General features: G+C 39.9%; 6 protein-coding genes across 10 annotated transcripts; 5 read left to right on the forward strand and 1 right to left on the reverse strand.

The window, feature by feature from the left end:
* Positions 1-4,766: 4,766 nt before the first annotated feature.
* Positions 4,767-13,709, forward strand: pecam1a (platelet and endothelial cell adhesion molecule 1a). Of its 3 annotated transcripts, none has more exons than XM_015056059.1 (15): positions 4,767-5,084; positions 5,194-5,226; positions 6,451-6,744; positions 7,369-7,665; positions 7,756-8,016; positions 8,129-8,410; positions 9,569-9,868; positions 9,945-10,220; positions 10,309-10,441; positions 10,922-10,986; positions 11,094-11,156; positions 11,241-11,333; positions 11,419-11,475; positions 12,042-12,064; positions 13,362-13,709. In XM_015056059.1, the coding sequence occupies exons 1-15, from the start codon at positions 5,024-5,026 to the stop codon at positions 13,530-13,532; spliced, it is 2,409 nt and encodes an 802-aa protein (XP_014911545.1). In that variant the 5' UTR covers positions 4,767-5,023; the 3' UTR covers positions 13,533-13,709. The 3 variants fall into 3 exon arrangements, with proteins under 3 accessions (XP_014911545.1, XP_014911548.1, XP_014911546.1); XM_015056062.1 differs by having other exon boundaries at positions 4,768-5,084; positions 5,203-5,226; XM_015056060.1 differs by having other exon boundaries at positions 4,769-5,084; positions 11,094-11,147.
* An 11,390-nt stretch (positions 13,710-25,099) lies between these two features.
* ppp1r27a (protein phosphatase 1, regulatory subunit 27a) lies at positions 25,100-26,502 on the forward strand. Its single transcript, XM_015056050.1, has 3 exons — positions 25,100-25,812; positions 25,942-26,092; positions 26,318-26,502. The coding sequence occupies exons 1-3, from the start codon at positions 25,383-25,385 to the stop codon at positions 26,436-26,438; spliced, it is 702 nt and encodes a 233-aa protein (XP_014911536.1). The 5' UTR covers positions 25,100-25,382; the 3' UTR covers positions 26,439-26,502.
* A 1,211-nt stretch (positions 26,503-27,713) lies between these two features.
* mcrip1 (MAPK regulated corepressor interacting protein 1) lies at positions 27,714-30,731 on the forward strand. 2 transcript variants are annotated; one of them, XM_015056056.1, is made up of 5 exons: positions 27,714-27,818; positions 28,445-28,531; positions 28,636-28,754; positions 29,802-29,906; positions 30,013-30,731. In XM_015056056.1, exons 2-5 carry the CDS (start codon positions 28,524-28,526, stop codon positions 30,075-30,077), a joined length of 297 nt encoding a protein of 98 aa, XP_014911542.1. In that variant the 5' UTR covers positions 27,714-27,818; positions 28,445-28,523; the 3' UTR covers positions 30,078-30,731. The 2 variants fall into 2 exon arrangements, with proteins under 2 accessions (XP_014911542.1, XP_014911543.1); XM_015056057.1 differs by having other exon boundaries at positions 27,718-27,818; positions 28,450-28,531.
* A 743-nt stretch (positions 30,732-31,474) lies between these two features.
* alyref (Aly/REF export factor) lies at positions 31,475-35,687 on the forward strand. 2 transcript variants are annotated; one of them, XM_015056053.1, is made up of 6 exons: positions 31,475-31,863; positions 33,228-33,386; positions 33,485-33,632; positions 33,926-33,989; positions 34,745-34,919; positions 35,007-35,687. In XM_015056053.1, the coding sequence occupies exons 1-6, from the start codon at positions 31,612-31,614 to the stop codon at positions 35,019-35,021; spliced, it is 813 nt and encodes a 270-aa protein (XP_014911539.1). In that variant the 5' UTR covers positions 31,475-31,611; the 3' UTR covers positions 35,022-35,687. The 2 variants fall into 2 exon arrangements, with proteins under 2 accessions (XP_014911539.1, XP_014911540.1); XM_015056054.1 differs by lacking the exon at positions 31,475-31,863 and adding an exon at positions 31,870-32,775.
* Positions 35,688-36,799: 1,112 nt separating this feature from the next.
* On the forward strand, positions 36,800-47,000 carry arhgdia (Rho GDP dissociation inhibitor (GDI) alpha). The gene is made up of 6 exons (XM_015056055.1): positions 36,800-36,906; positions 44,128-44,328; positions 45,386-45,469; positions 45,876-45,952; positions 46,076-46,139; positions 46,780-47,000. The coding sequence occupies exons 2-6, from the start codon at positions 44,139-44,141 to the stop codon at positions 46,980-46,982; spliced, it is 618 nt and encodes a 205-aa protein (XP_014911541.1). The 5' UTR covers positions 36,800-36,906; positions 44,128-44,138; the 3' UTR covers positions 46,983-47,000.
* A 1,944-nt stretch (positions 47,001-48,944) lies between these two features.
* Positions 48,945-51,803, reverse strand: cdr2l (cerebellar degeneration-related protein 2-like). The gene is made up of 3 exons (XM_015056051.1): positions 51,454-51,803; positions 50,890-51,054; positions 48,945-50,238 (listed from the first exon to the last, which is right to left on the reverse strand). The coding sequence occupies exons 1-3, from the start codon at positions 51,687-51,689 to the stop codon at positions 49,314-49,316; spliced, it is 1,326 nt and encodes a 441-aa protein (XP_014911537.1). The 5' UTR covers positions 51,690-51,803; the 3' UTR covers positions 48,945-49,313.
* Between the last annotated feature and the right edge of the window lie 10 nt (positions 51,804-51,813).

Below are 51,813 nucleotides of genomic sequence, written 5' to 3' on the forward strand. Positions count from 1 at the left end.
GAGAGAGAGAGAGAGAGAGAGAGAGAGAGAGAGAGAGAGAGAGAGCTTAAGACCCAATAAAAGACCCAATATTTTTAACTAGAGTTGTGAACCACAGTGACAATGACAGATGATGGGAGTTTGTATGGGATGCTGCGTAGAGCAGGTGGCCTCAAAGTGTTGCCTTGTAACAACAAGCTCCCTGCTTCCTGCAGGCTGTTGTGCCACAGGCAGAAACATCTCCATGTCACAGCACATCATCCAGGACCTTTCACTCATTCTGAGAGTCACAGAGGAGGGAGGTTTCCTTAAGGCCAAAATGTGGAGAAGTTGGTAGAAAAACATTCTGGTCGCTTTCACTCTTTCTTAATTAATTAAATGAATTTAAGTGATTAACCCGCAAATCATCTTTTTTTTTTGTTTATTAGTTTTTTGCAGTTAAACTGTCTAAATTGCTATCTTCATGTAAATGTGTTCAATTCTGCAATATATATATATATATATATATATATATATATATATATATATATATATTACCAAAAAACAGAACTTAGTGCTGCCCTCTTTAGGTCGAATGGTGGCTACTGCAGCTGAATTTTCCTGTTGGTTACAACAGCACGGTTGATGTTCGCGTCTAAAACCGTCTCATTCAGACTCACCAGGACTTTGAATAGCAAGCATTTGCGAGCATTTGATCGACAGCATTTCTTGGTTTCGCCCGTGTGATTCGTGGTGTGACGTGGACGCAGAGTGGAGTGGGTCTCCTCTGCTCTAGCTGCAGCCAGTTTGCTGCAGGGTGACTGGAAATATGTCAGGGATTAATATATTAATGCTTAGGAAGAGAGCGTGGCCGATGGTAGCGGTTGCTTCTCACTCTGAGGACAGTTATTGCAGAGCAATGGGTGCTTTCACTCGTTTTCGCCATAGACGTCTCCAATAAAACTTACGATTTGCATTTTTGGAAAAAAAAAAAAAAAAAGTCATAACATGGGTCTGAGAAGTCTCTAAATATTGTGACGAAGTGACATGTTGGTCTTTCCCTCATCCTGACTCCCTCCGCTCATCGTTGTCTCTTGGCCCCGCCCATTTTGGTGGAGTTTTTCAAAATTTTACTGAAGTTGGGTGACTTACGCTTTCACAGGGGTTTCGCTACATTTTATTCCCAGCCTCTTTTTTTTTTTTTCGATTTTTTTTTTTTACCAAGCATATCCTAAAAGCTAATTTTCTGCGTGGGTTTTTACTCAGTGTTGTCATTCTTTCTACACTCTCAAAGCTCTAAATAACTGAAAATATGGTAATTATGCAGTGCAGTACAATGTAATACATTCATTTTGACAGAGTATTCATCTGCTTCCTGGCTAAAGCAATGTATAACCCTACTGCTATCATTAGCATTTTTCATGGAAGGTACCAATGGCTTCATGCTTCTGTGTTTAACTGTCTCATTTCTGGATGAAGCAATAACTGTATGCACCATTTGTTTTTCCTTTTCTATATAAAGTACTCCCAAGTCCTATAATTACTAAGCTAAATACATCAAAACCTGTCTGTATGTTGTTTTTTTAAACGATGTAATTTCTAAAGGTATGTGGATATCAAGGCTTACATGTTGACATATTTTTGAATGTGAGGCAGTGTTTGTTTGTGTCATTTTAATTGGAGTCAGGTTTGAATACCTGCCTTACTTCATTAAATCCAGACCTTCACAACATATCGGAGTTGAAATGTTTTGCGACACAAGCCTATCAAATTAGATTTCTTAAAGAAAAAGTTGATGTTCATCAGGGTGAAGAATCTACAAAACTACCTTTGAGTAATCTGAACTGCAGCAGTTCAAGGAAACGCAAACAAGCAGAAGACATTTAAAATCCTTGTTATCATGCTGGTGGGTGACAACCACACCTCTGTCTCCAGAAGCTATTCTTTTTTTCAAAATAAAAAAAACAAAAAAATAACAAGGTAGGAAACTTATGAGTCACATTACTCACAGTGGCTTAGCTAAGGCTTGTAGCTCCATATTAGAAAAAGATGAAACATCAATAACAATGTACTGATTTACAAAATGGTCAGTGCTGTTTATATAATTAGCCTGCAAAGTATTATTGTGACGAGTCAAAATGATGTGAAAAAGAGTAATCCCCAGCAAGTGAGTCATCCATTAAAGCAGCAGCTTTAACCACACATGTTCTTTCATCAAACACTGGATGCAGAAATAAATACTTAAACTTGTTTACCGAGTCAAATACCTGATCTCATCCCAGTGAAGCATTTCTTACCGATATTTTAATTGACTGAAATTATTTGGAAAACAGAGAAAATGACTGAGAAGTACGATGGAGACGTTTGGGAGAGAGCAAGCAGTTTGCCATCACATTTCATCTGCCAGTCTTCAGCGCCTCCTAGTGGTCACAGTGAGGGATTGCATGCTGCTGCACAGCACTGCATTAAGAAACCAGGCCTTCAAAAACTAAAGACACCGTCCTCTCTCTCTGTGTTAGCTTATTAGTAGGGGAAGGTTTTGCTAATTTCACTTTTTACTCTCAGATGAGGTGTTGTACTGCAGGAGGGACTGATGCATTTAAACAAAAATAAATAAATGACATCGTGTGGAAACAAATGCCAACAAAAAGTCCCACAACATCAGGTGTTGCAGATGAACAATGACAAAAGCTTAGTCTGATTTAATGTCCAGCAGTGGCTTTATGTGCAAGTATCCGGCTTCAGCAACATGTGAGGAATGGTAGAAAACAAAAGATGTAACTGGTCTCTGTTTTTTCCTGCAAAATGTATTAATAGCTGGGTTTACTGTTTTCAGATCTTGCTGGGTCAGAGCAGGGTTCGACCCTTTGAGATGACTGATTTGTTTTGCGGCACCAGCCTGCAGCAGCTTCCAGGGAAAGACGCGACTACCAAATGATGCATTGATTCAAGAGGTGTTTAATAAAATATGTTGCTCTTTTACAGGACATGCAGTTGGTTCAAGCAATTGCAGATTCCTCGTCTAGGATGGGCCACCCCCCCCCTTTTGACTTCAGGAAGCCGCCGTGGGATCAAACAGAAAACAGGAATGTAGCTGAAACACTCCGTGTGTGTGTGTGTGTGCGGTCGGAGTTACCATGCAAGCTAACAATGTTTGACAACAACAGAGGAGGAAATCTAAACGTGTGAACTCCACGAATATTGGTGCATGTGACAAAATGTATAAAAGATAATGTGTAGAAATGCTAGCTGTAACATAGCAATCTTAGGATGAGGCGCTCTTTATGAAAGTGTTACAGCAAGTGTCAAGAAGTAAAATTTTAAAAAATGCTCCCAATTGCTTTGCGCCCTTTAAAAATGTTCGTTATCTTATGTTTGCATTTTTTGCTAAGCAGTCGCTGTAGATCAGTTTTGTTGTGCAATGGGGGGGGGAAACAACATAAGCTGTAAGTTTTTCTTGTTAAAATCTTATAGTCATCCTAATTAGAGTCAGTAATGGGAAAACAAAACCCTGTCTCTGATTCTACGTTTCCACCAGGCATTTTTTTATTTATGTATTTATTTTTTATGCACAGAAACACATAGGCATACTGTAAATATTAGTAAACTTGATTTCTGAACAGATTTTCAATAAATCCTTTGGCATTCACAGGAACAGTTTTTTTTATTTTATTTAACAGGGTTAATTTACTCTCCAGAGCATTGATATCGGAAGTCATGTTGTACATATTTCCTCTTGAAAATGTCTCAAATAGTCTCAATTTCATAATTTATTTTATTTAGTTTAGACTTCATTCACCTAATTTTGTTTGCCTGGGACTGATTGATTGTTATTGATTAAACATTTTCTCCATCCGTCCTTCTATTGTCTTGTGCTTGACTGATGTCGGGTCGCTGGGGGCGACAGGTCATGGAGGGAAACCGAGACATCCTTTTGTTTGGCTTTTCTCTCCAGCTCATTCCTTCAGGCCAGAAAGGATATGTAGTCCCTCCAGGATAATTTGGGTTTCCTCCCAGAGTCCAGAGAACCTGTAGAATGAAAACACACTGTTTGTTTTTTTGTTGTTTTTGTTTTGTTTTGTTTTTTACTAATTCAGGTCAAATTGGAAAATCATTATGTACAGTGGTGTGAAAAGGTATCCAGCACTTTACGTTGTCAACTGAAGTGTTTCAGATAATTAAACATGGCTCACTGTGATTCTCCATAGTCACTATTAGTCATAATTAAAAATGGCTTTGTAACTTTTTCCTGATTGATAGATGTCCACAACATTTCCTCTTTAGATCGGGGCACAATTTGGATTGTTTTGTTGTTGTTGTTGTTGTTGTTGTTGTTGTTGTTGTTGTCGTCGTCGTTGTTTTTTGTTTTAATCCTTCTTCATGTTGTCTGACAGGTTTGAGGTTAGTTTGCAAAATCTGCAGTTCATAGCATAAAAATACGTTTGGTACAAGCTGGTAGATTGTGACACAACTTATATTTCAGCTGCTGTTTCTCCGAGAAACATGTGTCATGACAGAACTTTGTTTTATTTCAATCAATCTATCAATTTTATTCATAAAATTTCACTTTTGGGAGACTGTTTTCTCCGAACTCGGTTTGGACTCCAGAGCTGTGAGTCATTGCTCATTTTCTTTGCTTAATGAAATAATAATCAAAATGCTTTTTGATACGTTCTTGATTGACTCAGCCTTTCACCTTTGGTAAGATCTCTCTATTTCCTTAACACAAGCCTCCTGTTCCGAGACAAAACCGAGGAGGATGTGAGTTCAGCGGGTTGGCGGGTTCTTCTTTTTGTTCTCTCCTCTTTTCACAACTAAAGAAAACAGCAAAGTAATGCTGGGTTCCTGAGGAAGCAGCGTACGCTTCTGGGCAGTCAACGCTGATAAGACAAGCCGCACGCCTCTAGTGACAGAAACGCCCCCACGGACAGTCTTCATTTTCTATACACACTCCACTTCTCCCACTGCAAGGTCCTCCTCCGTCCCTTCCAGTGTCCCTCTGTCTCTTCTTCTGCTCACAGGAGTTGAATTTTGATCTCACAGCAGCGAACCGCCTTCACTCAAGATGGGCTCCGGACCCCCAGGATCACTACTGCTGCTGCTTCTCTCCAGCCTCCTCCTCGTCTGTAAGAATCCGCTGCTGTGCTTCTTTACGGATAAAGAATAATGCATGATTTAAACGAAATCCCTGGATTCTCACTTTTTTGTTCTCCTTCCTCTCGTTTCTTTTTTTATCTAATACAGTGAAGTGCGCCACAGGAGAGTCATGTAAGTAATGCTTTTTTGTGTATCTAAAAAGTATTTTTATGGTATTTTCAATCCATCCAAACTATTTTTTATATATATATCAAGTATGAGATTTCAAAAATCTTTCACATCGTCTTAAATTGAACGGAACGAAAATAACGTGGAGGACAAAATTTGTTCACATTTTATCCTGTCAAAGCTTTACTTAACATTTAGTTTTCTTAGTAAATCTCCGTCACACCCTCTTCCTTCCCGAAGTTCTTTGTACCAAGTGTTGGGCGCGCATTAAAAACACAAGCAACAGCTTTCTTATATAGATTTTCAAAGAAAAATAAAGAAAAAAAAACATTATTTCACTTCAGTAGAATAAGGAGCTTCATTAAAGGGAGTTGTAAAATTTACAGCAGAATCTTTTTTTAGGCATGTCCTTGAAATAATAATAATAAAAAAAGATACTGTATATAAGCAATTGATGTTTTAAGGAAATACAGGGACAATAAAAAATGTTCATTATTAAAAAAAACAACAACATGTGCATCTCAATTTAATAAAATATCATTGGAAATGTTAATACAGCTGTAACCACCAGTTCAAATGCATTGGATAAAGACCAATCTTTTTCCTCACTGTCTGAAGTTAAATCAGACCAAACCTTGATTGCTTCAGTTTAGTTAGAATCATCAAAATGATTTCAACTTACTACAGGCTACAATAATGAAAGAGAAAATATGTCAAAGATTAATAATGTTTTCAAAATCTTCCTGAGGCATAGTTAGGCTTGCTCTTTTATCAAGTTTGTTCTGAAGTCAGGCTAATTGCCTTCAGGAAACTTAAGTTCCCTGAAAAGTATTTCAACCAGATAGTTTTCAAGACATTTGTTGAGTTTGTTTGTTTTTGCTGAGCTTAATTATGATGCTGACCTACTTATGCTAGAAGTTAGTTTTCTATCTTTAACCAATGTAAAATGTTACTTCCGTAACTAATAGTAGAGTGCCCAACTTATATTTATGTGTAAAAGTAATAGTTACTGAGACAGCTTGTTTCTGTAAAAACTCAGTTGCTGAAAAAAAGGTGGAAGCTGGTAGCAGCACTCCTCATGCAGACATGGGACCAAACAGTGTTTCCTTCCTCCCACTTGTTGTGTTTGTTGCATCAGTCATTCTTCCTTCGTGTTTCTGACTGTTTACCTCTACTGTTTTTTTGTTTTTTTTTCTTGCTTCTGTGTGCCTCTACGGGATTCCACAGCATTTATTATAGACACTGTTGGTCTCTCGATCCTGCCTAAAGACAATGTTCAGAGTGGAACCGAGGTGAAGATTCGCTGCGACGCACGCGTCAGTTCCAGCAACATCTCTCAGCTGGGATACCTTTTCGAGTTTATGCGGGATGGTGTCGAAATCCACACAGCCAACACCACAGAGGACTCTACTTACTATGAGATCAACCCGGCCAGGGCAGTCGACTCGGGAAATTACCAGTGCAAAGTCTCTGTGAAGAACAAGCGCAAGTTCAGCAACACCAAGACGCTTGACGTCAAAGGTATGTTTGCACAACACTGCACAACATTTTTGAGTTAAAGCGACACATCATCTGCATATAGCCTAATTTTATGGGTTCTGCAACTCCTGTTAATTCTGTGAACATTTCTGGTCTGAGGGGTTGATGCCAAATATTAGCTAAGCATTGGACGCAGGTTCTGTATAAGTCCATCCTGGTCCAGGTTCATAATATGTGAAGTCATGCAGATTATTTAGATACCATCCATCCATTAACATTAAACTTTGGGTTATTTTCCAAATAAGAATGGGCAAAGCATTTTTTCTTTAGATGTCAAAAGCTTGTACGACATTCCCAATGACCTGAAGATGTGATTTTTATGAAAGGCATCTGTACAAAGTATTGACTCAAGGAGGCTGAATACAAATGCATGCCACACTTTGACAATTTTCATTGGCAAAAAGGAAAATAAAACCTATTCTTCCTTCCTTTTGACAATCATCCACTGCTTAATGTTTGTCTTTTGCTAATCTCTATGAAATATCCAAAAGCTTATAGCGATCAAATGTATTTAAAACAAAAATTGACTCTGTGTGAACACTTTTGTAAGGTATGTGTGTACGTTTCAAGTGATTTTCACTGTCCCTATGGGCTTCCTCCTTTCAGGCCTACAAACCCCCATTCTTCATCTTAATAATTCAACACCCTATGAAAGTGAGGAGTTCAAAGTCACCTGCAGTGCTCCAGATGAGAAAGGAAGTCTTACATTCAACTTTTACAAAACATTTAGAGATGGACAGCCGCAGCGGATAAAGAAGCAACGAAGCACCAATAACTTTCTAGAGACCACTGTGACACTCAGCCACATAGGGGACTGCTTTCTGTCCTGTGACTACGAGATCAGTTTGGTCTCAGGTCCCACAAGCTCTAACGTCAGCAATGAGATTCAAGTAAAAGTCAAAGGTATTTGTATGAAGTCGTTGGTTTCCACTAGACATCACTGCTTCAAGAGAAAATGAGTGTGCCTTACTTTTTTTAATTTATGCTTCACAGAGCTCAACATCGTCCCGTACATGACTATATTACCCAACGATATCTATGAACCAGACATAATAGAAGTGACCTGTAAAGTGCAGATTCATCTAGCGGACATTGAAATATTCCTTTTAAAGGACCGGGCTGTTCTCAATAGAACCACTGGTAAACCTCTCATTCATCGATTTAGACCGAAACCAACAGACTCTGGAGAGCTTATTTGCAAGACGGAGTGGAGAAACGTCCAAAAAGAAAACTATAAAACCCTCAAAGTCAAAGGCAAGTTCTCCTCATGACGAAATGTAGCACCAAGTAAGCTGTTGCTGCAACTGCACGATATACGATAACAATTTATATATTGTGCATGAATTTTGTTCTCTTTGTCCAACAGAGGTATTCTCAAAGCCCCAGCTGCATTTGGAGCCTGTGGACGTGTTTGAAGGAGAACGATTCAGACTTCACTGTTCAGTCAAGGTTTTCTTTCCTCAGATGTTTGACCCCAAGACTTTGAAATACCACCTCTACAAAGATGGCACCCAGTTGATCAGTTCGGCCACATATGTTGCTGTTGCAGACCGCAACCGTAACGGCATCTACTCCTGTAAAGTTGAGGGCACTCGTATTTCAACCTCTTTTCATAAGGAGAGCGAAACAGTTACTGTTAAAGCTAAAGGTAAGTCCTCTGATGTATGCAGTTTGAATCAATTCAATGATTCTCACTTACTAACCACATTTACCAGAGATCAAAGTGCAGATTAAAGCCCTTTAGATGCCCCAAATTTTAATTTTAACTACATTTTTCTTTAACATCAAAATTTTGGAGTGGCCCATCCAGAAGGCTAACTTTAATCCGCTAGAGAATCTGTGAAGGCAGCTAAAGATTATGGTGAAGGAAAGACTGGAAAAACTTAGAGTTTATTACCAAATATAAATTGTCAAAGTACCATGTGAAAATGTACAAAAAGCTGGTCAGCAATTGTTAGAAGGTATTGAAGGTATTGAATGCTTTAATGCTAGTCAACATTTTGTTTTCATATATCTTGAAAGAGAGATAATTCTAGATAAATTTTTTTTCAATGAAAATAAGATAAAAGCAGATAAATTATTTCTTTGAAAACCATGTTGTTTTTCAGCCCATCGATATTTATGAACTGACTCCAGTTTATGTCCACATAGTTTTAATATCATTTGAGGAAAGCATTTAAAATTTCAACAAAACAAACTTTCTGGCTGAGTAAAAATTATCTTATTTCTAGATTTGCCAGCCGACATATTAACCTAAACTATAACATCACTGACTTAACATTAAAGGACTAGCAAAACAATCTGAACCAGATTTTGTGCTTAGCTGGTGAAACTTAGATGGTCCATAAATTCAATATACAGCAGGCTGATATATTTCAGTATATTAGTGTGTTGTGATGAGTATGAATTACAGCTAACGAAAACCCCAAATTCTGTCTATTAGATTTTCTGCTTGGTCTATTTCTGTTGTACTTGCAGCACAATCAAGCAGATTGGCTTTATGGTCGTACGATAAACAGGAAGTAGTACAGTAACCAGTGTGAGCATGTACCAAGTCCTGCTGGAAAGCAACATCAGCATCTCCATAAACCTGTCAGCACAAGAAGAAGACACAAATCTCCTTCAAGCTACTGGATGGACTCAACTGAGTTTTTGTATGAAACAAAACAGCTCAGGCTTCAATCTGTTAAACTGATCATGTATTTTGGCCACTACCAGATAAATAGAAACTGTTTGAATCAAAGTTTGATTCAAACAGTTAATGAATTGCCTTTCATTCTTTCCTTTGTCTTGTTTTTGTTCCCAGTCCCTGTTTCAGATCCGGTGCTGAATGTGGTCGGGGGCAAAATCTTTGTAGGCAAGGGATTTCAACTGATCTGTCACAGTCACACAGGGACTTTTCCCATCGTGTACACCCTTTTTACACATAACGGGAAGAAGATGATCAGGAAGGTGAGCAGATCTGAGGACCAGGCTACCTTTGACGTACCTCCAATCCACAAGACCTCCGAGTTAAAAGCATTTCTATGCCATGCAAGTAATAATCCACGTACACCTTCTAAAACAGCTTTAGGGCAGAAACTACTGAACTCAACCAATATTATTGGTAAGTTGTTGTAAATGTTGCTTTTTCAGTTTGTTCTCAGAACATGTGCATTTCTAACACACGTTCTGTTGCGCAGAGCCCACCTCAAAGCCACAGCTGACCATTCAGCCCAGCCAGGACATCACTGAGGGACAAAGTATGAAACTCGTCTGCTCTGTACAGGCAGGCAGTCGGCCCATCAACTTCACGTGGTACCAAGAGTCCAATGGAGTGCTGGCCTCCCTCTCAACCAATAAGCTAGAAGGATACCACAGCATGTCTAACGCCCATAAAAAACACTCTGGGAAATACTACTGCACGAGCTCAAACCCAGCTGATGAACCCAAACAGAGTGAACCTGTCACAGTCGAAGGTGGGTTACAACAAGTTAGAGCGGCGCGCAAATTCACATAATTATGAGTGAAGTGTCTTTCAGTAATTGAAAAAAATGTCTTCCACAGTGAAAATGGCAGGGTGGAAGAAAGCACTTATCATTGTCTTCTGCTTCATACTTCTCCTCATCCTCTTCCTTGTGATTGCCTTAAAAACACGGCTTTTCCATTTTAAGAGGAAAAGAACGGCTAACTTGTCAGTGTAAGTGGTATTTGCTCGTGGACTTATCCAAAGATCACCTCTCTTAAAGGGCACGCTTTATTATTTCTACATTTATTTGTGGACTTCTGACTCTCAATAGCTATAATTTCCAAAACTGAGAACTGTGTAAGAAACTTTTCAAAGAATGAAAGCATGCAGGTATACGACTGAGAAACGTTGCATAAGGAACACCTAGCTCAGATATCAGTCTGTTACACCATGGAAAAGTCTTAGTAGTCAGTTTTCTGTTTAAAACAGCTTCAGTCAACGCCTTATCATTAATACATGGCAGTGCGCTCACTGTTTCACGAAGCCCTCCCTCCAAAATGTGACAGAGAAGTGTGTCACAGTGCTTATCTGCTTTTATTCGTGTTAGTACTGTTAAGATTTGCACTAAGCTATGATGAAATATGCTCCCTAAGGTCAAAACATGTCTGAAACGCCCTCTGTTCATTGTGCTTTGTCTCAACCCAACCCCAGGAAGTCAGTCAGCACCAAATTGGAGCGACTGAGTCTCACACAAGCTGAGGTCATTGATGCAAATGGTAACGTTGGTCATCCGTCAAAGCAATGCAGTGGAATGCAGTGTACTGGAGCGATAAGAAGGTTTTATTAATCAACACTGCTGATGTTTTTTGTCTGCCCTGTTCAGCCACCCCAACCATGATGGGGAAAAGTGTTTGGAGCGACCACGTCTCAGGTTCTGGTGGGTATGGTGCGTCAACAGCTGTCGTCTAAATATGTGGAAATTGAGAATGCTATTGTAGAGAAAACTAACTTTGGCCAAACTGTTGTGCAGAGTCGGATGACCAGAACAGCAGCACGTTACCAGAAAAACAGGCTGAACCTGAATATACTGAGGTTCAAATAAAAGACGCAGACCCAACCAAAGGTGAGAGAAAATTAAAAAAAAAAACACATACGTAAATTTACACGGCAATATTCTTTAAAAGACTAATATTTTTGTTTCATGTTAGCTCCAGCGAAGCAGAGCACGTGCAACATCTACAGCGAAGTCCGACACTCCCAGCAAGGTATGGCAGTCGTCACTCACTTTAGTGAAATCCTTCTTAGCAAACCAGTGAACAGAAAAATTGTTGACATTAGGGAGAAAGAGAGAGAGAGAAAACAGGAAACAGGATCAACCGAGACTGTGGACATTTCATTGTTAGTGAAAGAATGACCCATTAAAACAGTAGGCTCAGTCTCCAGGTGGCCACTTCCTGCTTTCGTCAGAGAGAACTTCCTGTTTGAGCAATGCACGCAAACAGTTTGCGCTCTCGTTCAAACTTGGTGACCAACCGTTTAATTGTTCGATGCCAAGGAGATTGCTGCTGCCCATTGTCCAGTAACGGTGTTGCTTTGCTGAATCAGTGTCTTTTGCTGAAATTAAAACGGAAACGCTATTTCTGTGCACCATAAAACCTGCCTGTGTTTAAAAGCTGTGCGAGTGGCTACAATGCATTTTAAATCATCCTGAGAAGCTCCTTGTTTCCTGGAACCACAGCGCTGCTTGTGGAAATTATGATTGCTAAGTAAGTCCTCCTCCATATCCTTCTCCTTTTGTTTCCTGAGAATGTCCTTTGGCTTTGTTTTGCAGGTGTCCCAGAGGTGCCTGATGGTGTAAGTGACATTTGATATTCGTCATGCATGCACACCCAAAAACATGCATGCAGTTTTTCTTTTATTATTATTTTGTTTGTTTTTTTCAGAGTCCTTGCACTAATTTTCGGCTACGCTAGACAATCTGAGAGAAGGAAAAGTTATTAAACTACATTTTCAGATGACATATTGGTGGTCCTTGGAAGTGTAGAAAGATGAGGCTGTGATAAATCATGTCTAAACTTTACTCACATTTTTTATGTGACAATGTATTCTTCACAAATAATGCCCGGAATATTTGGATTCAGAACTACCTGATGGTTAGAACATTTTGCAGTTTCATCAACCTTGACAAAGTCCTAGTTCCATCAGAAGACCCTGAGCATAAACCTGCCACCACCGTGCCTCATTGTAGCCACGGTGTTGTTCGGCGTTGGACTCAGGAAGTCAGTCAGCACCAAATTGGAGCGACTGAGTCTCGCACAAGCTGAGGTCATTGATGCAAATGACCGGCGTTGGACTCAGCCTTTCGGCAGCCCACTAAAGCACAATCTGTCTTTTATCAGTAATTGAGAAATGTCCAGTTTCATCAACGTTATAAGGTGTCAGGTGAACTTAAATTCGGATTAATCAGAATCTCTGTAAATGATGACAGATGCGAAGCCAAGACAATTGCATTTTTTTTTTTACATTCTAGTATTTTTTCTCTTCAGCAGGTTGTTTTTGATTGAAAAACACCCGTTATAGATATGTCAAATTTAGTGTGAAATTGTTTTTTACACCACAAAAACGTGTAATTTTAACAGAGGTTCATAGATTTTTGAAAACCAGTGTTGTTTTTTTATATAATTTATGTCTTCTTTCAGTTCTCTGGCATTTAATTGGACATATTTTACTTCACTAATAGTGATGTGTAATTTAAACTTCTGATTGCCACAAAAGTCAAAGCGTGCTCCTTTGTTTAACGCTGGAAGATGCATTGTTTCTCACATTTCCGCTAGCTCATTTCCTCCAAGCTTATCTTTACAGCCAAAAGAGTTCAGAAGAGTTACAGGACAAAAAAAATCCAGTATTTAGGATTATTTTCATCCTTCCACGAAACCCATCTTGGTATTGCTTCTGCCTTATAGTTAAAAAAAATACACCATCAGTCCTGTAATCCTTCACTATGTTTTGCAAGGAATATAACAATTTTCATCTGTTATTATTACTGTTATTTAGTTTTTTCTAATCGCTGTTCATGATTTGTTTAAGAATCTTTAACTCTGAGATTTCTTTTATTTTCACTCTTCCTAATCCGAGTGTTGCGTTTCAACAGAAACCAGTGGAATATGCGCAGCTGAACCATGACGGAAATCACCAACCTGACGACGGTCAGGTCGTCGATCAGAGCCTGACACATGAAAACACGACCGATTCTGAAAACAACACTGACGTTCACACTGGTGATCCGGAGGAAGGAACCTGTGACCCGGCGCCTGACTGTTGATGATCCACCAAACGTATTTGTTCCTCTTTTCACCCATCATGTTGTTGCAGCTGATGTTTGTTTTGTTGTTTTACTAGAAGAAGCTGAAACATTGCACAGTTATATTCTAGTATTATTGCTGAATTCTGTTAAAAGGTTCCTCTTTTTGATCACATGAATAAAATGTTTTGCTATTAAGTGTCATGTTCTGTTTTCAGTAAGGGAGGAACAGCAGGTGTCTCTTTAAACCACAAAGACTAAAACTTAAATGAGACGATTAAGTGAAGGGCTATGCAAATGTATTTATCTCTCACATTTTCTACCGTTTTAGATTTACTTTCATGTGCAAAATGCTTCAGATCATCCAAATATGTAATATCAGCAGTGGATAACTTGTTTTTAAATGGTCATTTTATTTCTTGAGAAAAGCTGTCCAGACTACGGCCTAAAACCCAAACCTGGTTGTGTCTTCCTTTGCGGCAACAACAGCCATCATGCGTTTGTGATGACGATCATGAACCTCACACATCACTGCAAAGGAATTTTGGTTCATTCTTCTTAGCAGAAGCCTCTTAACCCTTCCATGCATCAGTTATGATCCTTTATGTCAGGATGTTTTTCCAAAGTGTTTTTGATTTTCTTAAGGCATAAGACAAAAAGGTGGGAACATTTTTTTTTTGTAATAAAAAAAAATTATGTTTTTCTGGGATTTGTTTGTAGGTGATCAATTGTAATTTTCTTCAAATACAATGTTGTTATTTGGAAAATACATCAGTAGTAGTAGTTTTTAGGGGTTAGTTGGTGTCACAATAGTTTTTTTTACCTGAAAGAGTCGTCTACAGTAGAACGAGGGACTGGGATGGTCAGCATGCCTTTTCGTCTGTCTCCCATATTGGATTTTACTTTTTTTTTTTTTTTTTTTTTTTTGCACTTGCAGTGGATGGCTAGTGATGTTGGTTTCTGAAAACCTGTCCATGTTGATTGCAAAATGTAGCGGGACACGCTGTACTTTTTAACAAGGTCTGTGGGATCAACCAGATGTTTTTAGGAAACATGAGAAGAGATGGGCCTTTGTGATCAGCTGCTGATTTGGCCTTGAACCTTTCTAATAAAGTCTCTTTGTTACTGTTGAAGCCTGAGCCTACTGAGGCCTGCATTGATTTAAGTGTCCTTTCAGAATGTTTTACCTTCTCGAGTCTTTGGAGAAACCTGGGTGCTCGACTACTTTCGGGATTTTCTCCATTTGTTGTGTGATGGCACTTACTGTGGGTTTAGATTGATAAATATCAACAAATTTAAATTTCCTTAGATGCGTTTGCATGATGTGTTGTTTACCCTACTTCTTGATGTAAGACAGGTTCTATTTAAATGGGTTCTTGACTCTACAGTTCAGGCAGATATAAGGTTTGGGTGTGGCTGGTTTAATAAAAAATTTAACTGCTACAGTTAATTCATAACTTAACGAGGGGGCAATTATAGTTTTACACTGAGCCACTTTAAGTTTGACAACTTTATTTCACTTAATAAAAGAAAGTGTAATTTGAAATCTGCCTTTGTATTTACTATGTTTATCATTGTCTGATACTAAAATGTATTTGATGTTCTGAAACGCAGGAAAGCAGAAGAAACCTTGACTTAGATTCTGCAATGATCATTCTCACCACTAGAGGGCATACTAGAGGCGGCTCTTGAGCGGAAACTATATCTTCTGGCTGTGATCATCTTTAATGTGATTAAGTCTGTCGCTGCCGCCACTTTATCAGGGGATCAGTTTCATTTTCCATTATCTAACCATAAACTAAATGACATAACACTCATTCAGGTCAAAGCCAACAAGTTTCAGGTCAATCAGATCAGATCTTATGAGGACTGCTGGCAGAATTTAAAGGCTGACTTGCAGGTAGGTGGAATTATAACTGTGATACCTAGAAAGAAAACACCTGTCCGAAAAGATTTGTTAGTAAAACGATGCAGCAAAGTATTTATAACTGACTGCATATGTTCCTAAATGTGGTGATTAGATAAATGCTATTTCTTCAAGAAAAGGAAAACCAAGGATGACTTAGTTTGCTCTCATCACTAAAACACCAATTTAGGGAGACTTTAGACAGAACTCAAATAATGTAACTTAGAACCTAATTTTAGCAATAATTTATGGTATATTTCCCCTTTTCGTGATCCATTTCTCTATTGAGAATTTAAGGATTTTTCCTGTTTGCAATTTTACTAACAGCTTAATCATTTTAAAATACAAAACTGCAATAGTCGTAAGCCTGGCTGTGCATGGGCTAGCAGAGCGTATGCACTCTTCACTGCATCATAGCTTAGCTCAGTAGAGGTTACAAACCTCCTCAAGTTAATTTATGTTTAAATAAACTGAAGACAGAAAAATATCTAAGACATCAACTGCCAAACGAATTAACCAGCCTTCTATTTATGCACAGTAAGCATGTACAGAGCAGAAAATATATCATGTAGAAGTGTAATAATATAAAGCCTCTTCCTTTGTTAAATGCCAGACACATTCTCTATTTGCACTCGGTATATTTAATGATGGTGTGTCGATAAAATGATATTTTCAGTCCAGTGTTTATACATTAAAACCTATTTGAAGAATTATGAAAATTGGCTTTTCTGTCACTCCCAAATGTTTTAGTCAAGAATCAAAAAGTTAATGAAAAAAGAACCTCTTGGGGAAAGCAGTAAAAAAATGTTTATGGAACAATTATTTTCACCAGGTTTATTTGGATAACTTCTTTCCCTTAACAATTAAAATCATCTTACATATTCTGCCCTTTGCATTTATGCACACTGTCTTTGCTTATAGTTTTAGATTTATCTAAGTCTTAAAATCAGTAAGGAAGCAAATACTTTTCAAGATAATAAAACTTTCTTTACAGCGTAAAATAGCATGAGTAGTGTTTTTTTTCTCTTTGAAGCACATTAGACCTTTCAAACAAGCTTAAAGACTTTTGTTAGTTCTCACGTGCTGCAGAGCGTCTGGGTTATGGGAATCTCCTTTTTGACAGGAAGCTCTTACGGAGTCTCAACAGATCAAATGTCTGTGAAAATCTGCAACACTCTACACCGGTGTAAACAAGAGCACTTCCACTAACTCACAAGCTGCTGTGACTTGTTCATTAGCATGTGTTATGATCTGTATAGAAGAGAGTCCACCTCTTGTTCTAAATGTGAATTTATTCTAATTACAGCATTTCAAAGACTTGCCAGGTTTGTACTCTTCCTTGATCTCAGAACTTTAGTTACCGAATATGAACCGACTTAATGAATCCATGCGTATGTGGCAACAGAGAGTTTTGCAATATTTTTTGAGTGTGCACCATCCCCTCGAACCTCAAACGGCTCGTCCACGCAATGACAAGCATCCTTCTTGGCTGCATGGCGTCCACAGAGGTGCCAGAATGAAAACACACACTTGTAATAAAGACATAACTGTACCTCGTTCCACTCGTGTTATATTCGTCACATTACTTAGCCAGAAGACTGGACCTGACAGCAGGGAACAGTATATTCTGAACTTCAGGTGAACAGTAATTGATACTGTGTTAAGTAAATTTTAGGCGCATGAGTGATACAGTACCATTAGAAAGCTGCTGGAGTGAAATTAACCTTCAGGAAGAGGGTTTGCACTGGTGGATTAACATCTCCTGCTGTGGTCTGGAGATGACGGATCTAGTACTGTTGGGTACCGTAGTTACAACATATGAGGTCAGGTGTTCTGGCAGGATTTACTATACAAGGCAAGGCCCAGAGCCCAGCAATACTTTTCACATGATTACCAAAGTGTATCGTGTCAAAAAGTATGATTCAAAAGCAAAGGTGACTTGACTTTGCTTACGTATGTCAGGGTTAGATAAATTCGTCTAAGAGTCAGAGTGAAGCTCTCTGCTCACCCTCCTTCACCGCCGCACGTACTCTGTCTCTGTCACGACCATGTAATCAGATCCAGCCCCTTCTGGATCTGGAGCACCACTCTTCAACTGTCATTGGCTGTTGTGCTAAAATTAGCATAATGGCCCCTGGGAAATGCATTCTGGGAATAAATTGCCTCCAGTTTTGGCCTTATAGAGCTGGTGCCTTTCCTGATTTTCAGTCGCAGCGGCGAGGTCATTACTGTCTCGCTTCTGCGACTGAATATTTACAATCACTTGCGCACAGCCACAGTTAAACTCTCCTGCTTAATGCGGCTTTATAGAGGCGACAATTATGATTGCAATTAACCAGCACAAAGTGTCTTATATTTTATTAGAGTAATGCATTTCTCTAATAAAGGCACATAATACTGTATGTCCAGCTGTGGTAATAAATCATAGCCACATGGTTGCACCAGTTACATCACACGTGATTGAGCACATGTTTCACCTTTAAGGGGGGCATTTGATAGAGCAAGTCTTTTGTTACAAGAAACGCATTTATAAATCTGTCCTAATAAACACAAAGAATGCAAAGAAAGAATTCTGAAGATAAATCATTTAAAGCCTTTTTTTGTTTGTTTGTTTGTTTCTTCTACATAAGACTGTAGTCACGCTGTTTCTTATTTTGCCATATTTGTATGTTGGTGTACCAAAAGAATTTCAGGACTTCAGAAAATTAAACGTATTTTGTTGAACATCAAGTCCTGTCATGTCTACAAAGATATGGTTGAATTCAATAAATTAAAATACATATTCAGATCGGGCTTGATTGTCAGATTACAAGTACTTTTTGAAAATAACACCCTGAAAGCAGATTTTAAACATACTTTTCATTAAAACCACATTAATGTGCTACAGGTGTGTATTTTTATTGCTCGGATGTGATATTCAAATTTGAAATGTCAGGTTTTCATTACCTGTATGTGGAAAATCATCTCAATTAACAGAAATAAAGGTAATTAATGTTTCACTTAATGATAAAGTTCCTGAAATAAATTAGCTTTTCAGCAATGAGTCTGTATTCCATCTATATTGGGATGAAATGTACAAATTTTACAAGGGATGAAGCAACTTAGATTCTGCTATGTTGTGGCCCCTCTTTCTGGCTTACCTATTCTTAACCATTACCAGGCCATGGTCTGACCAAGTAGTCAGAAAATAAGCAGGCTCAAACTTGCTGAGCACTTTTCCACTCAAAGCACCTTTACACATCCAGAACATTCACACATTGGTAGACATCACAGGCTAAAGTGACTTGCCTGAAGGCACATGGACGTTGGTCTCAAACCTACAACTTTCTAATTACAACACAGCGACTCTTCCCGCTGAGCTCCAGTCACTCCGGTAATGAGATGTAACAAAATAGGTCCGACTCCCCTGGCATCCCAGCATCTCCAAGCATTCACCATACCAAGATGAATTTTCATTAGTTCATACAGAGCGTCTGCACAGTCTAGCGTGCGTCAGTTCCTTTCAGTGACATTTGTGTGTCATTTATATATGGTGCCTATGTAAGGTGTGTAAAATACAGTATGGAATACACAGAAATGTTCTGCTGGAGAATTATTTACCTGCATGCATCTTGTTATAGCACAAGTGGATATGCAACATTATGGCAAGGCGGATACTGTTAAATGCACTGGTGGAGTCAAGTTAAAAGTTTTAGATAACATGCTTTTTGGCTGGACATAGCTGCTAAAAAAAACTAAGTAATAAGTAAGTAAAGTTAGTTATCCAAATAATCAAGAATTATAGCACTAATAAGAACAATTAATAAACTTTTTGCTGCTTATCTTGCAGAATAAATAAAAAAACTAAATTGATCTTTTTGTTTTGTTTGTTGCACAACAAAGCCATGATTTGTGCTGGAAAGCTTTTTCTGAGGTGGACTTGGGTGAAATATGAATTATAGCCATTCATACAATATGCACATTCCAAAGCACTGTCTGAACTTGGTGCATAATCTATATTCATGAAAGAGATCAAATTTAATATGATATTTCATGTTGTGGCAACAAAGCGGTCTAGGTCATTCAGTTGTGTGATACAGAATTGCCCTTCATTTGATATGTAAAGGAGACATTACGTCAGCCCACCTGTTTGATGTCCTCGATTTTTAATTGCTTAAGCCTCGATGAATCTTGAAAATGAATTCTCACAACCTTGTTCCAACCAGGTTGAACGGGAGAGAGAAGTTCAGCCGACATATGGCAACTTTATTACTGAAACACCCATTGTGCAACAACAGATTAAAAAATTAGGAACACCGATGCAAACTTTTAACCTCCGTTCTCCTTTTCCACGGATGTGGACTCCAGCTAAAGTAACCCTATCCCCGCACAATCAGCCGCTCCAAGTGCCTCCGGTCTCATTGTACCCCGGACAGCTGCAGCTTTGTGTATGAAGAGCTTTGCACCCCTTCTCATGGGGCAATTTATTCACAGCTGTACTGCGAGCGATTTAATTTTGGATGACACAGGTCACTGGAAACTATAAGGAGTGTGCAGAAAGCAAAATTCAGCTTAAATCCAGTGTACAGAAATATGCAACTCATGAAAAACATACTTTTTAAAAATTCTGTAAAGACTTATGCCTACATGCAGATGAAGTGTCCAAGGTTATAAAGTCATGACAAGGTGTCCGTTAATAGCAGGCAGAGCATAATTTACCATCAGACATAAATAGTCTAAGTAAATGCAAAAAGCAACTCTTTTGCTTTGCTTTGTGCTTGACCAAATTTTGGGAGAAAAAAATAAAATCTGTCCGAAAACCAATAGCAACAGGAGGCCAAAAGCAACATATTCTGTCACGACTGAAAGAATTTTCAGGAAAAAAAAAAAACATTTTTAAGCTTTCTTTATAGAGATCCCTCTATCTGGTGACATCTTTAGGAATCATTCTGAATCCCAAGGCATTCCCAGGTTCTTTGGGAAGAAGAAACTCCAAACAGGGATCCTGGAGGCATTTTAATCAGATGTCCAAAGCACTTCAACTAACCTCTTTTCATGCGAGGAAGTAGCAGCTTGGATGACAGAGTTTCTCAATGGCTCATTTGAGCCATTTGTTCTTTTGATCAACTACAGCTGAGGGTCAGAAGGTAAAATGAGAGCTTTGCTTTTTGCCTCAGTGGTTTTAATTTCTAGGAAATTGTTACAACCAGCGGGGGGGAAAAAAAAAAAAGTACGTTTGGAAGCTAAAATAAGAACCTAATCTGCGAACTCTGTTATAGAGTCAGACAGAAATAAAACTGAGGCTGCCAGGAATCTGGTCATGAGTTCAGCAGAAGATCTCTAGCAAATACCTAGAAATCACATTTGAAATGCTGTAATCTAAACCACCAACAAAGTAGCAGCCAGAGATTTTTTTTTTCTTTTTCTTTTTTTATAGGAGGCTGTTGCGTTTCGCTTTGAATTTCCCATAATGGAATCACCTCTATTGAAGCACACATCACGGCGTCCCCTCTTTCTCACTAACCCACGTGGGATTACTGCTTCCAGATTTAGATGCCAACTCCCTCATTTCTGCCCTCTGCGCGTGCCGTAACCTGAAACTCGTCGACCTGAGCGAGTGTCCTCCAGTGGGCCATTCAGGTCCAGACTCAGACTAATCCCCGCTGCGCTTATAGCGGTCCAGGTGTGCTCGTGTGTTGACTGACCAGAACTGCAGCACTGCTCCGGACATCACATGTAACTAGAAAAGCAGGGAGGTTTCGGAGAAGCCGATGGTGATGTACCAATTGGGAGTGGAGGGTGGTATTTCTTGCAAGATCTGTCAGTTTAAGATGGCAAATACAAGAGCTGTCCCATTGCCTTGTAATATATTTTTAAAAAGCGTTGAGCAAGAAGTCACACTGACCTTTAAAAGCACAGACTGGATTTTTCACAGCTCATATTTTTAGAAGTTAAAGTCCCAAACAACCTGCCTCTTACTTCCATCAACAATCTCAGCAGAGCTTTAAAGAATCTACAGCTGGATTTTCTGCAGATAGATTAGCTTTACCAAAGGACCATTGTTACAAAATTTGTCTTATCCTTGGCTCTTCCTTCATTGTCTCTGTCCTCCTTTTCTGCCTGAAAAACAGAGCAAAAAGATACAGAGGAATTCCTGAACATCGGTAAAAGTGGGGAAATCAATATATTTTAAATATAGACTCTCAGAACTGGAAACAAGTTTGAATATTTAGAATGTGGCTATTTTTAAGTTGTACAACTTGTACAACTTTTTCTTTTCAAACTGTAATCTGTTGCTCTTAATACTTGTAATAATTTGCATGTCCAAATTGAATAAATACTTTAAGCAATTGTAAAACAAAGGGTTTCACAAGGCAACCAGAATGCAATCAATTGATGCATAGCATTGTGTCCACACAAGAGACAAGCAGCAAAACAAAAAAGTCTTTGGTTTAAATGTGAAGGTTTAGAAAGTGTTTTATCCAGTGAGCAGAAGGAAGGCCACAAAAAACGCTATAAAAAGATTCTGCAATTAAGTCAAAGTGGCAAATGACTGCTAGTCACAAAATATTTGTCCAAAACATCAAACTCACGGCATCATTGAAGTTAGTTTTTAATCATTTCTGCTCTGTGAATTACCAGCACTAATGCTTTACTGCTCACGGGTGATGGCAGCACTCTCATTTTTCCAAACAACTTTCCACCACAAAACTTTATATCAGCAAAAGGCACCTGGTGGTTTTACAACTCTCACTTTTCTCCACATAAACGGTTCTTGTTTCATTTATAGGCTTACTTTAAACTAGAGTGATATAGATGTTAGATATTTTAAAAACAACATGTAAGAAACTAGTTCCAAAATAAAAATTTTGTTTTTCCCTAAAAACACTTCAACCGAGCATTTTCTTACATCAGTAACTTTTTGCTTGCAAACAACACCTACCACCTATAGGGTCTGAAGACATGTTTTACAGCTTCTCACAGGCTTCAAGACAGAGCTGTTACCATTTAGATATGGTTATACTTTCCTTTTTTATAGACTCTTATTTTATACATACTGATCTGCTTTACATACAGTGAAAAACTCTGTTGTCAATTATTCATGTTTCTTTTTCTTTTTTTTTCTGCATTTTTAAATTTAAAATATCATTTGACCTCGAATACTTTTGTTTGTTTGATTGTTTTTTAAGAACAGAGGGTAGTTTAATTGTTGCTATTCGTATCAACTATCATTTCACCAACTACATTATGTTCTCTTTGGCTTTTTAATCTGCCTGCATTTTTTATTTTATACTTGAGGTTAAAACTGTTATAGAGGATCAGAGCACAACATATTACTAACAATGTTAGCTTACTCAGTCAGGATACACATGAAACAGCTTAATTGACATGAGGGGTTTCTTTGAACTATTCACAAAACTTACAACAAAACAAGTTAAATAAGGACGGTATGAAACATGCGTATCGAACGTTGTTGCCTCAGTGGTGTGTGTGTGTGTTCGCTTGCATGTGACTGGCTGCTTTCCTGTCCCTGTTTTTGAAATGTTGTGTGCACAATGACCCCGTTGGAGGCAGGAAGCCAAAATACCTTCTTTTAATAACTGGGCCTATAAAAAGGGCTCAAAAACAAATATTAATGTAGTCAATAAAAACTAACCCTGTAACCCAAATGGTACACGACAAACCTGGTGCCAGTATGTGAAGGAGACATGTTTGATATACAAATTTCAGTCACTCTGCTTGTTTATAACTTTGTCAGATTGGCAATTTGACAAACCATAACGTTGGCTCTAAAGGACGACTTGGTCAGTCGGGGGTGCAGTCTGACTCTATGTTTAGCTAGAAGCGGCAACGTGTGAGACTTTCACTCCGCTATGCGACAAACAAGCAGAAGTTCGCATTTCTTTTGGTGAGTCCATCGCTGCCAAGTGCCACTGAAGACGCTGAAAGGTGCGTCAGGAATACCCGGGCATCGCCAAATAAGACACTGTACAACAGAACAGCTGCCTCAAGAACTCGCCCCACCAAACAGTCCGGTGTCAGCCCGCTTCAACCTGTTTTCACATGAAGCCTTCCCGGTCCTCAAGGTGAAAAAGCATTTGGCTGCAGCTACACAAAGACGGCATACTTGATTATCAAGTGGATCGCATTAAATCGACATTTCTCTACAACATTTTGGAAAAGAGGACTGTACATACAGCTCTGGAAAAATCTTAAGAGACCACTTAAAATGCTCACTTTCTCTGATTTTACTTTTTCATGTCTCTGAAATTCTAAGCAAAGATTTAGTTATTATTTGCAGAAAATGGGAAATGAGCAACATAACGAAAAAGATGCAGCACTTTCAGACCTAAAATAATGCAAAGAAAACAAGTTCATATTCATTTAGAAACATCAATACTGATGTTTTAACTCAGGAAGAGATCAGAAATCAATATTTGGTGAAATAACCAGGAGGTTTTCAATGGGGTTCAATGGACTCCTCATTTTTTTCAGAGATGCAGTATTTAGTACTTCCTAAAATACTAAGTACTAAAATACACTCTTGATGTTAAGGCCCTAGTAAAATGACAGTTGTTGTTTTGTTTTTTTTCTAAAAATTAGAGAATTATTTTAATGGCTTCCGAATTTCCTCTAACGTTAATGTGTCATATTTTTTTGTAATCATCAACAAAAAAAACAACATATCTATTAAAAAAAAAGATGCAAATAATGAAAAATCTGCTTTTACGTGAATGTATGCCCTGGAACTAATAGAAACTAATACTTTTCTTTAATTTCTGCACTTAGTATCAATTCTAGCATTTAGTTTTCTAGTGTACATACCAGCCATTAGTGATGGAAAATTATCATAGCTGTTAATACAGCTCAACTGTCCTGGTAGTTTTCACACTTACAGTGTAAAGATTGGAGCATTTGCACATTTTACATACAGTATGACGACAACTTATTTTTCCTCAGTTGTTAAAGGGACAGATTTACAAATTGAATTGTGCAGCAATATGTTATACACAAGTTCTTTGGAGCAATACGCCACAGGAAAGCAAATACAATTTTTACTGCAACTTCAAAACCTCTCCCCTGATCTCCAACAATAGTTTCTCACCGTGCTACACGTTCAAATCACCCAAATCCTCTTTCTTTCTAATTTTGATGCGTGGATTGAACTTCATGTTGTTTACTGGTCAAATAGTTACAACTTAACATGTCCTCAGAGTATTGCTGAAAGTTTGCCCAAGTCACGTCAGTGATACTTAAACCACAGTTTGAGAAGATGTAAAACATATCTTGTTTCTTGACCTCAGGTCACTGCATGTAATCATATCAAACAACATGTCCCTTTTAGATCATGTGTTGTTGTTTACTCCTGTACAGCTGCTCTGCAATCAGTTTTTTAATCATTCTGTTATTCTGTTTATCATGCATAAACAAAATAATTCAGTATTACTCCCTGCGTAGTGTAGCAGAGATGTTAGTTGTAGTTGTTTAGTTGTTTATATCAGCACTCTAGGTCTGTTTGGCTCAGGAAAAGCTAAGTGAGCTTTGAGGCTGTCAACATTTTTATGATCTAGGGGCGGTTACAGTGTCGGTGGGCATGTGACCCAAGTGGGTGGGGCCTGCCATGGGTCCCTCATTTCTAAGCTGAAGTCATTGGATTTTAAGCCCTAAAATAGCACTACAGAGCATATATAGGGATGCAGTCCCAGTGGCTCCATTAGACCACAGTTCTGTGCAAGAGTCGGCACGCTGTTTGACAAATTCTGATTGAAGGAGGCGAAATGAACCTTCGACTAGAGGACATACACTGCTAAAAAAAAAAAAAGAGAGAGAATCTGAAGATTTAAAAACTGTTGGTATTTTTTATAAGGGGGGAAAAAAAAAGGACGCATCGTAAAGGATACCGCTCTTTCCTTGGATTGTTCTGCCTTCTGGGATTTCCTATTTCCCTCCTTTTGATCTAGAAAGGAGGTGCGACATCCGCAAAGATGAAGTACAACTACCCAACACCGGTGTCCACCTACGCACGAAGTTCGCAGTACACACCGGTGTACCACTCACCTTCCTACTACAGCCCCTCGCCGCATTACACGCCGACATCCACGTACGCTGCTGTATCAAAGTACACCCCAACGACACAGGGTAGCACTTATTACTCCCCATCACTTTACACGTCCACCTACAAAGCTGCGTCGACGTACATCCCTTCGTACAGCAAGGTTTCAAGATATACCTCAACACGTCGCACTCAAGCGAAGGAAAGCCCTGCACCTGTAATACCTGTGGCACCTGCAAAGAGGACTGTGCACTTCCCCAATGACATCATCTTCCAGGACATCGTCAGGCGAGGGGATCTGGAGCAAATCGGACGCTTCATGAGAGCAAGGAAGGTCCGCGTGGACACACTGTTCCACTCTGGTGAGCGAAGTCTTTTTCTCTTCCCCTGGCAGGTGCTCATCTGCCCCTCTGGTCTTGGAAATTATATTTACTAGCAGAAGAGCGACGTGTATATCTAAATGTATGGGATTGATTTTTGCATATGTGCAGGTATGGCTGCTCTGCATGAAGCCGTACTAACGGGAAACCTGGAGGTGGTGAAGCTCCTGATTAAATATGGCGCCGATGTCCACCAGAGAGACGAGGACGGCTGGACACCACTGCACATGGCCTGCAGTGACGGCTACCCGGAAATTGCCAGGTAATATCCTCACGTTCCCATGTCAACTATTTGGATGTGCAACAATTAAATCTTCCTATGATTAAATTCCTCTGAGGCGAGAAACTCATTGCTTATTTCTGCTTCTGCGCCGAATTTACAGAAACAAGGCCACACAGAGAGCTACTCGAATCTAGAAATGCATTTAGAAAGATCGCAAAAATCTCTTGTTTGATTTTTGTAAAACTATTTTTCTGCTCGTTCTAGGTATCTCCTGTCAATGGGAGCAAGCACAGAAGCGGAGAACGAAAGCGGAGAAAAGCCCGCAGACCTCATTGACCCAGACTGCAAAGAGCTGGCTAAACTGTTTGAGACAGGCTGTGTGTGAGAACAAATGGACCCGAGGGAGAGAAAAGGCTTAAATGTAGTAAAAATAAAACGAGTAGCAACACCGATGAAGCATTTCTCTGTGGCTTGTGCAATGCCTCCGGTCTTGGAAAGCAACATTTTCAGAAGTGCAAATCGTCTCAGAAGGTTATTCAGTTTCTAAAATGTCATCTTATGCAACACACACCTTATTGCAGTTGAGTATTGTATCTTAGTTCATTGTAAAATTATGACATATTTCTAATAACTGTCATATCAGAGCTGTAAATAAGATTGTGTGGCTGTCTGTTATGTGACTCAGTGCATGTCCTTCAACCTGAATCTCTTTCCTTCTAAATTCTAGTTCAAAATTAATAATGTGTTCATTTTTGGAGAATGAACACAGAGTTTTTCTGTTAAAATCTTTTATCACTTGTGTTTGTGCTAGCCTATACGCAGGCTGTAAACTGTGTCCTCTCAAATCATGGCTCAATCTACACAAGAATCTGAACTGATAAAGTGTTTTGTACAACATTGTGCACCCTCACTGCTGGGCAGAAAGAGGATCGATCAGATTGGTACAACCTACTTGTATGTTGTTCAGAAAGCTTAAAAATGCAGGTCTTGTTTTGTGAAAGCTCTTGCACCTCCACAGCATTTTGACAAATGTATTTCACTGTTATTTGTTGTAAAAAGACAGAAAATTTGAAGTCTTATAATTTTCAGTACAATTATTATTTTTGTACTTTTTATAAATAAAGGACTTGTTACAAATAAAAGGCTGTAGCAGTTTTATTATGGAAAGCAACAATGAACCTCGAAAAACTGAAGCAATAAAATTATAGTTGATGGTCCAGTTGCTGGCTCTTAATGTCCAAATTGTCCTTGGGAAGGACCGGAAACCTCAGAGTGGATTTCAAGAAACATGAGATGGTCAGAGTATAAAAAAAGCACTATGTGCATGTGTGAACGACTGTGTGAATATGTCTGTCACTGTACAACACAGAGTAGTCAACAGTTTTAGTGAAAAGGACATGAAAACAAATTAAGTTTGCATAAAAACATGTTGAGAGTTTGTGTCCTGTTAAGGTTTCTCAATGGAAACGGAGGTATGGTAATGTAAAGAAAAAATTAAAAAAAGAAAACCTAACTTTAACCTTTTAAGATAAAAAAAAATGTGAAAAAGAATGATAAGAAGAAGAAGAATTTTGTTTTTATGTTTGTACTTGGTTTATTTATTATTGTTTTTTTTAGAATTTTATTAGTTGTTTTGAAAGTCTTTCGTATCTCTTCCGCATCTCTTCCCGGAAGTGATTGGTTGGCATTGGCAACGATTTTTTAGCTACATCTTTTGGCGTACTAAGTCTTTGAATAAAGAAATAAAGGAAAGAAATCAACGAAGGTTTGTTGTTTATCTTAACGCTTATTTAAAGGACAGCATGAACGTATTGTTATGGCGAGCTTGCCCTAATAAACGAGTTACCAGTAATAACTCAGACATATTAGCTGGAACAAGCTAACAATGTAAATCGCTAACGAGTTAGCTGCAAGGCTACTGTTAGCTTGGTAAAATGACTATGTTTGAAATGTTTTGGTTGCACCCCATATGATAACAGCATGGCGACGCGTATGCCAGAAAACAGTATTAGTTATGTTTAGTTTTGTCAAAATTTTGTGATAATTTCTCTGTTACCAACAGCTAACATCATTGAAGCTACTCGAGTCAAAACGTAAACAAAAGCTTATTTTTTAGCTAACCCCTTACGTTGCAGACATATTGTTCAGTATAGATTTAAATAAAACACTCCACTGTGTCAGCCATTAAATACTTCTGCTGTGTTTATCTTATATATATTATATAATCTAATTTATTTAAGATGATTAGCTAGCAAGGAGCTGTTAACTCTGGCTGCAAGCTAGTATACCTGTCGGATTTGATCAAAAGAAATTGCTTGTATTGTATGCAAAACTAAAATGAATGTCCAGTATTATGATAAAATACTTACAATGGTTCTGTTGGGCTTTAAGTTTAGGACTTCGAGTTGTTGCAACCCTCTAAATCCACTCACCACAGAGGAGCAAGGAGCGAGTACAGACTGCAAACAGAATGACCAGGTCTGAAAAACGTTATGGTAGTAGTCAAGTGCTTGATAGTCAACTGTACTTAAAGTGTAGTTTGCTGCTTAGTTGCTGATTTTATTCTTTGTATATGTGTGAAGCTCATCTGCTCCCAGGATGGTGAATAGTTACAAGAGGACCTCAAGCCCCAGATCTCCGACTAACAGTGGGGAGCTGTTTACTCCAGCACATGAGGAGAATGTGCGCTTTATACATGATAGTAAGTACTGTGTTCTACAATTTTGTATCAAAATCATATATATATATTTTTATCTTGGCACTAAAGTTGAATCGCATTGCCCGACAAAAATCTTGGTCGGACCTTCTTGCAACATATTGACATTTACAAAAACATCTTCTGGAAGTAAAGCGCCTTTTGAAATTTTAAATGTTTCAATCTGTATTTTTCTTTCAGCGTCTTTTTTTTTTTTTTTTTTTTTTACAGGCTGATGGGTTGATGTTGTTTCAAAATCTTACACACTTTAAAAAGGCTGCAAACTATTACGAACTAGCCAATTAGACATGTTTTTTGTTGTTGTTCTAGTTGAACCAATAGCTGTTTTGCTGTGAAGATAATTTGGAAAATGGTTTTAAATTTTGTGTTCAATGAACTATGAAACAGAACTTATTTCACAAACATTGAGTTGCTGCTCCTATATGCATATCTGTTTTCTATGTCCTTGGAACCAGTTCTTCTTGCTAAGAGGTAATTGAACCGTTGTCCATACAATATTTTTTTCCAACTTTTGGACTCAAGATTGTCACAGAAGTAAATTGATATTGCGTCTGGTGACCGCTTTGTGCTTTGATTTGTCCAAATGATTGGGATCCTTATCCCTAAAAGATCCATTGACACAATGTTTTCTGTGGAGGGATACTTTGCTTTCTACCAAGGTTTTGGGTAGAAAAACAGAAGATCATTGATTACTAATTAGAAGCTCTGATCATCCTAAAAATCATATATTTATTTTAAATGGATGGTTGGGGGGGATACCAATAATTGTGCCTCTGGGGATTTTGTTAAAATCATCTTATAACAGGTTTATTTTCCCAAATGAATAAATGTAGTAAATTTAAATGTATCAGTGTGTGATCATACCTCTCTAGTAAAGACTAATTTTATACATCTCTGCCAAATATGCAACTAAATATGGTGAATATTGTATAAAATTAATTTTCTTCTAACTATTTTACAATGTGTCCTTGTAAGTGGCTCTTTGGTGTAACAAATATTATCCTGTTCTCTTTATGTTTTTTTTCCTCCCAGCCTGGCAGTGTGTGCTCCGAGATATCAGATCAACACAAAATAGTGAACGCAATGACCGTGGACCACAGGAGTATGTGGAGAAAAACCCAAATCCTAACCTACATTGTAAGTTAACAGAATAAATTTTATATAAATATGCTTTTTAATGTCATTCGAAATGGTTTAAACCAGTCGACAGCTTTAACAACCTCTTTCCTGTCTGCTTTTCCAGCTTTCACACCAGTGGACCTGAGTGACCTAAAAAGGCGCAACACACAGGACTCCAAGAAGTCTTAGTTTTTTCTGTCATGTTCCTGTTACTTTTTTTTTAATTATTCATCCATTATCCTCAAGAACTTTTCATTTCTCTGCCCTCTGACAGCCAGAAACTTGACCCTGTTGGCAAGTCTAACAGAATACAAATCTCATTTGTATACGATGGACCATAGCAACCTGTTGTTTTTTTTTTTTTTCTTTCCGTTGACAATGACTAAAAAAAAAACTGGGGTTCTAAGAGGAACAGATTCTCCCTTCTCATCTTTTCAGGTATCAAAGTGTTCATATTGATGCTTGTGGTGTGGATGAGACTGCTCCGGGGGGATTCATCAAAATTTGCTGACAACTGTTGCTGAAGCACAGAGCAAAGCCCAACAGGACACAAAGACTGAAGTCTTAAACAACAGTAAAACTACTTAGATATGTTTGGAAGAAATTGTAAAGGGGATCACTTCTTTTCTGTTTCATTCCGGAAAATAGATTGATAAATTGTGAAACGACCACATTTGAAAACATGTCATGGGCAAGTATTGGAAGCCAAAATACAATGTTGAAGGCCAACCTTTTGATTAAACCACCTCTTGCCCTTGGTGGATTTAACTTTACAGCCCTTAGTTAACCTCTCTGCTCAAAGCCTTGAAACAAAAATGTTGAATAAAATACTTTTACAGTAGCTTTGCATCTATTGATCCTGCATAAATATTGATAAGTTGTAGTCCCATGTCACTGAATTACATTTTTGACTGTAAATTTAAATTTGGATTACATGAAGGCGAGGTTAAAATTAAAGACTGAATTTTGTTTGTAGGACATCTGTAATTTCAAGCCCAGTGATATATATTAGCAAGATTGCACTGTTCTATTTAAGCTCTGTAAACAGACTGATGGATCTGGAGATTGGAGATGACAGGAAGGTGTAAATATTTAGGTGATTTGTGACTAAATTTTTAGAGCTGTAACAAAAGTTATTCAATTTGGCTTATTAAGTGTAAAAATGGCAACTTTCCTTACTGAGTCTTCAAAAATGTGCATGAATGAAAAAGGTCTCCTACAAAAATATTCACTCATTTTGTAATGCAACAACTGCAAGCAGTATTTTATTGAGATTTTCTTACAAACAATGAACTGGGAGGTTATGTGCAGTGACCGGCTTCTCTGCGTTTTTTATGGAAGTGGTGCATTATGGATTGTGTGTTTTGCACTACTAGGTATGCTGGTCAAAACGTAATTTATATCCCATTTAACATGACTTCTGGTACAACGATATCTCATGGTTTTCTTTCGATATCACTCTTCCATAGAGAAGAGTCAGGTAGTCAGGCTAAATGCACTTAACCAGACAGAAGAGGGCGCGTTTTCCCTTTACGTTGATGGACGTGTTGACGTCGGAATATACGTGTTACGTAATGAGGCTGTTTATATTGTGTGGCCGTTAGCTTATTGTGTGTGTTCAGTCGACGGAGCAGTGCTGTGAAAGGGCAGGGAGAGGGACCAAAAGAGTCTAGGGTGTACATTTTATATTTTCCTCACAGTTTAGTATTATTTGGGCAGAGTAATGGCCGATAAAATGGATATGTCTCTAGATGAGATTATCAAGCAGAACAGGCAGCAGAGAGGTGGAGGCCGGGGAGGAAGAGGCCGCGGCCGAGGTGGCCGTGTAGGCTTAGGCGGCGGCCGAGGAGGAGGCCCCGGACGACTTGGAGGCGGCGGCGGTGGAGGATTTGGAGGCCGAGGCGGCGGATCCGGCCCCATGAGGAATCGACAGAACCTGAACCGCGCTAGAGGCAGGCCGACGCCTTACAGCAGGGTATGAGAATGTTAGAGGAATAAGCAGTCAAAGGAAAAAAAAAACCTTCGACACAGCTGAAAATTCCCGGTTAACGTCCTTCAGTTTGCTTCTAGCTAATCCTCTTGCCAGCTTGCTAAGTCAAGCGAAAAATGAAAGCTAGCCGCCGAGTTCTCCTTCATGGGGAAGCTCTGTAGTTCGCGGTTAAGCATGAATGGAAGTTGTTTGTTATAATGCGTCCCTTCTCCCACAAGCCAAATGGCTTTACACCATTTTCCAAGAAGAGCGGATGGCTAGGCCTCAACGGCGCCATTTTGAATCCACAACCCGAAATTTAAAGCCAGACGTTGGAGGCGATAACTGCTCCCCAGCTCGCATTGGAAAGAAGGAAACCACATCATCGAAAATGCTGACCCTCAGATGAGTTTTTCCTACTAATGGGAGCACCGTGATTCTCCCTATTCGTCGACCAGGCGGCCTTTTGTTCTGGGAGTGGCTGGCGGGTTTATCGAGGCCTGTTCTGAAGGCTTTTCAACCACTCTCCCTGGCTCTTATGGATGGAAAAGTGGACTTTAATACCCTGATATATTCCCTATAAGGCAATTCTCCATCCTTTGGCTATTAAAGAGTGCCTCGCGGGGGGGGGGAAAAACCCCAAACAAAGCCCCAGTCAAAATGGCGTGGTCTCAAAATGGACGCTCACGTAATCCACGCTAGTAAAAAGAAGAGCATGGGGCCCTGTTCCATTTTTTTTTCAACCATATGGACATTATCCACATTCACGAGACGACAAGGAACTCTCCGGTGCTCGAGGACGGGCGGTTCAGCGCTGGAGGCGGCTGCTTCAGTTGGAGATCCCGGTGTATCAACGGAGCCTCTCTGGAGGGCCTTTTGAAGGAGGCGCAGATGGCACCACAACAATGGGAACTTCTGGTAGCTAGTATGGGCAGTTTTTCAGGTTTAGTGTACAGTTTTGGGTTTTTTGTTTTTGGGTGTGGGCTATGAAATTCACTTTGCACTATTTTTATTTTTTTTTTAATTTTTTTTTTTACTTTATTGACTTTGGGCAGTCATGGCTTAAGGAGATTTTGTAATGTTGCTAAGGATCAGTTCCTGTCTGTCCTATAAATGTAATTCTCCACTATATCCCCTTGCTTTCAATGAGCTGTCTTTCTGTTTGAACTGATTCGCTTGCTTGTAGTGATGGGGTGGGCAGGGAACGTTTTGGGGACCAACCCCTCTTACATTAAGGGAACTGACCACCCTGGCCATGTTGGAAGTGGAGCCCCTGCTTGCCCCAACACCCAGACGTGTGGACTCTGTGATTGACAGAGAGGCAAGGGGATCCTGAAGTCAGCAGGTGCGTTCTCTTTCGTCTGTTGCAGCCTAAACAGCTCCCCGACAAGTGGCAGCACGACATGTTCGACAACGGCTTCGGAGGCTTTAATGGTAGTGCCGGCGCTGGCGGAGGAGGTGGTGTGGAAACTGGAGGGAAGCTCCTAGTCTCCAATCTGGACTTCGGTGTTTCAGACGCAGACATTCAGGTATGTTACGTTTTGTTTGCAGTCCTTGCTTGCCTACTCTTTCTGTTGTCGGATACAAATTCACTCTTTTTTTTTTTTTTTTTTTTTTTTTTTTTTTGGAACTTTTTGCTGAATTTGGGACTCTGAAGAAGGCTGCCGTTCATTACGATCGCTCAGGAAGAAGCCTGGGAACAGCTGATGTCCATTTTGAGAGGAGAGCAGATGCACTGAAGGCCATGAAGCAATATAATGGCATCCCACTTGACGGTACGATTCAGATCAAAGCTTAGTATTGGTCTGTAGTGTGGCCAGTATATTGTCATGTTAAGTTATTCTGCGTCTTTACTCTTTCTGCAAATGTGCTGTTTTTTTTTTTTTTACCTGCATTTATAGCTGGAGGATTTAGGTTGGCCCTGTGTTAAAACTAGCCAATGAAAAACAATAAGTGAGAGGAAATATTTGGCCAGAAATTCTGCTTCTTTTTTTTTCTTTTTTTTTTTTCTCAAACCTACAAAATGCATTGATGTTTTCTATGTATGGTGTTCAATTTGTCTTTTTAGGGCGGCCAATGAACATTCAACTCGTCACATCACAGATTGACACACAGAGGCGGCCTATGCAGGGGTGAGTTAGGGTTGCTATTCAATGATTAAGAAGTCTGGTCAATTCACCCCTTTGCAACCCTCATGTTGCCATTATAACTTGTTCTACTTCTATTTTTAACCAAGGCATTTTGTTCCTATGAACTTGCATTATTATTCATAATTTTGTGTGCGTGTTCTGTATTTGATGGTAAATTTCTCAACATTTTGCGATGTTCTGATTAGAGCTGAAATGATTAACAGTGTATCGGTTATTGAAATTTCAATTTTAGTAATTTGTTAATTAACCAGAGGATGCAGGCTCTAAAGGCCATTTGCTGAAAAATAACACGATCAGAGCAATAATTAAGCTGAAACTGTACAAAATGTATAAATTTTGGATTTAAGATAAAAATAAAACTCTGTAGAAATGTGCTTCTCAAAACTCATTTGGCATCGGTTTAGCTTCACCTGGTGTGAAAGAAAAATCTCATAGCAACTTTTTCTATAAATTCATTAACCAATTCATGTATTAAAAAAAAAAACAACATTGTACTGATGCTAAGGCTAGCAGAAAGTGCTTGAGCATTTCATGTTAATATTGGAAGATTTTTTTTTTTTTGCCTGAGATGCATTTTTTGCTACAATCAAGCATACACTAAATAAATGCACTATTTATGCACTAAATGTTATTTTTAAAAAATTAGATATTTGTTCATTTTACTGTATGCAAACTCATAAAATATTCTATTTAGAAAATATGGATACATTGGCTTTTACCCTTTTATTTTATTTCAGGTTGGTCGTAGTTGGGGGCATGAACAGAAATCGCACCTTTGGCATGCAAAGAGGTCGAGGCGGCCGTGGTTCAGGTTTCTTCAGAGGGAGAGGACGGGGTGGTGGCCGAGGTGGCGGAAGCAAACCGCTTTCAGCAGAGGAGCTTGATGCACAATTAGACGCCTACAACGCCAGGGTATGTCCAGCTGACAATACAGTAGATCTCGTTTGGTAATGTTTTACACTTGTCTTGATGTTTTTTATGTTTGTGTTTTTTTACCAGATGGACACCAGTTAAGAAATGAAGCTCTTAGTTGTCTTCCCTTCCTTTCTGTGCAGAAGAGGGTGGTTGTTACAAATGTGCAGAATGTTTTACACACACTTGTCTTCTGATGTGATTTGAAAGTGTTTCAGTCTATTCTTTTAAATACTCCAAAGTGTTTTTTACCTGTATTTTTTTTTTTTTTTTTGATGGAAAAAAAAATGGTTTTGACTGTAGGTTTTTGAATTGGGGTATCCCAGCTCCCCTCTGCCCTGTAGTTAATGAAACTTGTAATAAAACCTGCAGTGTATATTAACCAAAAAGTCTTGGATTTATGCATCTATGAATTTTGTAATGTCTGGTTTGTTATATATAATGTTCCAACATATGTTGTGAAAAAAAATTTCCTCATCACTGGTAGTTTGACAGTGTTTTAAAATGTATGTATTTGGTGTTCGATTATGCGAAATATAAAATTAATCTTTTGGGATGCTTGTGGAAATATTTTTACTTTATTGGGAGGTTTAACTGATGTCTAGTACTGAAGGTTTTAATAGACCCGAGAATTCTGTCATGCCACAATACAGACACTAGGTGTCGTCCTGTATTAAGATATTCCCGCTCTAGTATGGCCTCTGTTGGACTGGCACCACTTCTGAGTCCATATAAGGAGACGTACAAGAAACGCATTGGTGCAAATGATGATTGGGTTGAAATGGACTTAATTGTGACATGAACAGTAAGAGATCAAATTTGTAAAACTCAGAAATGTCAGTGTTGGTTTCCGGAAGTATTTCCTTTAAAGGTTTGCGAGAACCACTTCCGGTGGGATTTTCAGGATTAAAGTAAATCTCCACTCTGGAAGAAAACAAGTATCTCAAGTTTTTATTAATTCCCTAAAATGTAGCATTTTTTCGGGTGCGTTCAAACACTTCTGCATACCAAAATCTTCTTAAAAAAGCAGAAGAGCAATATTTGTTTAAAAATAATCACGTTATTTCTAGTGTTTCCACAGTTTAGAATGCAAATCTCACCTCAAATCAACCAGAAAAGTAATTTAGTCCAGTCATTGTCAGCTACTAGAATTTAAGCTGTACATCGTTTTTTAATATAATTCCAAACATTTGCTTTTTTTTTTCTCCTCTTGATTATATAAATATGTGCAAACACTGGGATAATCAGTGCTAAATCCTAATAAGGACAATTAGTATTCTATGTATAGGGGATTATAAAAACGTGGGTTGTGTTTTACAATGCATGTGCCTCAAGTTTTTTCTCTTTTAGTAAATAAACTTGATAGCATGCTGTTTCTTTGCTTTTATTTAATCGATGTTAGTAAAATTTAAGTAAAGCTTCTGCATTTAGAATCTGCTTGTGGTTGTTTTTGATAAAGACAACATGGCAGACCGCCCACGGTTCACAACGAGCCACTATGAGTTGCGCAACCAATTTTCTACTAGTTACATTTATGTCTACTTGACTATAAATAAATTGGTGTCTGGTTTAAATTCAGTTCATCTACATCGCGCTGATCCTCCTTATTCAAATGAAGGGACTCCCAAGAGGCGCAATTCATTCAACAATCACCCTGCTTCGGGCACGTAAGATGTTGAGGCTTGTTTTTCTAAATGAATAAAATACAGGAAAGCTATGAATTTCGTGAATATTATAAGATGTGGCAAAAATCGTCTAATTGTAAGTTTAAACGTGTGACTCTTTATAGGTTTGACGCATTGTTTCATAAAATATAGTTGGTAAGAATTTTCAGTGGGAGATTTTCTCGTAGTTTTGTTTGCATGCTTTTATTTTGAAGGAGATTATGCGGAAATGGCAGTGAGTGGTCTCTTGTTCAGATTTTCCTCCGCCGCGTCGCTTCACTCTCATTCACAGGAGACTGGCCCAGCCAACCACAAGTGAAACGGTAAGACTACACAGAAAACACCCTGCAGAGACTTTTATTGACTCAATTTAATGCGACCAACACTTAGCTGCTACTGCTAAATCTGTAATGTTTTTGCTTCGGGACAGAATTATAATTTATTATTTTAACATTTTTGAACGGAACTAGTTGTTTGCCAAAACGAAAGTTTCCGTCGAAAAAATTGTAGTTTTTCGTCTCAAATTAAATTGACTTTATGTCAGTATCAGTGTTTCAAACTGTTATTATGAAGTTTATTAGTGACTCATTAAGTTATCCGCCCTGAACGGGGAACGTAGACGGTTCAGTTGTGAATTTCCGGGTGTAGGCGGTTAGGTAAGTGTGCCCTCTGAATACAATAAACTTATAATATAGCGCATGCATTAACCAGTGCAAGGTAAAAAGTGTAAATAAAGCGACTACATTGGTTTACTTTAAGAAAGAAATGCATATGTGACGCCGTTGACATGTGGCTGGCTTTACGAAGAACATTTGAACTCACTTCCTGGTACTCAGCCTTGTTTAAATTTGATTCAGTTCACACCTCAAACCTGCCTCCATTTTTGTTTTTTTGTTTTTTGTTTTTTATTTTGAAAGCCTCCTCAGTGAAGTGCTCAAGGCCAACTTGCTCAGATCAAATCGGTTTCAATCGACTTTTTTTTTTTCCTGATTTTGAGACTTTGTGTTTCACTGAATGGCTGCCGATAGATTTGTACAAGAGATCTCTTAAACCGTGAATCCTCCCTTTTCCTTCCTGTTGAGGAAATAACGGTCTTGGGTTCTTTTCAGCTCTACTGTAAGCTTCACATCTGTTTATATCTTTGGTTGTCCATAAACTTTTTAATTTTGACTTCCGCTCAGCTTGAAAATCTGCAAGCTTGCATGGCCGGATGTCTTACTGAGCGTTTCCTTTCCTCTCTGTTGTATGCTGATAGACCGAAGAAGGTTGAATTTAAGCAGGGGAAAAAAAAGCTTTGTATTTATAACAAAAATGTTTCAACTTCCTAGCAGCTCAATGTGAGGAATGCTAGGGTCAGAACCAAATTTGAAAAGTTTAAAACATTGACAGACTGATCTGGCTTTTCAAGACCAATATCAAAATCTAAAAAAGCCAATTCTGATTTCTTTTCCTAAAACACATGAGGTTAATAAAAAGAGATAATGTTGATGAATAAATATAACCTTGTATTGCTAGCCAAACCATTATCTGATTATTAATAAACTCAGGAATTTGTATGGTCTGTTGGTTCGTGTATTTGTAGAGTGAGAATGGTGAATTTTGATTAATGGAAGTAGATAAAGATCTGTTTTCTGGATTTTGACCTTCCAATTGAGGAAAATAAGTCCTTCTCAATTAATATTCTTCTGTAGGCTTAAAAAAAAATCTTTGTGTTGTAGGAAACATTTCCTCCCTCATCCTCTCGTGCCAGAGCAGTCCTCTTTAGTTGCCTCTCTAAACAATCATGTCAGTGACCTGTTTCTGTTCAGCCTCGCAGGGGAAGGTATACAGGTATGACTGCCTCCTCCGCATACAATGAAGCGTCTGTCCTTGTGTTAGGCCAGCTTGACAGCTAGAAAATAGTTTTCTTCTGTAGCTTTGGTAAACAGCCAAAATATGAAACAACCCCCTGCCTCCCCCACCACCAGTTGTGGGATATTATGCAACAATTTTAAGTTGAGATAAGCCTCAGTATTCTTTACATATTTCATTTTTACATTAATTAATCGTTGTATGTCTCGTAGTTTGCACCTGAGCTCCCCTCTGCCCCCCATCCTCTCCCGGTTTCCTTTAGTTGCAGGCGCTATTCAGGATCTATTTATTCCTCTTTGTTCTGGACCTTCCTGGAATAGTTGTGTTTTGCATCTTTGGTTCCCACAGGCTGCTCTTTATGTGGACGTTTATTACCCGAAATTAATCAAATTCTTTCCTACAGATGTATGGCGGTTATCAAGCCACTTCAGACCTTCTCGTCCAAAAGTACCCTGTCGCCTCTTTCTTTAACCCCCCTGGTCTGTTGGCGTTGAGCTCTTCTGCATTGCATCAGCTCTAAGCTCGCGCTGCAACACTTCCTCAAAGCTTTGGGCAATTTCTGCTCTATGTCCTTAACTTACTGGGAACCAACATATTTTAGTGTACTGGTGTAAGCATCAGTATCAGTGCTTTTTTTTTTTTTGTTTTGTTTTTTTTCTTTTTGCATTTGAAACGGCTTTTGTTGATTTTTAGCGTCTTTTAGAAGTACGAAGAAGATGAGCTGAGCTTCATCTCTGCGCTTCTGCGGTTTAATACACCAAAGGATGTGAATCATTGCGCTCCTCCTCATATGAAAAAGGAAGTTTGCAGTCACTTCTTGACAGCAGAAAATGGCTGCCGCTGCTGCGCTGCCTTGGCATGCAAGACTCTTTTTTTTTTTTTAAACGTGCATCGCTCGATTTTATCACCACCTTATCAAACGTCGAATTTTGGGTTTACCTAAACATGATTGCAGCCATGGCAGTCTGCTTGCAAAAGCAATACAGCAGAAGCGTAATGAGGAACCATAGCTGCGCTTGTTAGAAAGGACGGGTCCAAAGGTCTTGGTTACACTCGGTGTTGCATGAAGAGACTTCAGCGCCAAGAGACCAAAAAGGATCAAAGCAGCTGCATGGCTCCGCTAAATGTCACAGCATACAGGTTCCCCAGTCACCATTAGTGCAACAGTACTCGTGTTCTTCTGTTGTCACTAAGGTGAATATGAGCTTTATTCCTTGTTGGAGCATTCCCATGTGTAAATTATGAGCTGGAGGACCAAAATGTCCGATTTCAAACTTTTCTTTTTCCCGTTGAGTCCCTTCCTGCCTGCTGAGTGCATATTCAGTCATCTTGGACAAAACTCGCAACATTAGGTCTGCATCTGTGGCTGCTTTTATGTTACTGAGGGGTTGCTGTTGGGTTTAAAATTGCATCATTATATTTTTTTCTTCTTAACTGTTATGATAAAACAGTGTGGCAATACATCTGTTAAAGCATAAAAATAGATCCCCACAAACACATATGTTGCTCTAAAAAAAACAAAAAAGTTGGGTTAGAGCTTCAAAAATCCTTTATTATTCCTAAGAGAGAAATGAAATGTTGCAACTCATATTATCAAAGTTTCTTTGAAGAGTTGTTGTAGATTGCAATGGCTGTGAGCGGAAAGAATCTCCTGTAGCGGTCTGTGTTACAGCGGCTCTGAAAGAACAAAACCACTAAGTTAACGGCCGTGTTAAAGTCACAATGGTTTTAATTATTCTCACTGAGTTGGGGAAAATTGAGTGGTTATGTTGAACATAAAGTTTAACATTGAACACTTGTAAAGCAGAAGGTGCCATGGCTCGCTTTAAAGTTGTTCTTTCTTTTTTTTCTTTCTCAATAACGTTGTCTAAGCATCGAGAATCCAAAACTGAAACTGAAATGGAGATGCACCAGTCATTTGGTAAAAATCACAGATGGCTTTTGCCCTTAAATGTATCAAAACAAAAACTTAGAGCCATTTTCAGATTATAAACACACCACCCAACAGCATGAGGTTTGCTCCTCTAATTGAAATAAACGTAACAGAAGAATATATCTAATCCAGATATGATTGCCTGGGTGCATGATTTGCTGTAACCTTGTAATTTAGTCTTATGTTTGATTGAAAACGAGCACCTCCCTCAAAGAACCTGCAGTCGATGGTGTTTTCTGTCACATGGAACAACTGAACCGACGGGGCAGACTTCCAAGAAAACACAGAAATCTGTACCGGGAAGGAAGAGCTCGAGCGGTGCATCTCAACTCTTACTACAGTTACTATTTCAGCTTCATTTGCATATTTCTGTTGTTGCTTCCTGGCCAGTCTGTCTCTGACCTTTTAATGGAAAGCGTGAACATAAACACCCAACCCCGCCAGACTTGTTTGTGGATGGAGCTCTGAAATCTTGCCTGACCGGGTTTTATGTTTTAGCTTCACTTCAAACATTTTGTAAATGACGGTGAATAAGGAAGAGATTAAATTGCATGTTGTATACTCACAATAAATCAGAAGCAGCGTTAAAAAGGTAGCAGGTCATAAAACATGGAGGCAATTTGATGATTTTATGAAAGAAGAATAACATGTTTATGATCGCTGCTCAGCCCTGTGAAAACTGAACTTTCTCAAACGGTAGTGCTTGATTAGTTTGGGTATCGATGTAATACCTCGCATCAGCAACATGGACGCTACAGCCACGCAGGGGGGGGAGACCGTGTCTCAGGTGACGGTCAAAGCAGTTTGTCCACAAAAGGACAGAAAGGACAGCTGACCCACTTGCTAACAATTCTCCCTTAATCAGCAAAATTCTACTTTGCAGGGAAAAAAGAAAAAACAAAAACGCCTTCTCAGCCATAACTCAACGTCTCGAGAGCCTCCGCGTCGTTCCTAAGGAACGGGCCTAATCTCCCGCCTGAGCCGCTGCCAAGTCTGGAGTGTTTGTAACTTTCTGCTGCTTGCTCAGTCCGCTCAGGCAAACAGTTTATCCAGGCTGCGGAGCTGTTCAGGTGCCGGCCGAGACTCCCAAGTTCAGCAGAACGTTCAGTCCCATGACCGCAAGGGCTTATTCCCAGCAGGCCCAACAATGACAGGGCCTCTTTCTGGCAACTTTACCCACAGCTCGCATTGTTGGAGACTGGAGAGAGAGGGAGATAGAGAAAAAAAATGGCTGTCATTGTAAAGGTGATGATGTCAGCATTGTTTGACTGTTATATGGAGCATGTGGACCTTTTTAAATGACTAAACCAGAAATGCCACATTTGATTAAGAAGGCATCTCTAAGTAATGTGATATATTGTCATCATTGCATAACACTTTAGAAACAATTGGCTCAACACACTGCATAAATCAATGCAGTGTTCATCAGGCTGATTCATGTTTAACAAAACCCAGTCATTTATGGGTATTTTAATTTTTTAAAAAAAAAAAGGTATTTAAATATAAACACTAGCTAAATTCAGTTTTATTTTTGTAATTTCCAGTCATACATGTTACTACAGCTTATTTTAACTATATACTCACCACCTGGTAAAGGCTGCCTGGTTAGCCATGCTAGCCGGCAGTCTGCTGCTTTACAGATGAGCTCATTTTAACTTTAAAATGTTGTAGTTTTTAGTCACTGCAATTTTTAAAAAGTGTGGTGGTTGCTGCTCTTTTAGTTTCCATTCTCTTGTCAAATTGTGCAATCAGTGAAAGTTTTCTGAGAACCAGTGTGCGGCTGCAGAGCACCTTCTGCTGCATCCCATTAAAAGGACCTTTTAAAACTGCAGTTTAAGTAGATTTGTATTTGCTCCCGCTTCTTGTTTTATCTCATCTGCCTGCGTTAATTTTAACAACAAAAAGAGAACATGACTGTCTTAAAATAAGTGCACAATTTGGGATCAGTGGTCACACAAACATCCAAGTTAAGATGGGGAAGTTCAAACCAAACTGCGCGACCTCTGCAGTAGTTTCCAGTAGAGCGTTGTGTGTCGCTGAGTTGACTGAGCACTTCCTGCTGTGGGACAGTTTGGTATGCTGCTGCACTGCGTGGCTGCAAGAGGAGTCAAGCAGAGGAAGCGAGAAAAGAGAAGAGAGAAAAAAAAAAAAAGAGCCAGCAACCTGCTCCCCAAGCTCTTGAAGAACGAAAATTACAGCACTGCTGCCTTATCTGCTCCTGGTTTCCCTCCAAACAATCTCGCACTGCTGACCGGCCCAAACATGCACTCGCTTTCAAAGGAATTTTTGGACTTTTTTTTTTTTTGGGTGCGCCGAGGCCCTTAGTTGGGAAAACCGAGCTGCGTTCAGAGCTCCTAATCGCCACATGTGTGGAGGTTTGGACACAGATGAGCAGCAGCGTATTTGCTTTGGACTCCCAAGTGTTCTGCCTCCTCTGAACAGGTGCAGCTGGCCTCATCAGCTGGCATCAGTCACGATTGTTTGCCTTCTGAGAGTTTTAGGTCTGTTTGACTGTCTGTGTTTGACAAACAGCACCTGGCATGTGAAACGGATTAACGAGAGTCATAAATTAGAGGGCGAAATGATTGTCTTCATAGGGGAAGAGTAATTTGTAACACGAGGAAACTGTTTGTCCTGACACCTTCCTCTTTCTCTTCAGAACAGTTCTGCTTCCAGCTTTACCAACATTCAGCACCAATCTCCTTCTCACCCATTTTATGTAATTAATGGAGTCGCAGACCTTCCTCGCTCTTGATCAACTCTTTACCCTTTGTTTTATTTTTTTCAAATCCTTGCTTGTCTCGTGAAGCCGGGCCTTTTCAACATTGAATTTTTGGAAAAACGTCACTGAGGTGCTTGAGGGTGTTTTCTTGTTGGCTGAAAGGAGCCAGCAGGTAAATCTGCTGTAGGCTTCATATTGAGGGTCACTTCTTTAAATTAAGGAAATGTTTTTTTTTTTTTTTTACCACCCAAAAAATAAAAAATAAAACATTAAGCTGATTTGTGTGTTCCCATCTTCAGGTCTTAAACCAGAATAAGTCAAGAACCACATTATGGCTGCAGTGTAATCCAGCTGTTGTTTGCAGGTGTTGCTTGGCTCTCATTAAGTTTTGCTCTGCATGTGTTCACCAGCTGTTCTCATTAATTTTACTCCAACATTACCAGGGCTCTGCAACAAGATATGCACCGATCAAGTTTTCAGGTCAATACCGATTTCCGCTTTTCTTTGAGATCCTTGTATTTTGCACACAAGAGAAAATACAGGCGCTGCTGCAGGATCTTTCGTAGAGCTAGTGGGTTATAATAATAAAAAAAGGAACTTTGAGGTCATTAATGCGTCAAACACATGTAATGACCTTTATTTGATTTTATCAAAGTGTAAAAGTTCATTAAAGTACCTTCTGCTTGTTAGTTGATGCCTTTATAGATGGAGAATGACGAGGTTTCTTTTTTTTTAATGCAACTTTATTAATTCTTTGTGATTGTTGCTAGTCTAAGTTATGCCATTTAAACCAACCTGACTATGACTAATTGTTCTAACTCTGCTTAAAAGTGTTTAAATTATATTGTGCTTCATTGTGTAAACCTGCCTTTGTTTGTACATGAGCTTGTGTCCTCAGGTCAAAGTTCACAGAGGTTCCTCTCAGCAGCCATGACTCTTTGCCTCTTTGCTTCACTTGTAGTTTTCATTTAAAAAAATAAAAAGGAGCCCCTCCGTTTCCTCCATTTTTTATCGTTCCCTCCCTCTCTGTCGCCACAGTCTAGTGCACCATGGCAGAGCAGGACCTCACACCGGAGCAGCTGAAAGAGATCGCCGCGGCCAACGAGGAGAAAGAATCGGACATAAACTACAAACCTCCTGCACAGAAGAGCTTACAGGAGATCCAGGAGCTGGACAAAGATGACGAGAGCCTGCGGAAGTACAAGGAGGCGCTGCTGGGCAAGGCTGCCGTGGTCGCAGGTTCGTGCCGACCCGACTCATTTATCCGCTCCGTTTGGCCCGTCGGTTGTTTCCATCATCGAATGTCAGCTGTTTGTTGTGAAAACAGGGCAACTCAGATCGACATCCTCGCATACGAATATTTATCCCGCCTGACAGAGAGCAATGAGTCCCATCTACTTCATCATACAAACATCCGAGTGTTGCAAAGGCTTTGCCAAGCCAACCAGCACCTCCATCTTCTTTTGCTTTGGGCTTAATGATGGGTTAATGCCTCCATGTGTTGTAGGGCCTCCTCATATAAACAAAGATGGTTATACGAGATTAAACTGATGTCACATGTCAGAAGTTTCCATTTATCTCCGCATGCCATCACTACAGGCAGTTTTTGAATATGCCAAACTTTTACAGTGTTTTGGAAAAGTGTGCACCTTTTGAACTCTTCACAGTGAAACAGCATTGCTCTTTTAGGCTTTATGTGATTGACCAGCACATGAGAGCTTTTCTAATAAAGATTGTTTGGCTTTTAATCCCCTTTTATTTGTTATTGTGAATTCCCCAGAGTAACCCGTCAAAGTCCAGGCGGAAATCCTTTTTAGAATTTGAGTGAAGAATTTAAAAAATGTTCACTCTTTCATTCCAATCTGGTTGAGCTACTTTGCAGCAAAGAAGAGGCAAAAATGTCATTCAGTCTGTGCAGAGAGAAACCAGAAGTAACTAGAAGCTGTAATTACACCGCAAGGTGGTTCTAACAATTATTGATTTAGAGGGAATATAAATACACACCACATTTTCTGATTTTAATTTGTATTTATTGTTTTGTTTCACAATTATGTCCTAGTCTGTTGTTGTTCATCCTAACATTCCTCCCCCCCCCTCCCAAAAAAAAAAAAAACAAACTTCTGTGGAATTTATTTATTTTTTTGTGGCTGAAAAAGGAAACAGTCCTCAGGATGTGTCTGAAGAACAACAATGTGATGTCCAAATAATCAGCTGAAGGAAGATGTTGCCTAATGAGTGCTTTTAGAGGAAGAAAACGCACGGTGCCCATCATTTATTTAACTTTTCTCTTTACTAGATCCCACTGCACCAAATGTCCAGGTGACACGGATGACGCTGATGTGTGAAAATGCACCCGCTCCCTTGATCCTTGACCTGCAGGGTAAGTACTGTTCAGCTGCAGGTTTTAGAGGTCAAAGGGCAGGAGGAGGAGCATTACCTCTGTCCTCATACTGAAGGAAGTCCAATCACTACACACAGTAAGCAGTCCCTTCCCTCTGCGCAAATTTAGACGCTGCGTCATTAGCCTGCTAATTAGCAATGAGGAGATTCTTATGGAAGTGGGTTAATTAGCCACTTCCTGATGGCGCACTTTGTCCCCTCTCAGTGGTCAAAATGGGTATAACAAGGAAGGAAAACTGCTGCCTGTTTTTATTCACTGCGCCCCCTGGTGGACGGTGCACTCACCATCTCACGAAAACGAAGAATGTTTAAGACTGAAGCAAACAATTTGTTCCAAGTTTTTTTTATATCTAGAATAAATTTTTCTTTTATTTTCTACATTTCAGGAGACCTGGAGAACTTCAAGAAGCACCCATTCACACTGAAGGAGGGAGTTGAGTACAGAATAAAGATCAACTTCAAGGTAATGGTTCTCTCATTCTGTGCATCTCTGTTAGTCTAGAACTGCTGAATGTTTTGAAATTTATGGTGATTTTTTTTTTCTTTTAATGATTGCTGAAAGCATAATGCATGATGCTTTTTGCAGGTGAACAAAGAGATCGTTTCAGGTCTGAGATACAATCAGCAAACATTCAGGAAAGGAGTCAAAGGTAAAAATGTTTTTTTTTTTTTTTTTTTTTTTTCTAAGTTGGTTGCAATTCGAAGTTAAAGCCACCAAAAACTCAGTGCAGGTGGAGAAATATCAGAATCCCTTATGTAACATGCTTCCTGTTTCTATGAGTTTTAAAACAAAACATGTAGTTTTACCATTTGCTTTATGAACCAGTCCCTTCTGCATGCAGGCTCAGATGTAACGTATTTTCCAGAACACGTTTCCCCTTTTTTTCAGTTTGATGAACGAAAAAAGTGAATGTGTTGGTTTCAATACCAGGAAACCAACACATTTCCCATCATTTCTAATAAAAATGGTCAGATGTGAAGCCAGACCAATGGCAGAAGTTTGTTAATGCCAAGAAAAACAGCGGGGTCAAAGTGCAACTTGCTAAGGGATGTTTGTCCAAACAAAGTTTCTGTTTTTGGATTGAATTACAGAAATGAACTTTTATGACTCACTTGTTCAGATGCATCTGTTTAGAGCAACTTATATCGGAAGGTGGGGATGTTTGGACTGTTTCTGAGCTGTCAGTATCTTACCTGGAGAAGGAAAGTGGTCAGAAGGATTCTCCTTTTCTAGATTCTAGATGTTCTGCTCATGCCACTGTCTCCTTTCCCTCCTTTTCTCGTCTGCAGTGGATAAGTCGGACTACATGGTGGGAAGCTACGGCCCGAGACCGGACGAGGAATACGAGTTCCTCACCACCCTGGAGGAAGCCCCCAAAGGGATGCTGGCCCGCGGCACTTACAACATCAAGTCCAAGTTCACAGACGACGACAAGTACGACCATCTCTCCTGGGAGTGGAGCCTCGCTATCAAGAAGGACTGGAAAGACTGATTTTTTTCCCGCTGCGTCTCGTTCACTTTCCTCCCCGCTCGGCGTTTTTCCAGCCTTTCCTCGTCTTGCTGTCATTCCAAGGATTTCTCTCCGCATTATGTCGTCTTAGGCTTCTGCTCTCTCCGTCCATCACAGCCCTCCCTTCCGCTCTCGCACCTTTTGTTTCTAGCTTTTAATCACGTCATTCATCATCATTCCCTCAATTGTAACAATTAATTCGTTTACACCCACCCTTTTCTGATAAAGTATTAAATCCTCAAAAATGGAGAAAGCAAACTGTGCACAATCCAGATTTTCAAGATGGTTTGTTATACAAGAGAAAACGGTGGAGGAAAAAAAAACCCATCAGTGTAGGATTTCCTCTCCCCCTGTACCACCGATTCTTTCTTTTACTAACATTTTTCATTGTTCTGTGTAATCATCATGGTCTGCCTCGGGCAGCAGCACGCAGAACGCCTGCTAGCGCAGATTTAGCAATCACTGCTGGACGTAACTCTTGAACAGAGCCCAGCTAAAGCCTCTGAGCAGATTATACGTACTTGGGTCTCGTTAAAACTAGTTGGACTTCCAAATAGTTTGGATCTTGATATAATCTACTCGGAGAACAGGGGGAAACAGTTACCTCTAACCACCCCACAAGCCCCATTTAGCTTTAGCTGCCGCTCGTTCTCACCCTATCAGGTATTTTATTATTTTCCTTTTTTTTTCTTATTAGCATCTACGTGGCCTTAATAGCAGTTATGAAGATCTAGGAAAAAAAATTGTTGAGCCATTTGCCTTCTGAGTATGTGAGCCTGTTTTAACACATGGAATCAGAGCTAAGAGTTTGTCTTTGCTTCAGGTTTAATTACTCCAGTACACATTTTGTTGGATAACATTCATTTCTTCATTTTTCTTTGTAGTGGTCTGAAAATCTAAAACTGAACTCTAAGAGTCCCGATCGCTGTGTCTTCTATGCTGAGTCGAATACAGGACGCGTTAAACCGTTCACTTTACGACGTGGAGATTATTTCTGCTGACTGTGCCTCCAGACCCATCGTCTCTCAATCAGTATCCAAACCTCAGCCTTTAAGCACGCTAACGGTTGAACACACAGCTGGCCATGCTAGGTGTTTTCTCGTTTTATACACTCCATATGTAAATGAACGTCAGTTTGGCCTCGTTTAGCCTCGTGTGTCACGGGGCTGACGGTTCTTCTCAGTGAGGTGGGTTAAACTTATTGTGTGCTGTCTGTATTGCCTACAGTTTATGGATCTCTGGTGTTCAAATTAAAGTGTTCAGACTGGGTGGGTGTGTGTGTCGCTTGTTTTTGTTCAAACCGCAGAAGTTGCATATAAATGATTTTAGATTATCATCCAGTACTTTGGTCTTAATTTGTGATTTACTGTGTAGATCTGATCAGAAATGGCGTGATTCTGAGATTTATGTTCTATTAAATTATAGAAAATATGAAACATGGAAAAAAAAATTGGTGCACAAGTTTTATTTTTTTCTGTTTCTCTCTTCTAAACGCATTTTAAAATAATTAAATCATTGAAATCTTAATTGCTGAATGTATTAACATTTTTTTTTGTAAAGTGCATGATAGCATTGTTTTGGTTAGATGTTATGTAAAATAAACTGAATGTTGGTTTAGACTGGCCCTCCCAAAGCCCTGACCTCTATTGACCTTTTCAAAACTCCTTAAGAACAAAGTCCATGCCAAGAACGTAACAATGTAAATAAAAACTACCAACATTCCCAAGGAGTGGCTAAATATCCACCCAAAGCTTTTGTCTGAAGCTTGTTGATGGCAACAAAAACACAATTAAATTTACTGAGACTTTTTGAGGAGATATTAAAGAAGCTGTATGAATAGTTATGGTCCTGCAGCTTGTGCAAGTAAACTTCAGATGTCATTTATTTGCCGACTCTCTGAATTCATCATATCCAGGAAAAGAAAATTAAATATAAAACATTAAGATTTGCTTTAGTTTTAAAGCTTGTGATTTTATTTATTCATTTTTTTAAGCATTTAGTGATGTTATAAACAAGTACATGCTGGAAATGTCCAAAGCCCCTCACGCTTTAGGTTCATTTGGCTTATTATTGAAACAGTCAATCACTCCGACATCTCGATTATAGAAACAAAACAAAACCATCTTTACCTTCTGATCTCTGGCCTGTATAAGACGTCCTGCGCAGCAAAATAACGTTTGGCAGTTTTACATGAATAAGTAGCGTTTCCTATACTTCAGCAGCTGAACTGTGAGGTAATGCTTTGTAAATTAGCTTGAGCTTTTCTCAGTGCATTTAGGTTCTTCTTGTGGGGTTGAGGGGGGGAGTTCAGTTTTATTTGTGAGTCTTTCGGCTCTTCGGGGAGTTCATGTCCCTCTTGGTCTTCTGCAGCCGGGAGAAGATCTCCTTGAACAGCGCTTTGTACTCCGGCGTGTTCTGACTCAGCCGCTTGTCCACCTGCTCCACCTGCCTGCTGATGCCCTCCAGCGCCTCCGGGGTGGAGGGGGTCTGCGGAGGCGTCGAAGGGCCGACAGCGCCGGCCCCGGACGTGGAAGGCTCCGCTGAGCTCATGTTGTACTCCCTCACGGAGGGGTCTCTGGAGACGGGCCGCGACGTCTGCACCCCGGCGTGGCACAGCGTCTCCTCGTGGCGCCTGCACTTCCCCAGCAGCTCCTCGTACTTCTCCAGCAGGGCGTGGTATTGCTCGTCCACCTCCCGCAGGATGGACATGCCCCGTTTGCGGGTGCCGTTGCCCTGAAGCGGGTAGCCGCCCTGGCGCCGGCCGGACGCGGCCGAGATGGCGTTCAAGGCCGTGTCGCTGCAGCTCTTCCGCACCGGGCCTCCGCCTTGCTGCCCGGCTCCTCCCTCGGCTTCACCGCCCTCCTCCAGCCCGCCTTCCTCCTCCGGGGTGTCCGTCTCGGGGCCGTTGCCGAGCAGCATCTCCAAGCCGTCCTCCATGTCCCCGATGAGGCACACCCTGGACTTCCGGAGCTGCTGCATCTCCAGCAGCTCCGCCTCGAGCTCCTGGACCCGCAGCTTGCAGCCCTCGGCGCCCAGCAGGCGCTGCTCCAGCTGCTCGAACTCCTGCAGCACCACGGCGCACTCCCGCTCCACGCTCTCCCGCTTCGACCGCTCCGAGGCCATGGCCGAGTGCAGGGAGGACACGATGTCTCTGAGGCGGTCGTTTTCCTCGTCCAGAGGCTGCCGCTCCACCAGGTCAACGCTGCCAGGGTTGGCCAAGAGGAACCCGTCCTCGTATCTAAAGAAAGCGTCACAGCACTGGCTTAGAAACAAATGCATGGGGTGTGCTTCGTTGTAATAAGCACACTCCATGCAAAGCTTATTAATGAGAACACCTTTTGTACCCAAAGGCCCCTCATGATGTACATTCACAATCTGGTTCTGCATCTGTTTAGGACCTGCGGGTTTACATGTCAATGTAGCTTTTTTGGTTTAAATGCTTCCTAAACTGTTTAATTTAATTTATTCCGACTACTTTATAACAGAGAGAATATAGTTCGAAACAATCAAAGAAAAATGATCCGTTTTTGTTCCCATAGAAAGTACTCCTGGCTCTGAGCTGGAGCGTTTAGTCAGTGTTCAAGCTTAGCAGTTCCTTTCTTAGATGCTTGTTATAAATGCGAGAAAAGTCAATACCTCGTTGCGTTCAGATGGGCTTCCTAAAAGACGGAGCAGTTTTTGCTAACCGAACGATCATCTGATTCGGATGCTATAATTTGATCTGCACGCAACTGCATTATATTGGCAGGAAGAGGATCGATTTGAACAAGGTTCCAGTAAACGGATATGACTTAAAGTTTGCCTTGTAAACTTCCTTTAGATGAAGTTTCTAGTGTCCTGCTGGGATAGAAATGAGGTGAACAGAAACTGCGGCGTGTGCTGCAGCAACCTGGGAGCAGTGCAGAGCTCCTTGAGGCAGGGGAACGAGTGGACCGTCTTGCGCCGCTCCTTCTTCTCTCTGCGCACCCTCAGCTCCTCCAGGGTCCGCAGCTCCTCCACCCGAGTCGTGAGACCGTCCACCTGACTCTGCAGGGTCTCCATGGTGCCCGTCAACCTGAGTGCACAAACACAACTCGGATTAATCTGCTCGGAAAGAACAAAGGCAGCTATTGTGGAGGGTGGGTGGGTTATAATTAGCCGTTAGCCCCAGTAACATGATTTGTAAATGTCTAATCTCCGATTAGAGAAATTTCTGAACATGTTACAAGCGGTTGCGTAAGAGGAACAGCAACAAAAAAACAACTTCCCCGATACCTGACATACCAGCCCTGTGTGGGTTAATGGCTCTCTGAAATCTCTAACGGGTTTATGAGCATGAGGGAAATCACTGCTGCTGCTTAAGTTCCCCGTTTTTCTAGAACATTTCTGCATACTGCTTTGGAAAATAGCTGTCAAAACTCAGCATACGCCAATAACCGTCTCATTATGGGCTGTCGGATGGGTCGGCGGTCACCTGTCTATCTTCTGCTGCGAGGCCTTGCTCTCCAGCACCAGCTTCTCGTTGGTGATCTCCAGCTCTCGGGCCGTCACGTCCAGCTGCTCGTACACCTTGGCGTGCTGCTCGTTCATCTCCCTCAGCATTTCCAGCTGCTTGGACAGGTACTGTGAAGCGAAGCATGTTCGATGGCGTGAAGAGGTGGCGGGCAGCGATTTATAGAAGATGTCCGTCCAGAGAGGACATCGGGACATCGTCTCGCTCCAGTCTCATCGTGCATGTGTAACGCGACAAAACGCAAAGAGCTATTTGGACGGCTCGAAGCAATCACAAAAATTTTGTCAGCAGGGTTCAAACCTAAGACCTTCTTGCTGAAAG

This window comes from Poecilia latipinna, unplaced genomic scaffold, assembly GCF_001443285.1.
Source record: "Poecilia latipinna isolate Pla-1442-1.1 unplaced genomic scaffold, P_latipinna-1.0 Scaffold1351, whole genome shotgun sequence".
In the NCBI taxonomy this organism is placed as follows: Eukaryota; Metazoa; Chordata; class Actinopteri; order Cyprinodontiformes; family Poeciliidae; genus Poecilia; species Poecilia latipinna.

What these genes read in the sequence shown, in the direction of transcription:
- pecam1a (XM_015056059.1), top strand. Translation starts at nt 5,024, where the DNA reads ATGGGCTCCGGACCCCCAGGATCACTACTGCTGCTGCTTCTCTCCAGC. An exon ending in TGAGGTCATTGATGCAAATG is followed by an intron (nt 10,987 to 11,093) that starts GTAACGTTGGTC and finishes TGCCCTGTTCAG; the next exon opens with CCACCCCAACCATGATGGGG. An exon ending in CTCAGGTTCTGGTGGGTATG is followed by an intron (nt 11,157 to 11,240) that starts GTGCGTCAACAG and finishes ACTGTTGTGCAG; the next exon opens with AGTCGGATGACCAGAACAGC.
- ppp1r27a (XM_015056050.1), top strand. Translation starts at nt 25,383, where the DNA reads ATGAAGTACAACTACCCAACACCGGTGTCCACCTACGCACGAAGTTCG. An exon ending in GGACACACTGTTCCACTCTG is followed by an intron (nt 25,813 to 25,941) that starts GTGAGCGAAGTC and finishes GCATATGTGCAG; the next exon opens with GTATGGCTGCTCTGCATGAA. An exon ending in GGCTACCCGGAAATTGCCAG is followed by an intron (nt 26,093 to 26,317) that starts GTAATATCCTCA and finishes TGCTCGTTCTAG; the next exon opens with GTATCTCCTGTCAATGGGAG.
- mcrip1 (XM_015056056.1), top strand. An exon ending in TGTGCGCTTTATACATGATA is followed by an intron (nt 28,755 to 29,801) that starts GTAAGTACTGTG and finishes TTTTCCTCCCAG; the next exon opens with CCTGGCAGTGTGTGCTCCGA. An exon ending in CCCAAATCCTAACCTACATT is followed by an intron (nt 29,907 to 30,012) that starts GTAAGTTAACAG and finishes CTGCTTTTCCAG; the next exon opens with CTTTCACACCAGTGGACCTG.
- alyref (XM_015056053.1), top strand. Translation starts at nt 31,612, where the DNA reads ATGGCCGATAAAATGGATATGTCTCTAGATGAGATTATCAAGCAGAAC. An exon ending in TTTCAGACGCAGACATTCAG is followed by an intron (nt 33,387 to 33,484) that starts GTATGTTACGTT and finishes TTTTTTTTTTTG; the next exon opens with GAACTTTTTGCTGAATTTGG. An exon ending in TAATGGCATCCCACTTGACG is followed by an intron (nt 33,633 to 33,925) that starts GTACGATTCAGA and finishes TTGTCTTTTTAG; the next exon opens with GGCGGCCAATGAACATTCAA.
- arhgdia (XM_015056055.1), top strand. Translation starts at nt 44,139, where the DNA reads ATGGCAGAGCAGGACCTCACACCGGAGCAGCTGAAAGAGATCGCCGCG. An exon ending in CAAGGCTGCCGTGGTCGCAG is followed by an intron (nt 44,329 to 45,385) that starts GTTCGTGCCGAC and finishes TCTCTTTACTAG; the next exon opens with ATCCCACTGCACCAAATGTC. An exon ending in ATTCAGGAAAGGAGTCAAAG is followed by an intron (nt 46,140 to 46,779) that starts GTAAAAATGTTT and finishes TCTCGTCTGCAG; the next exon opens with TGGATAAGTCGGACTACATG.
- cdr2l (XM_015056051.1), bottom strand. Translation starts at nt 51,689, where the DNA reads ATGTCCCGATGTCCTCTCTGGACGGACATCTTCTATAAATCGCTGCCC. An exon ending in TCGCAGCAGAAGATAGACAG is followed by an intron (nt 51,055 to 51,453) that starts GTGACCGCCGAC and finishes TTGTGCACTCAG; the next exon opens with GTTGACGGGCACCATGGAGA. An exon ending in GAGCTCTGCACTGCTCCCAG is followed by an intron (nt 50,239 to 50,889) that starts GTTGCTGCAGCA and finishes CGCTTTCTTTAG; the next exon opens with ATACGAGGACGGGTTCCTCT.